This window comes from Neltuma alba, unplaced genomic scaffold (genome assembly GCF_004799145.2).
Source record: "Neltuma alba isolate B1F8T4 unplaced genomic scaffold, ASM479914v2 tig00012124_pilon, whole genome shotgun sequence".
Classification (NCBI taxonomy): domain Eukaryota; kingdom Viridiplantae; phylum Streptophyta; class Magnoliopsida; order Fabales; family Fabaceae; genus Neltuma; species Neltuma alba.
In genome coordinates, this window is record NW_021636676.1 from 253,368 (window position 1) to 308,563 (window position 55,196).

Here is a 55,196-nt window from a genome sequence, read left to right on the forward strand (position 1 = left end):
AGTCGATATACTGGGCCTCTGAGAATGATTAAAATGCCTAATGGTGATAGGATCACCGTAACTCACGTAGGGACTGTACGGTTATTCGATAATGTGGTTCTGAATGATGTGTATTATGCCCCTCAATGCTGCTATAATGTCATTTCTATTTCTAGATTAACTAAACAACTGAGATGTATAGTTTCCTTTTACCCAGACTTCTGCACTTTGCAGGAGATGTTGACTGGGATTTCCCATGTGATTGGTAAAATTTGTGATGGACTATACCTATTTGGGAAGGCCATAAAGCTGGATGGTATCTTGAACATACAAGATAAGGATGCAAATCACAATAAAAGACAACTTTCTGATCTCTGGCATAGTAGATTTGGCCATGCTCCTTTAGATGTCCTTAAGTACTTGGAAGACATTAGGCATGATATTGTTTTCACTCCTAAGACTAGCTGCACTATATGTTCTCAAGCCAAGCAAACTCGTTTACCTTTTCCTTCTAGTGTATCAAGTACAAAATGTTGTTTTGAATTGCTTCATGTTGATACTTGGGGTCCTTATAAGGATCCAACTTATAAAGGGCATAGATACTTTCTTACTGTGGTTGATGATTTTTCCAAATGTACTTGGATTTTTCTGATGGTTAATAAAAATGAAAGTGTTCAGTGCTTGCAGAATTTTATTGCTTATGTACATAATCAATTCTCTACTACTGTTAAAAAGGTCAGAAGTGATAATGGGCTTGAATTCATTAACAACCAACTCAAAAACTATTTTAATGGTAAGGGAATTATTCATGAAACATCCTGTCCCTACACACCACAACAAAATGGTGTTGTAGAACGCAAACACAGACATTTGTTGAATGTTGCAAGGAGTCTCATTATTCATTCAGGGGTTCCAGTTAAGTTTTGGGGGGAAAGTATTAAAACTGCTGCTTTCCTTATCAATAGGACTCCTTCCAAAGTTTTGGGGTACAAATCCCCTTATGAAGTCCTTCACCATAAACCACCAGATTTAAGTTTTCTTAAGGTTTTTGGATGTTTAGCCTTTGCCACTGTTCAAAATTCTACTGATAAACTTTTGCCCCGATCTGAGCCTTGTGTTTTATCCTCCTAATCAAAAAGGTTTTCTGCTTTATAATTTACAAACGAAATGCCTCATGGTCAGTAGACATGTCACCTTCTTTGAAAATAAATTTCCTTTTCATGATTCCATTTCTACTGACCAACAGGGGGTGACTAGACATAATATAGATTCCTTTATTTTCGACAATCCTGACTCTCCAAGGTCTATTGAGTTTGAACCACACGGTCCAGAACCTGAACATATAGATGAAGGTTTGGATAATGATCATCCTGGAAATGAGACTATAATTGACGCTGAAGAATTCATGCCTAGATCAGGAAGACCTGTTCGGGATAGGAAAACCCCAACATGGTTAAATGATTATATATGCATGGCTGACACAGCAATGGAAGAGTCAGGTAAAACGAGGTGTAGGTATCCTATACACAAATACATGACTTATGCTAACATTTCTGATGATTATAAGCATTACTTGTTTTCTACTGATGCTGTTGTAGAGCCATGTAGCTTTCAAGAGGCTGCTCAAGACCCAAAATGGATGGATGCCATGAAAGAAGAGATGAAGGCACTAGAGCAGAACCAAACATGGAAAATTGTTGACTTACCCAGAGGCAAACATGCTATAGGGTATAAGTGGGTCTTTAAGGTCAAGTATGACTCCAATGGTAAGGTGGATAGATACAAAGCCAGACTTGTGGCAAAAGGTTACAGTCAAAGGGAAGGGGTAGATTATTTTGAGACTTTTTCCCCAGTGGTTAAGATGGTTACTGTGAGAATTATTCTTACCCTTGCAGCAATGCATGATTGGCATCTATTCCAAATGGATGTCAATAATGCATTCTTGCAAGGTGATCTGCATGAGGAGGTTTATATGAAAGTCCCACAGGGATTTGATCATTTTGGAAACAATAAGGTTTGTAAACTCAACAAATCCCTGTATGGACTTAAACAGGCCTCACGTCAATGGAATGCAAAGCTTACAGCCACCTTAATCCAAGGGGGGTTTAGGCAAAGTCAATATGATTACTCCTTGTTTATAAAACAAAATGAAAATGAAATAACACTAGTCTTAGCTTATGTGGATGACTTGGTTATTACCGGAAACAATATGCATAGGATTAATGAAATAAAATCTCATTTGCACCACAATTTTAAGATAAAGGATTTGGGACAGCTTAAGTACTTCCTTGGTTTGGAATTAGCAAGGTCTAAGAAAGGAATAGTCCTTAGCCAAAGAAAATACACCCTGGAACTAATTTCTGATATGGGTTTAAGTGGTTCAAAGCCCTTGAGAGTCCCCATGGAGAGAAGTACTAGGTTGAGTATTGAGGGTACAACCCAAAGCAAAAGAAGAAAATCCAAAAGGCAGAAAGGAAAGGAACTTAGACAGCAAGACTCTTTGATGCAAGATCCTGCCATATATAGAAGGCTCATTGGTAGGTTATGTTATCTCACAATTACAAGGCCTGACATTAGTTTTGTTGTGCAGGCTTTGAGTCAGTACATGAGTGCTCCAAGGAAATCTCACATGGCAGCAGCAGTACGTGTAGTGAGATACCTGAAAGGGAGTCCAGGACTGGGCATTTTCTTGCAGGCTAAAGCATCAAGTCATTTGGAATGTTATGCAGATTCAGATTGGGCTGCCTGTCAAGACACAAGGAAATCAGTAACAGGATACTTGATAAAGTTTGGGGGCTCCTTAGTTTGCTGGAAGTCAAAGAAGCAGCGCACTGTCTCCAAATCATCTGCAGAGGCAGAATACAGAGCGTTAAGTGCAGCAACTTCAGAACTGATTTGGCTAACTAGGATGCTCAAAGATCTTAATGTGAGGAATTCAGAACCGGCTAAGATGTTTTGTGACAACAAGGCAGCTATATACATTGCTAGTAATCCAGTGTTTCATGAAAGGACGAAACACATTGAAATAGATTGTCATTTCATCCGAGAAAAGCTGCAGCAAGGTGTAATAGAATTACATCATGTATGCTCTAGAGAGCAGCTCGCTGATTTGCTTACGAAACCTCTTGGCAGTGAGGATTATGATAGATTGTTAAACAAGTTGGGTACCATAAATATGTATGGCTCCCAACTTGAAGGGGGGTGTTAGAATAACACGTGTTCTTCATAGTGGGCTTTCATATATTGAACTTAGGCCCACACACGTGTACCTTTGAACTCTTGTATATTTGCATCTCGATTATAAATATAAGGTCTGTGGGTCAATTCTAGTTGACCGGGTTATTCAATTCTGGGTTGTGCTCTCAGGTTCTCAGAATCATTAATTATTAAATTATTACTCCCTCCTTTTTTCACTATGAAAAATAACTACTTCTGTTCAAAATATTAATTAAATTTAATTAAAAATAATAAACTTGTAAAGATATATATTTTTATAACTATGTTCTTATTTGTGAGAAATAATGAGTGGACATTTATTACAAATGGATAGTAAGTATCATATATTTAATTAGAGTAAAAGTGAAATACAAGTTTAAAATTTTTTACAAAGAGTATTTGTTTTTTATATTTAAAAACATCATTATGAAAGAGAATATTTCATATAAAAAGGCATGGAATACTTGCAAATATATTAAGAATAATACAGCCAATATTGTTGGGGGAAAAAAAATACGGCCAATATTAAATGCGGCGATCAATTTGTCTGGGTTTTCGCTTTGTCGCACTCGCATGCAGCATATATGGGGATTCTCTTAATATTCATATTTTTTTGCTAATTTTGAATGAATCCACATTACTTGGGGGCTCATCGATTTGATCAATTATAATACGGCCAACCATCTGCCACTAAAAAAAGTGATTGGTTCAATGATGTCCCGTGTCCGTTCATAAGTGCATGGGAATGAAACGCGTCCCAATTTCGAACCCAGTGGCAGGGGCCACCCAAGATTATTTCTTTTTAACTTTTTTTTTTTGAAAAACTACAAAAGATTATCTAATCATTTTAGTACTATTTTAATCTGTAGGAATTTCTCCCATGCATGTCGGCAGCTCTTCTAATTGCAGGTTCTGTGTGATTTGAAATTAATTATATATCGTATACTACAAATATGCAACCAAGCTAAAATACATTTACATAAAAAATCAACTTTATACATAATTTTATTTCGTCATTTTTAGTCAACTCACTCCACACAAATAGCTAATTATAGAAGATCAACCTAAATCAATAATTAGTCTCATTAATTCATCGATCATTATCTGTAAGCAAAGAGATCCTGACACTGACATGGGCATAAGCACGCGTTTCTTTATAGGGCATCGCATTATTGATATAAATTAACACATATTTCTAAAAAAAGAAAAAAATTCTGGCCTCATGCCAAGAGTTAGTTTAATGCAAATAATAAAATAAGATAGAATAGTTTAAATGATATTTACAAATCAATATTAATATAACTGGGTAGATTAATTAATGGGTTAATAGCAGTCCCTAAAAGTTAATTTGGTTTTGATTTTAGCCCATAAAATTTGAAACATGTGGTTTTGTTCTTTGAAATTTAATTTGATTTTGATTTTGATTTTGATTTCTAAAATTTCAAGCAAGTAATTTTGATTCTTGAAATAAGAATATAAACAAAAATTAAATTAAATTTTAGGGTCCAATATCACTAGTTTTAAATTTCAAGAAGTAAAACCAAAACTTAATCAAATTTTAGAAAAAAAAACTAATGATTTTAAATTTTAGGAACTAAAATCAAAATAAGATCAAATTTTATAAGACTAAATATGCTGTTAACCCTTAATTAATATATTTTTCCCATTTTCATTTTGTGTGTGGTTTAATTTATTTTTGAATGATATGATATTTGTATTTTAATTTAGTTCATTTTGGAATTTTATTTTGGAATGTTATTTAAATTTTTTAAAATATCTTAAAAATAATCCTTCAAGTCTTCAACTTCGTTTAATGGTTCATGTCAATCATATCCCCGTGTTTACGTTCAGAAGACAAAGATAAATGCACAGGGCAAGAACGACAGCAGGGGTAAAAATATCTGTCACTTCCATATTTCTGATTGATTACAGAGATGGATAAGAATGAACCAGAAAAAGACACATGTACAGCGAAAAATGCTCAAGAATTCTCCCTCGTCTTGCTTTTAAATTGGGTTTAGGTGCATTTTTGTCCTCACAGTTTTCATTTGAAGATTTTGCTGAAGCAATATCGTCTCACTTGTTGGTAAGGTTTATTTTGACTGTTATTTAGTTGATCTAATTATATTAAGATGGCATTGACACGTAAAATATAGTGCCACGTAATATTCCATCAGTAATATGCTACATCAACGTCATCATCTTCACTCCTTCATCACCCCGGCACTCCCAGCCACCTCTTTCTGAAACCTTCCCTTCACTCCTTCATCATGACTCATAACAGTCATCATATTTCTTTTTTTTAATGTAAGATTCGAAACTCACAACTATGTATTTAAAAAATATATTCAAGTGATGTGTTTGTTGCATACGATGATAAAATGCATTACCAGTCGAAGCATCAAGTTTTCTCATTTAAAATAAGATACTACTTACAATCTTTAATATAAAAACTAGTTTGACTTTTAGTTTGATTGTAAATATAAGATCCTAATTCATTTTGTCTCTAATATTTATCTATTTTTGTCCTTAAATAATTCCTATAATAGTTGTTTTTGTTAAGAAGTTACTATCAATTTGTAATTTAAATATACATGATTAATAAGGATAATTTTAGAAAGACAAAAAACTAACTTAACTTTCTCAATTTTTCTGAATTAATCAACTTAATAGGCCTTATATTAAGTATAGAAGGTATTATTAGAATTATATTGGAGCTCCATAGATCTTATCCCAACAAAGCAAAAAGGTTGGAGGACCCATCACCAAGGCGGGGGGGCACATATAAGCCCCACCAACACACCCAAACTTTCCATGACCATCCATTTCCAATATAGAAAATGAATAAGCAAACCTTCTCAGACCGTAAATCTGAAGTGGGCATGGTCACTAATCAAAATCATCTTTTGCCATCAATCAGTTTTATCAAAAATGTTGATGACCTTGTCAACATCAACAACCAATAGTTGCTTACACTGTTCCGGTCCTAAATGTAAAACTCATTTTGTAGTATAAATTATACTACAAAATAGGTTTTATATTTAAAATCGGAGAGAGTACATGGGAATTCACGTTGCTGATGGGAGTTGGCGAATTCAATCCCACATGTAACATTTGGGGGGAAAAAAAGTTTGCTCTTTCATGCCGCAACCGCCAATTCCATCTGGTCCTTCAATTTTATAAGAAGATAATCAATCTGAGAATGATGCATTTGAACAATTGAACGGCGTTTTGATCGATCTCACCCACCAATCAATCCGCAACCCTTTTTCTTTGGTAAGAATAATCAATCTCCTACTTTTCTTTTTTTGAGGTGAAACAAGGGCATCCCAAAACATATTGAACTTGAAATTAATTTTTTTGGAGTCTGAAGCGGTTAGGGAATAGTTCTCCTAACAAATACCAACAAATACACTTCTCAAGGCTCAAACTTATATTTTTCTTTTTATGGAAATAACGCCCCTACCTTCAACCAAGTTCAATCCACTACTTTTTAATTATTCAACAACAGTGCAATTGCAGAATCACAGTCTCAACGTCGTACAACCAAACTCCAACCATACATATCTCTTGTCTATTTCACAGCGCAACAAAAAACACACTCAAACATAATGGAGCATTCATCAAGCTTTTAACTAGGAGATATATATATATATATTTATATATATATGGTTTCTGAATTAACAGCAGGGAATTGGCTTGAGATAAAGTGGCACTTTTTTGCTGACAGTTAGCCCAAACGTCTCCTCCATATCTATGTGAACAGTGACACCATTCACAGTAGGAAGCTTCCAGTCAAACCAGTACAAGAGATTAGCGAGCATGGATTCCATAGCAGCAACCCCAAACATCATTCCAGGACAACCTCTTCTTCCTGAACCAAACGGTATGAAATGGAAGTCTTGTCCTTTGAATTCAACGTCGTTCTTCTCAAATCTCTCAGGAATGAACTCTTCAGGTCTTTCCCAGAACTCAGCATCCCTTTGAATTGCCCATGCGTTTATGAACACTGTTGTTTGAGCTGGAATAGTGTACCCTCTGACGTTCAATCTTGATCTTGTTAATCGAGGAGGAATCATAGCCGTTGGTGGATGCAATCTCAGAACTTCTTTGACCACATGTTTCAAGTAATTCATTTGACTTATGTCTTCGTCTTCTACCTTTGACTTGTTCCCGACTACGCGCCTTACCTCTTCCTGGGCTTTCCGCATTTTCGTTGGATTCATCATCAGCTCCGCCATGGCCCACTCCATTGCTGCTGAACTTGTGTCGCTCCCTCCCACAAACATATCCTATATGTATACAGTATCAGAAATATTTAATTCATCATTCCCTGAGAGTAATTGAAACTTGCTTTAATTTGGATAGATATTAGAAGAACAACAACAACAAGACGAATATAAAATGTAGGAAAGAATCCTATCCATGTGTGATTAACCTCTGTTTGGATGAGAAGAAAAGTTAAGAGGAAAGAAAATGAGAGGAGAAAAAATGAAAAGAAGAGAAAATTAGAAAGAAAATATTATCACTTTTCATGTTTGGATGGACAAGAGAAAATAGAAAGGAAAGAAAATAAGTAAATATATGAATGACTAAAATATCCTTTTTGTTGTAACAAAATATATCTTGATTAAAATCAAATTAAATATCATAATGAAAAACCATATTTACATTAACATAATCATATAATTTAAAATCAAATTATCTGATAAAGATATATTAATTATCATGTTATTATATTTTAATATCAAAGAATTTTGTAAAAAAAAGAAAAAAAATAACATTTTGTGTAATGTAATGTTAAAAAAGCCAAAACAACAACTCTACTTGTTTTTCCTTTCAGTTCATTTTAGAAAAAACCTGGCTTACACCACACATAATGTTAATTATTAGCTTTCTAAATTTAATTTGCTGCAGAATGCCGAAAGCCTAAAAAATTTCTCACTTATCAAACCTTAAGCTTATATCTGGGAGGATTAAAGAGAGAGTGTGTGTGTGTGTGTTTGAGAGAGAGAGAGAGAGACCATCAGGATAGATTTGATGTCGTTTTTGGAGAAACTATAGTCAACAATGCCGTCGTCCTGGAATTGAAGGAGAATATCAAGCAAGCTTTTCCTATTGGAGGATTGGTCATTGCTTCTCTTCTTCATCATGGTCTTGCGTTCTTCAATGACGCTTTCAAAGAAATCATCTAACTCTCGAAATATGGCCTTCAACCTCGGAAGGAGACCAGTGACAGAATCAACCCAACGAAATGAAGGGAAATAATCTCCCACACTGAAGGCCATCAGGTTAATCATCACCTTCCTCGCTAGCTCTCCAATCCTTGTGTTCGCATCCGTGTTGAACTTATCCCCAAGAACACACTTACACACGATATCATTCGATGTAGCAATCAGCAGCTCACTCAAATTTACAGAATCTGCACCGCTGGAACACAAATCACGTATCTTATTCGCCAAATTCCCGGATTCTTCTTCTCTGACGCTGTTGAAGGATTGAACCCTTCTCAGATTAAGAAGTTCGTTGACACAGACTTTCTTCTTCTGTCTCCAATTTTCACTACCGTAGCTCCCAAAGCCAACGTCAGTACATCCATAGAGCAAGATCTTAGGACAGATACCTTGGGGTCGGTCTGCGATGGTAAGGTCATAGGTTTTCATAAATTCGCGGGCCAACTCTGCAGAAGAAACCACCACAGCTGGAGCCTGACCCAAATGTAAGAACATTAAAGGTCCGTATTTTTCGGAGAGGGTTCGAAAAGAGCGATGCGGTAATAAGCCTAGCTGATGAAGATTTCCGATGATGGGTAGCTTCGGTGGGGATGGAGGCAGATCCAGATTGGACTTGGATTTGCTGGTTCTAGTTCTGAGATTGAACAAAAACAGGACAAGGATGACGAGGCATGAAAAAGATAAGAGCGGGGCGTTTAACTCCAAGGGAAAGTAGTGTTTGACGAGTGAGAAGAGAGCCATCGTGATTTCTCTCACAACTTTTAGTGTTGGGAAGTCGACGATAGTGATATTTATGAAGGGATGGGTAATAGTGTATTGAGTATTTAAGTTTCATCACGAGATCGCAAGTTTTCAAATTTCATTGCACAGGTTTTCAAAAATTCTTTTTGCATGATTTTTAAGTTTTAACCAGTTATTTCAATTAATGATATTTAAAATTCAAAAGGCAATACACTAGATAATTTCTCATAATTAAGATTTTAAAAAAAACACTTGTAACTGAATTTATTAGATAAAACCCATCTAACTTATTTATTTTGTATAAAATTATGTGATAATCTAAACATCCCTAAAACCAGGACAGCGTCTTGATTTAATTTAGTGAGTTCTTACTAAAATCGGTCATGGATTATTCGATTCTTCTAGAGACCAACCATATCATGTCCGCCTGGCTTGTTGGAGTGTGTGGCTAGTAATATTAAGATTACATTTCTCTGGTAAAAAAAAAAAGAGAGAAAAAAGATTATATTAATCTTTTAATTAGTTCCTTTAATTTTTCTGGTTGTAATGTCATTATTAGTACCGATCGAGGCGTTTTGTTTGTATTAGTATACTATTACGTAATGCATTCCATTAACAAAATAATATAGAGATCAGTTCAAAAATTGCCAAAATAACCAAAATTGTCAAGTGTCAACTCATCATGTGATTATGCCAAAATATCCAAAATTGTCAAGCTGATCATGTGATCTTGCACTCTTGATATATATTTTCGGAATGTAAAATAAATTTAGATAAGTTGAATTTTAAGGGCTTATCAGAGACAGGACATTTTTTCAAGTTTAAAGAACATTTATAAAGATATTTATATATTACTTACCAACAAGATCATCACATTGGCAACAAGATTTGAACTTATGACATTGTGAATTGTGAATTATAAACTAATTTCTTACCAACCGAACAAACTCTTTTTTTCTTTCTTGACCTGATTGTTGGCTTCTCACTTAACCTTCATGTTGGCTTACTTAACTTGATAATTAATAGATCTTGATCAAAAAGAATTAGAACAGATTGAGATCCAGTTTCAATACTCATGTTGCAGTTATCAAACCATGATACTTATCATCATGGTGACATCTGTATCATTTAGATACAATTTTAATAATTTAAATTTAAAATTTTTGGCCAATAATTTGTTAAAAAAATTATTTTTTTGAAAAAATAATACTTAAAAAATTATTTTCATTTTAGATTATTTAAGCTAATTTTTTTTTTAAAAAATAATATTATTTCATTACTTTTTAAATGAAAGAGTATGTATAATCAAGTTGACATTTTTATGTGGTTTTCATTCAGACATAATGCATGTCAGGACAAGATTGACACTAGTGGAATTAACCCAAATCTTATCCAAAATCTTTGGGTGGTTTGACTCACTGTATTTTATTTGATGAAATTAGCTGGCAGACCTTTTCACACTTAACTTGCTAAACGGTTCAGTCAGTGTTTCAATATGCCAATACAAAATTTTAATATTAATAAAAATATATAAAAAGAAAAAAGATAGAAAAATGACATTTGAATATTGAAATTACCATTTGGTCACTTGAATAATAAAAATTTTCTTTTGAGCATATATGAAAAAATTGAAATTTTAAAATTTGCTAAAAAATCAAATTGTCCTTTATTCTTTTTGGAAAAAAAAAAAACCATCAAGCACTCTCACTAACTAGTTGATAGCCGGAGCTATGGTCTCGATATAGGCTGTTGAACTTTAGGTGAACCACCAGCTGTTGCGCCAAGCCAACGACCGATCACCTGCAACTATTTTCATTTTTGGATGTTTTCAAATCTAATAACGTGATTAATGAGTTCTTTAAAGCTACTACAAGTTTAGTATAACAGTTAACAATAGGCTTTTTAAAAAATTTAAAAAGTAGCATTTTTACAACTTTATAGTAAAGTGGTTAACAAGTCATGTAACTATAAACAACTCTTATAATGCCATTAATCATGTGATCAGAGAGTTTTTTGTTTTTTGTTTACTTTGAGAGATTAGTTATGTAGCATAAATAGGAAATTTTTCAAGTCTTGTTAACACTATTAACAAGTTTGGTAATTAACAAAAGGTTTTTCAAAAAATTCAAAAAATTACATTTTTACAACTTCAATAACAAGTTAACAAGTCATATAATAATATTAACAACTCTCATAATGCTAGTAATAAAATATTCCTATAAAGCTTGATATTTTTAATATTAGCTCCAAGTGAAGATTGTATAACAAAAATTTTCTCATTTATTAGACATTCATTATGATTATGAGAGTCGTTAATATCATTATATGATTTGTTATAAGAGTTATTAATAGTATTATAAGAGTTGTTAATATAATTATATGACTTGTTAAATACATTACTGAAGTTATAAAAATGCTACTTTTTGAATTTTTTGAAAAACTCGTTGTTAACTATTATACCGAACTTGTTAATAAGAACATCTTAATCATGTTACTGGACTTGAAAAAATTCCTAACAAAATAGTTGCTAGCCGCCAAAGCTTTGGCAACCGGGCTTCGAAGATTGGCAGCCCACCTAAACTCCGCTGGCCTCCCTAACTGGTGAAGGTGCTTCATGGTTTTTTTTTTTCTAAATTAAATGGCAATTAGGTCATTTTAAGCATACTTCAAAATCCCAATTTAGTCATCTATGCTCAAAGGAAAAGTTTCATTATTTAAATGACCAGATGGGGATTTTAATATCCAAGTCTCATTTTTCTGTTCCCTTTTTTTTTTTTTTAGAATGTAAGAAAATCAGACCTAAAAAAAATAGTATAATTCACAAAAGAATAACATAACTATTTAGCGGTAATTTTTCATTTCATTTGAGAACCACCAGTTACGTTCCTACGGCTCTTCACGGTCAATTTCATGGTAAAATTCCAACACACTGAGATCTAACGAATTATAACTTTTTATGTTGGTGTATTTATAAAATACTAAAAAATTATTAATACCTTTATAAAATATCAATAGTATAGAGAGGATCATACAGTTTATAGCTTATAAATGATACATATAAATATGCTAATTCTTTGCAGTTTCATTTCATGCATTATTTTCATATTTTTAATTTTTCCTGCATGTTTTTAATCATGAAACCGCGCGAGTTCCTTTGTTTTTATTCCTTTCAATACTTGTCTATTGAAATGCAAGAAAGATAACTATAATGTTTTTTTTTACTAACCTCTTGATTTGGTTATCATTTCTCTCGTATTGAACGATCGAGGGAAAAATATCTAGTTATGATTATATACAAAATTTATATTTCATTTTGTCTTTATTCTTTTTTTTAATAGAAACTGTATATCTATTAATCACAAAAGAACAAAGTCAAGGTTACAAACAGAAAAAGAGGGCTTTTTTCATCAACGTCCATCTCATATTAAGAAAGATAAAATATGATTAAAGATACAATAATTCCCTTCTATCCTACATGATAACTTGACAAAATGATCAGCTATAGAATTATTTTCTCTTAAGTGTGGTTAATTGTCACCTGCCGATTCCTAAAAAAAAAAAAATCTAGCTTCATCGAGGTCTTTGAAGGGGTGTGTAGGATCACAACCCTTATGTAAAAAATTAATAACCTCAATACGATAAGAGTAGACAAAAATATTCCTATAGTTTCTATATCAGTATTTGTATTTATTCTTTTTCAAATATCTTTTTGTATATTATATTATTGTCTATTTTTAAAAATACAATATTATTGAAATCATTAAACTGTTTGCCATGTGCGCGGAGGAATGTCAGTGGCTCAAGAAGGCTGACATAAAGGGCACCTAATCTAGGCAGTGGGAGCCCCCGTTAGATCAAAATTCCGGCGGCCTAAAAATTTGAAAGATGCCAACATTTTTTGACGTAATTTTTATTTGTTAAAAAAATATAAAAATATTAAATTGTACTATCATTTTATAATTTAATAAAAAAAATTACAAATGCATATAAAATATCACTCGGGTGATTATTTGTTATTTATAAGAGGAAATTGTGGTTCTTTATTTTTGTCAATTATATCCTTTTTAGTGTTTCATTTTTAATTCTACTATAGTAAAAGTAAAGAGAGAACGAATGAGTGAGAGAAAGTATACTATTATTTATCACTTTTTTTTTTCTACACCTCTTTAATAACAATAAAAATATTTTTTTTATCTATTTACTGCTCTTTTTAGTATATAAGAAACTCTTACAAATAATAAATAATAAATATTAGAGTGGTATAAGGAGCCCGCCCTCTTTAGAGATGGGTAAGAACCCAACAACCTAATTTTGCTGATAAGATTTGGACCAAAAAAGGCCTCTATAACAGAAATGTTATTTTTAAAACTTTTTTAAATACTTCTGTCCTAAAACAGAATTTTAATACTTGTATATTCATAGTTTCAATCTTGTTTAATTAAAAAATTTTAATTTCATAATTTTAAGTTTTTAACACATTTATTCAAAGTTGTGTATCTATTTTTTTTTTTTTATCAAAATACACAAGTTTTTGTTTGCAATGCCGCACTGCCTCCTATCCTATGCATTGCTTTTATCTATTCTTAATTTCAACCACCTACCCACTTTTCATCCATAATTTAATTAATCTCATGCATCGATTACCTTCGATTAAGGTAACCTTTTAATATGTTATATATATTCTTAATTTCAAACGCTTAATCTTAACCATCAGCTGACCATATAAATGCAATGCTTGATTCAATTATTGAACCTTGGGTTGTCCATAATGAAATTGAATATGTCAATAATGATATCAAGCTGGGAAGCGAGTCAACTAAGGCGACTCACCAAATTAATATTGTAAGAATATATTTGTTTGTGTGTGTGTATGGATTAATTAATTTAAAGCACAGACTCATTCACAAGCGACAACACACTCTAACCCAATAGAATCAACGAATCAGGTAAATAACTAGAGGCACATCTAATCTAGTTTCATACGTAAATAACAAAAATTTTAGATCATATATATCTTAAGAATCCAATGCCATACGCAAAATCCTGCAAAGGACTATATATAATATTAATTACAATTAGTCATTTCTTATACAATATCAAAGTTACTTTTAACAAAAATTATTAGTTAGGGGAGTTTGGTTTATTAGAGCGGAAGTCTTATATTTAATTAGAAATACTGGGTGGAAAAATTAACGATTTAAATAAAACATGCAATATAATGAAATATGAGGGAAGTCATTATGATAAGGACATGGGACAGGAGAAATTTGTCATGTTGTCAATACTACTATTGCAAGAAAAATAATGTCTTGCCATAATGATTGAAATACTGGTATTTTGTCATAATCATTCAAATAAAATAGGAAAATTTGGTAAAAAAAATTCATATTTGAAAACTTAATTGACTAAATGGATCTATTTTGAGCACGTGCAATTGTAATTCATGAGTGTAAATTTTTTTTTTTGGTTTTGTGTAACATATCTTCTGCTGTGTGTAAATAACTTTCACATTAATGATTATTGCACATCATTGATGATATCTTGCACGTACCGGAAGAAAAGTTGGATTCACAGATTATAGTTGTACTCACTTAAATTAATTTAGGCCATTTTAGCTGGTTACGTTTTCAATCAGAGACTTTCAACCAAATTTCCCAATAAAATATATGAGCAATGTCTATAATATGGCTAGAAACCATGTGAATGGATGCCTATTAATTATTCGTTGAACAAAATTATTATGAGATGTGGAAGAAAATGCTGAAAGTTGTTATGAAATAAAAAATAATAAAAATACATTATTGGTCATATTCTGATATTAACATATTTTATTGTATCAATTTGTATGAAACTTTAACTATATATATTAAGAGAGAATGTTATTCTAATTTTAACCCTGTGCGTGTTTGTGTGTGTGTACATGTGAACTGTTTTGGGATTTCATAGTTAGGATAATCCCTTATTCTTTTCTATTTAGGTTAACACCATCCCTTTTTATTGTTGTAATTAGTTGTGCGGGTTAATCTGCATTCATTAGAGTTATTGGGCTATCCTATTTAACATGAATAGATTGATTTACATGCATTTGTTCGGATTATTAACCTTTTTCTTGCTTAATTCTTCTTAACTTTTTCTCTCTAAACTCGAGTCATCAATCATTATGCGATATATATAGAGAGAGTCAGCAGCTGAGTTTGATTCCTTGTCATCACTACGTGCACACTATTAGTTAACACTAGCTTCCTCCTCACGAGAAATTCTTGGGTGCTCTAGGAGCACGAGTTTATTTGTGTAGAGATATACTACAACCCAAACATTTTTAATCCCACATGTCAGCCAACTATTTTGGAAAAATTGCAATAAAAGACTCTTGAATTAGCAAAATGACGAAATGGGTACTTAAATAAGTTTAATTGCTTGGAAGGACCGGGTCTTAAATCGCAATTAGCAAATCATGTATAAAAAGACTAAAATGCCCCTTTGTTATTGAAAACCGTTTATGAAGGCAACCATAAAAAATTTCATGGTGAGAGCCGTAAGAGAAGGAAGGGACGACATGTTTTGTAGCTTCTAAGCCTGAGAATCAAGTGAGTAATGTTTCTAACTACACTCTCCTTCTCTTCTTCCATCTGAGACCAAGCAATGTGATATTGTTCTTCAATTTTGTGAGTTCCATTATTAGTCACTGGGTGTTATATTTTGGGAAGGAGTGAGAGGTGAAGTTGATGATGAAAGATGTTAGTTGGAGGAGGTTGTAGTTAGTTTAAGGTGAGATATTTTTGTTTTTCTAATCTGATTATTCATGTATGATATCTGTGGGTTTGTTTACGATGGAGAGGGGTTACGATGTGAGGAATGGCAAAGTGTGAGAGGGAAAATAGAAGGAGATAATAGTTGTTAATTTGAGTATGAAGTTTTAGGGGCTGTAGTAAAGGGAGTGAATCAGAATGTTATCATTTTGAATGTTGAAGTTATAAAATTCTAATGTCAACTTGGTAATCGAAAAGGTTGTTAGTTTAAATTTTCATATGTAAATGATTGAGCTGATGGAATAAAATTATATTGAATTCAAACGTGATTTTCCTATCTTTTGCTTGTAGCTTCATAGTATTTTTCAAACCTGATTTTCTACCAATCTTTCATATTCAAATGGCTAATTGCAGAAACTAGTTGTTGTCAAAACACCTTTGATTTTTTGTTATTTGATTTACTATTGTTGCAATTTTGCCCAATAATGCTGTAACTGCAGACTTGTTATTATGATGATAGCAATATGACATGAAGTTCTGGAAATGTTAGTCTTTTGTTTATAGGCAAACAATATTAACATTTTATATTTATTAGTTCTAAATGGTAACAAGGTAGATCTATTGAATATTCTAAAGTTAATAAGAAACCCATTGTCAAACTTGTAATTTTGCTTATTAAACTTGTTTTTTTGGCTTACTTCTCTTGTCATTTGGCTTACCACTTTTGTCATTTGATAGTGAAATATTGTTAGGACCCATAAGCTGTTGCTGACTTATCCAAGGAAATGTGCCAAAGAAAATCAAGGGATTATGAGTTGATTCTATTTTGAATTGCTTTGAATTATCCTGTTGCTTTCAATTGAGAAATGAGTGGCATTATCCACTCAAGTAGGATTATATTTTACCCTTCTATTATCATTAATTTCCAAACTTTGTTTAAATATTTTATCTATGTAATTCAGCTATAAATAGGTCATTGGCCACATGAATAGATCATCAAATATTAACATCCTAACTTGGAGATTCTCCATTGGTCTATTGGCTAGTGAGTGTTCTGAGATTCTTACGGCATTTTCTAATATAAACTTTCCTTTTTCTCTTCAAATCTTTTACTTCATATTTAAGTCCTTAACTCTTGGAAATAATGTCAACTTTTTATGAAACTTAATTTCATGAAAAACTCAACTACAAAATTGTTATTTCGCTTATCACTCTTATCATTTGGCTTACCATTCTTGTTATTTTGCAATGAAATATGAAAATAATAACAACTTTATGGTTACATTTTCTTGGGAAATTAATCTTCTTCTCCGTATATTTTTAATTTCGAGGCAAATTTTTATCTAAGAATAATATCTATACCTTGTCAAGAATAGTAATTGCCAAGTTGTTCATAAAGGGAAATTGAGGTTGCTCTTTCCTGTTTCCAAACACCACCCAAGTGATATTATATTATCCCATTAGATATCAATATAATCAACCTGAGAATGAGACATTTGTCCAATTAACTTTTTTATTGAACAATTACAAGTAGCGTCTCAGAGTCTCCTGCACGCAAACTTCAACTTCATGTATACGTACAAACAGATATATGATATATATATATTTTACGTCATTTCTAAATATTAGCACAATCTTCGATGACAAGTCATAACATAAAAAAACACTCAACATGGTCATCTCATTCATATATATGGTTCTGAATTAATTAATAGTGAGGTATTGGTTGAAGATAGAGAGGTGCTTTTTTACTCGCAACCAGCCCGAACGTCTCCTCCATGTCTATGTGTTGAACAGTGACGCCATTTACAGTAGGCAGCTTCCAGTCAAACCAGTACAAGAGATTAGCTAGAATGGATTCCACAGCGGCAACCCCAAATATCATTCCAGGACATCCTCTTCTTCCTGAACCAAACGGTATGAAATGGAAGTTTTGCCCTTTGAATTCAACATCGTTCTTCTCAAATCTCTCAGGAATGAACTCTTCAGGTCTTTCCCAGAACTCAGAATCTCTTTGAATTGCCCAAGCGTTTATGTACAGCGTTGTTTTAGCCGGAATACTGTACCCTCCGAGATTCACACTTGATCTGGATAATCGAGGGGGAAGAGAGTCGCGGCTGGATGCAATCTCAGAATTTCTTTGACCACACATTTCAAGTAATTCATTTGATTTATGTCTTCGTCCTCGATCTTTGACTTGTTCCCCACTATGCGTCTTACCTCTTCCTGGGCTTTCTGCATTTTCGTTGGATTCATCACCAGCTCCGCCATGGCCCACTCCATTGTTGCTGAACTTGAGTCGCTTCCTCCCACAAACATATCCTACAATATATATATATATATCAAGAATTTTTAATCTATCACAACGAATCATTCGTTCCGTTAATACACAACCCCAGGATTTGAATACCTGGAGAATCATCCAAAGGGGCTTTGACTTGGAATAGAATATCAGAATAAAACAAGAAGAGACAGAAAGAGAGAGACCAACCATTAGGATGGATTTGAGATCGTTTTGGGAGAAACTATCGCCCAGCATGCCGTCGTCTAGGAGTTGAAGGAGAATATCGAGCAAGTTTTTCCTAATGGAGAATTGGTCATCCCTTGTCTTCTTCATCATGCTCCTGTGTTCTTCAATGACGCTTTCAAAGAAATCATCTAACTCTCTAAAGATGGCCTTTAACCTCGGTACCAGACCAGTGAGAACATCAACCCATCGAAATGAAGGGAAATAATCTCCCACACTGAAAGCCAAAAGGTTGATCATCACCTTTCTCGCTAGCTCTCCGATCCTCGTATTTGCCTCAGTGTTAAACTGATCCCCAAGAGCACACTTAGACACGATATTATTTGATGAAGCAATAAGCAAGTCAGTCAAATTCACAGAACCCGCACCTGTCGAGCACAAAGCACGGATCTTATTCACTAACTCCCGAGCTTCTTCTTCTCTGACGTTCTTGAAGGATTGAACCCTTCTCAGGCTAAGAAATTCATTGACACAGATTTTCTTCTTCTGTCTCCACTTTTCATCGTAGTTCCCAAAGCCAATGTCATTACATCCATAGAGTAAGAGCGTAGGACCAATACCCTGAGGTCGATCAGCGAAGGCAAGGTCATGGGTTTTCATAATTTCGGAGGCCAATTCTGCGGAAGAAACCACCACAGTTGGAATCTGACCCAACTGTAAAAACATAATAGGTCCATATTTTTCGGAGAGAGTTCGAAAAGAACGGTGTGGAAGGGAGCCCATCTGATGAAGATTTCCGATTATGGGTAGTTTTGGTGGCGACGGAATCCGATTCAGATTCAACTTGGATTTACTTGTTCTAGTTCTGAGAGTGAACAAAAACAGGACGGTGACGATGAAGCATGAAAGTGCTAAGAGCAGGGAGCTTAGCTCCAAGGGAAAGTAGTGTCTGACAGGTGAAAGTTGAGCCATTTGATTTCTCTCAACCTTTTGGTGCTGAAAAGGAAGACAAGCTAAGCCCTTCCAAAAAAGAAGGAAAAAAAAGTCTGCAAATATTTTTGTTTTAATTTTTTAGCAGATTAAAAATACAACAATATTTATCTTGGGTACCGATGGTTTCCCTTTAAACTTTTAAAGTTAAGCAAATAGAATTTGCTTAAATAACTCTTCCAAGACAAATCTATGAGATGATTAACAAAACAAAGTAACATAAAGATTTTTTTTTTTTTTGAGAGAAGAGAAATGAGAATTACTGGACTTGAGTCTGCCCTTATGTGCTAAGTTATTTTAATTGAGATTTTTCTAATTAAAATATAAATTAAATCAAGAATTTAATTACGATGTAATTAGGATTAATATAATTTTTGACCCCTCAAATTTGCCTCATTTTGGTTTTGGCTCTTCAAGTTTCAAACCATAAGTTTTTGGTCTTTAAAAGGGTAAAATGATCCAAGTTTTATTAAATTATAGGAATTAATATTTTAAATGAAAAAAACTTGAGGAATCAAAATCTATAGTTTGAAATTTGAGGAACTAAAACCAAAATGAGTGTACATTTGAAGGACTAAAAATTATATTAACCCATTTAATTATTAACTGATATTATATTTATTGCGATATCGTTAATTTCTTTTATTCCTTGACCTTTGAAATATGTTGCGGAAAGACTTCTAAAAATATGCGAAATTACATCATCCTAATATATATTGTGACTTAAAAGTTAAAACTATACAGAAGAGTGTCTTCTTAGCCCTAATCTTTGAGTTCTTCGGTTTTCTCTGTTTTTTTTCTTTTTTTTCTCTCTAGCCCCAGGTGGTGCTATTTGTTGTGCACCCTGATTAAAGTTTAGCAGTTTAGACCCTACCTTAACTTCAATTATTTGACCCGTACAGTTTCAATAATTCAAATTGGAACCGACCCGGTTCAGACGCTCCATCCCCTCTTCGCTATTTTATTTTCTGACAAGAATAATTTTGTCTTGATCAGATTCAGCATTTTTAACAAAAGTTAGAACTTCATATTCTAATGCGACAAAAGAAAATTATACTGCATTCAAAATAGACATAGTTTGGGAAGTTTGGTGCCTAGCTAAAAAATAGGACAAGCTCTTGACGATTTATGAGTAATTTTATTTATTGTAGATTTTATATTTTATATTAACAATAATTATATTGATAACCACTGTTGATATTATTATTAATTTTTAATTGCAAATGACATCATCACGATACAATATAAAAGATATTACAAGAGAGCTACCATCCACATAATTCATTCCGGCCAACAACATAATGTCATATTTATAAGCTTAGAAAAATTGGAATGATTAAAATTGACCCTTACAATGACATCAAGAATCCAATGCTAATCTGCTCATAGGATTTGTCGTACATGTATATTACAAACTTTGATCCATTTAATTATTCGGCAGAGTATATCATGGGTGACGATTTTAAGTTTTTAATTCGAAGAAGTTATTTATCTCTAGCTTTAGTAACTTTTCTATTAAATATTTGAAAAAATTATTGATCAAAAGTCCTTAATTAAAAAATTAGTATAAAGATACCCATGAACTCAGGTGGGTGCAACTCATCTTTAACCATGAGCAATGTCGTTTTCCATATGGTCGGAGATTAAGATCCATACAATTAAAAAAATATATATAAGGTGCTTAAATATTTCAGAAGTATTCATGAAGTAGCACCCAATGTCTAAAAAGTTTATTTTAGTTCTTATATGCTTTGAAAGTTTATCTTTGTAGCAAAAATACTCTAATTGTTATCCGCTGTTAAGTTTGACTATTAAATTATATAGTTTGATGATTATTTAATGGTCAAACTTAATAACAGATAATAGTTCAGGGTCAAAATGCTATGAAACAAAATTTTCAGGACATATAAGAGACAAAAAAAAACTTTCTTATGCTAGGTGCTCTTTTATGTATATTTCCGGAATATTTAAACACCTTATCCCATTTGAAAAAAAAAGTGTCCCAAAAAAAGGGTTGCTGATGAATCTTTAAACAAAGTTGAAAAGTACCTAATTTGCATAGTTAATTTTTTAATTAGGGACTTTCAATGAATTCTCCACTTGGTAATATTTAAGATATGATAATAAATAATATCTGAAATATAAAAAAGTAGAGTTTGACGACGCACTAGACTTTGACCTTTGAAATTGTATGTCTCTCGCAGAAACGGTTAATGTCATGAAACTATTCGTCTTACAAAAACTTGCGCACTGAGATAACGTGTGTAGAAAAAGTGAGATGAGATCTGTCTAAATTGGGGGTGGGGATTAAGAACTTGTTTTATTATATTTAAGGGATAAGAATGATAAACAGTAGCCCGCAAAATCATTTTTTAAAACTAAAATACGTCATAAGGACTTAAGGCCCGAAGTAATCAAGTCAGAAGGGAAAAGTAATCTTCGTCTTCGACTTCGTAGTTTGCCTGTAATTCGAATGAAGTTTCAAGATCGGTTGTCATACAAGCTTCCGTTATCTTATCATCTTCACATGGTGCACTATATTCCAGGTTTTGTCTGGTTATTATTCCAGGTTTTGTCTGGTTATTACTTATGATCTTCAGTCACCTGATCAAAGAACCCATCCATGGGTTTAAACGTGCCTTTAAGCTCTTGAATTTTCCCAGTGAGAACATCAACCCAACCCAACCAAGGAAAGAAATCTCCCACTACCAACTCTGCAAGATGAATCATCTCCTTCCTCGCAAGCGTCCCAAATCTCGCACTGCTCTCTGATATATCATACTTCTGTCCAATTATGCATCTGAATATTATGTTGTTGGTGGTGGCAGATATGAGGTCACTTATGTTCACAGAGCGATTAGTATCACTCAAACAAGGTCTTCGTGTCTCCTTCACCATTTCTGCAACTTCTTCTTCTCTTATGACTTGGAAAGAGTGAACCTTTTTCAAGCTCAGAAGTTCAAGCACGCAAATCTTCCTTTTCTGTCTCCAGCTTTCGCCATAAGTGGCATAGGCGATATCTTTACATCCATAGAGTAAGGTTCTGGCAGATATGTTTTGAAACCTGCCGGCAAAAACTGCGTCTTGGTTCTTCATCAGTTCTCTGGCCAAATCTGCAGAACAGACCAGTAAAGTAGGAATTCGACCGAGCTGCAACCACAAGAGAGGGCCGTGTTTCAGAGAGAGGTCTCTGAAAGAACGATAAGGAAGAGTGCCTAACTGATGAATATTGCCGATAATTGGCAATTTCGGTGGAGATGGAGGCAGATTGGGTTTCTTTTTTGTTGTTCTTGTAAGTTTAATTAACGCGAACAAGAAGGCGACGAAGCCTAGGAGATACAAGTCAAAAGTGGCATTCAGAAAAGCCATTGGTGATTATTCTAAGTATATATTGAGGGTCTTGATGATGCTAATTTTGCAGAAGGATGAACGGGACAAGGCTTAAGTGAGGAATGCAGAATGCTAGTTCATGTGTAAAAGATATATATATCTGTATATATATGTATGTATGTATATAGACACACGTGTATAGAGACATATGCACGCATCTGTGTATATATTCAAGTCATTACCATGTGGAGAAAAATCCAGGGCACCAGAATCGTGCAAATATCTCTAAAGTTTTTGTTCAAAATTATGAGGAAAATATTAATTTTTTGGATAAATATAAAAATGAATATAGTATTATAATCTTTACAACACAATCGGAGACATAAATATGTTTGAAGGGGAAAAAAACATAATATTTCATTTATTTTTATGTACCTTTGAAATAAAATCAAATATAAAAAAATCAAATATTTCGGACCGCTGATTTTTTTCAAATGAAAAATTTATCCCAGAGAAATGGCACACCAAGTCGTTTCCTCCAACCACTACAAGAGAACAAGAATTAAAAAAGAGACAAGAAAATTACAGTTAGCAATCATGTCAATGTAGAAATAGCTGCCAATAATTGCTTGAATGATCATATGCCAGAAAAATTAATCAAGTCAATAATAACATTAACGTTGAGGGTTTTTTTTTCCTCTTCTTCACAAATTTCTTATTAAAACAAAGAATAGCATAAACCTTCTTTGTTGGCCAAAAAAAAGTATGAACCTTCTTGTATCATTCCTCGCACAACATATGGGAATGGGGACCATTGCGGGGGAAAAAAAAGGTTAACAATATAGAATGATCACGATTAATACGCAAATATTTGTATTTTCTGCATCTATCTCTGCAGTGTGAATATCTCATCAAATAAAAAAAAAATAACTCTTGAGCAAAACTAGATATATAGAGGCTGATAAAATGCCCTGGTTTTCAGAGGAAAAATCCAAAACTTAAAAGGAAGTGAAGTCCTGTCATATTGCATCAACGATACTGTCAAACATTAATTATGGATAAACATCCCAAGAAGATATATGTATGGCCATGAAAGACACGCAATTGATCATACTTCCGAATTCCCAAGTGGGTTGTTGTTGTAATATGTTCCATCAAATATTACAAAGATAGCCTAGACTCAAAGCAAAGAACACTGCAACAACGTACGATATATAATAATGCCACATATTAGAAATAAGAAAAACCAAAAATTAAATGAAAGAAGAGAAAGCAGGTAGAAGTAATAAATCTCCGTACATATGGAGATAACTGATGCTTTCTTAAAAGCAAGAAAGGCAAGAAGAGGAGAGGGAAATGAAGAAGTTGTTCACACACACACATATATGTCTATATACATATGCGTCTTTGGAGGTGATATATCTGTAACGTGTCAACTCGCAAATCAACCGTTTTGTTGCAACCCTACAACATTTTTCGGTGCTGTTAATACTTGGTTAAAGATATATATGTGCACACACACACGTGTGTGTGTTTCACTATCATATTATAATTTCATGCTCATCTTAATAAATCTAAACACATGTCGTTTCATTTCCTTCTTATATAGGAGTAATTGAGCATAGGGATCAGGATCTCTGTTATAAGAAACAAATCTTCAATTACCTCTTACTTTACTGCCCTATATATAAAATGGCTGGGAATGAGATTGGGAAGACAACTTGTAACCTCGTCACTTACCTAACTAGAACTAATCATGATAGAAAAGAATAAAACCAATAAACACCCTCTATCATGGTTATTTAGAAGCAATCACATCTTTAAGGGCTAACCATATAGAAAGGCATTCTATCATGGTTAGAAAAAGAAATATCTTATCATCTGTAATTAACATACACTATCATATAACACATTCACGTACAACCCATCTTAGGAAAGATTAATCATAACTAACATGGTTATAAGATAACACGCTCCTGATTGATAAATTATAACAGCAGTTCATATTTGACCATCTCAATCGACATTAACAAAGACTAAACTTGCAAAAATTCCCATTGTCACATCATGGATCCACAAATAATCCAATCACATGCAACCTAAGGGTCTCAGGCTCACTACCAGTACTCCAAGCCAGTGTCTAGACAAAATAAACCAAACATAGAAGATGCAATATGTTCATCAAGCCAAATAACATAAAAATATGAGAAAGTCAAATAAGTTCCAAATGAATACAGTCCTAATACATGGCAATATACGAAAAGATTGTATAAAGTAAGGTCCAGAAACTATACATTGTCAGCTGCAGCTATTGAGCTTCAGGAGTCTTCTTCGAAAGTCTTGCCAATGTATTGTTTCCTAAAAATGGTAAAACAACAAAAGTGAGACAACATCTCAGTAACTAAATCCCTACCTATTACACACTAGCATGGGCTAGCGAGGTGTTAGGTGGGATACGTCAAGATGATAACGATCAATAGACATCTATTTAACATTTAAACTCACAACAACCATATAAGTCAAATATTTCCACCAATCTCATGCAGATGATAATTTCATAAGAGAAAACATACTTTTAATTTATTTAAAGATATAAATATATGTCAATAAAGATCCAATGTCATATGCATTTCATGAACCCAAATCCATCCTTATATCCTCCTTATTTTTGTTGATTAGACCCATGGACTAAATTTTTTCTATTTGACTAGTTACTTTGACAAGCTCATCACATGAGTAATATGGACTGGCCAAAGACCATAGAGTACTTGGTGGATCATGGCCCCCCTTGAAGAATTAGTAGGATGTCACAATCCCTCAAAGAACTAGTGGGACAATAATAGTGGCTGACCATAAAACTCCGTATGGAGGCCAATACCAAATGACAAGTATATAAATCTTAGTAACTCCAATCATCCCCCCCCCCAAAACTAGATGCACAAGGTTCACAGTAACACATTTATATGCATAATCAACCGAATTCCTGAATAATACCTCAATCTCAATTACAATCATTAATTTCTAACAATACAAACGATTTCAATCCTTTTCAAAATGGCATCCCACAAGACAGTTCATACAAACATAATATATGTATACAAAAATTAGTTATAAAACCACTCACCAAGTTCATACTAGAGCATGCAACAGATAAAAAATTAGTTATCTAATCTCCTAGTTAACAGTCAAATACAACACAGGCCCAACCTAAAAAACGCCACAATAGGGTTTATATCTACAAACAAAATTAAAACGTTATCTCTGTAATATTAGAGTAAACTACTCACAAAATCCTAGTCTCTAACTCCTCATCTAAAAGCTTCAACTTTTATTCAAAATTCTGGCTCAAAAGGTTTTTGGTTTAAAGTTTGGAGTGAGATCATATATATATATATGATTTAGAGTCAATTCTTAGATTTTTTTTCTTAACTTAAATATCCTTTAATTATAAGGTTATATCATTAGAATTATCAAGTTCATAACGTAGATAGGAAAAACCCCAATTTATAACTAGGTTATTCTCACTACAGAAGTTAAACCATAGATCTGACCGTTGAATTTAATTTCCTATCTATAATGATTCTATTCTCCAAATTATAACTCAATCTAATGATGAATGAATTTAAAAACACTAATTTATGATTTAGGACTCTTATCTACCAAATCTGAAGAAAAATAAGTTGAAAACGTATCGAATAACTTATAACTCAGAGATTAGATTAACAATCCAGACATTGAAATTGATGATTTGGATGTCCCAAATGGCTGACCAAATTTTGGTCTGATCCAACGGTTAGCAAACTTAAAACTAGCACTTTTCTAATACTGCCTCAGATATGTGTGAAAATTGTTTACTTACTCTAAACTCCATCCACCACCTCCTATATATAGGCTCCTCAAGCTCCTTTATTCTAGTAGTTAGTTGATGTGAGACTTTTATACCATGCTATACTTATTTATTTCTATAATATCACACGCATTCACACACACGCATTCACACACCCACAATCATGATTAATTCAAAAATAATTTGTTTATATATAAATTTCTACTAACTTGATACTAAAAGATATTTATTTATAAATTTAATTAAATTATAGGTATAAAAATAAGGATGTTACACAACTCATCTTCTTTTGATCAAAAGGAGTGAAGAAGGAAGGAAGGAAGGAAGGAAGGAAGCTATATAAGGAGGCAGAAATTTTTACTGGTGGCTTGCTAGATGGATGCATGTCAAAATAACTTTTTCTTAAAAAAAATAAGATTATAGTGTTTGAAGTATAAAGGCAATTATTATAGTACCTCTGCTCTTAATTATAAGATCTCATTTGTAGTCTACAAACGAGGTCTCATAATTAGAATCAGAGGTAGTAGCACTTTAAAATTTCATCAATGTGAACTCACTTGATCATCAACACTACTTTTACTATTACTCAGTCATTATATATATTGACTCATTTCTCTTCATTAATTAAACAAGACTCCATCCAAATAGCACAAGGGATATGGTACGGAAGATGAAATTTTCAACTTAAACACAAACCTCAAATTAAACAATGTGCGTCACATTTAATTATTTAGGTTTTCGCACATCATATCACAAGAACAAACAGAAACCGCAACATATGACTGCATCGGAAGCAAGTAGGGTTTGGGTTGAAGATAAAGTGGCATTGTCTTTTTGACGACGAGCCCAAATGTCTCGCCCATATCTACATCACACGCAGAAGAAGGCAGCCACCAGTCAAACCAATAAAGAAGATTAGCGAGTTGGTAATCAATGGAAGCAAGCCCAAAGGCCATCCCTGGACATATCCTTCTTCCTGAACCAAATGGGATATACTCAAAGTCTTGTCCTTTGAAATCAATCTCCCTCTGTTCAAATCTCTCTGGAACGAACTCTTCAGGCCTTTCCCAGACTTGAGGGTCCCTCTGAATTGCCCACGCATTCACAAACACCATTGTCTTGGGAGGAACATCATAGCCTCCTACTTCTTCACGTTTCTTTGTTCTACGAGGGATCAATAAGGGAAGGGGTGGGTGTAATCTTAGGGTTTCTTTGATGACACATTTCAAGAATTGCATTTTGTTAATATCAGATTCCTCTATTTTTGATTTGCTGCCCACCACTGTCCTTATTTCTTTCTGCACTTTTTCCATGATACTTGGATGACTCCTCAGTTCCGACATTGCCCACTCCATAGTTGTTGAAGTTGTGTCGTTTCCTGCTGAGAACATGTCCTGAAATTTATAATTAAACACCCCACTCTAAGTCTCAGTCATTTTTTATGTGAAATATCAATAAAAAATCATTAGTGAGAAGAGTTTTTTTCATTAGTTAGAAGGTTTTATATAGCCTAATAGGGTATCCAGTAAAAAAAAAATTATTACTTTGGATAAGACGTTATTTTATATGAGACATGCTCAAAGTCCTCATAACAGGGACCGAGGGGAGTACTAATTAAGTCCATATAAATTCTCAATTTCTTTGCTAAACTAATAACTTGATCTTACCATTAGGATAGCTTTGAAGCTATCCTGATCCAGCTCAAAGTGAAGTTGATGACCAGTTTGGAGAAGAATATCGACGAAGTCTTTCTTCTCATCATCATCCTTCTTCCCTGCCTTGTGCTCTGCGATCACCTCATCGGAGAAACGATCCAGTTCTGCGAATCTTCTCTTAAACTCCCTCACTTTCCCTGTCACATAATCAACCCAACTCAACGAAGGAAACACGTCTCCCAAACTTATATCCCCAAGACGAATAATCTCCCTCCTAGCCAAATTCCAGAACCTACTGCTCTCTTTTGTTTCAAACTTGTGTCCGATGATACACCTGCAAGTTATGTTGTTAGAATCTGCACTTAGCATCTCACTCATGTTCACGCCGCAACTTCCATTGCTTCTCCAGTAGGTTTCTCTTATGTTACTGATCAAATCTTGGATTTCATCATCCCTTATGAACTGAAATGATCGAACCATCTCCAAGCTCAAGAGTTGAAGCACGCACAGTTTCCTCTTCTGTCTCCAGTTTTCACCGTAGTCTGAGGCGAATATGTCCTTGCATCCATTGAATATAATTCTGGCAGCTGCGCCTTGAACTCTGTTTGCGAAATCTATGTCGCGGGTTTTCAGGACTTGTTTGGCTGAATCGGCAGAAGACACGAGCAGGGTTGGAATTTGACCCACTTGCAGCAGAAGGAGAGGGCCGTATTTATTAGAGAGGTCACGGAAGGATCGGCGGAGAAGAGGACCCAGCTGATGAAGATGGCCTATAATAGGAAGTTTTGGAGGAGATGGAGGCAGATTGGAGTATTGCTTTCCTCTTGATAGCTTGAAAGCTAACACAAGGGTGATGAAGCAGCAGAGAGACAAGTAGAGGCTTTGATTTGCTTCATCGGAAAAATGTGGCTTAAGAAATGGTTGAAAAGCCATGATGAAGCTTCGCGAGTCCTTGCATTGATTGAATACGTGTGTGTGTGTGTGTGTGTGTGTGTGTGTAAGCATGCGGAAGTTGTATTAACAATTGTGTGTTTCATTTTCCAATGAATAATGTCAGGGCTCTTGAGCTTTCCTAAACAGCGACGTTAAAGGAATTGGCCCTTCACAATGGAAGAAGGATCAACTCCAACTCGATGCTGCATAAGCTTCTGGATCCATCCGTATATATTTTCTTCTTGTTAACTCCTGGTTGGTTTTAGGCTTTTAACCCTTTATATGTTGAGGTGGGTTATTCATGTATGAGAAGAGTGAACATAATAATCTCATAATTTCCAACATTCTTTCTTTAAAAACATAAAATTTGGAAAGAAACATTTGTTTTCCCACCGACGAGTCAATTTTTTTTAACTTTATTTTGTCATAAGATATCAAATATAATCGTCTCATTCTATCAAAACTCATTTTAATTCCTATTAGTGCCCTGGGTTTTTTAGGTCCTGTACGTACCCGGTCCTCGCCTGCAGCCTTCTTTTCTCTTAAAGTTCAATTCATTCAATTTCTTTGTTTAAATTCAAATCGCATTTCTTAAAAAATAATTATTTGCTTCTTTTCTCTCAAAATTCAATTCAACTTCTTTGTTTAAATTCAAATCAAATTTCTTAAAAAAAATAATTATTTGATCTTTCATTTAAAATTGTCTCAGTATCATTTAGTATGTGAGACCCATACTGGTCTATGGGCCCTGAACCATACTCGTCTATTCTGGCTCAACAGACAGTATGAGGTCCTGTACTCATCTGGTTTGGCTTAACGGACGAATATAAGGTACTCAATTTTAGACAAAATTAGAGGATGAAAATAGATATTTTTATAGTAGTAATTATTGATGCCTTTAAAAAATATCAATAGTATAGAGAGGATGATACAGTTTATAGCTTATAAATGATACGTATAAATATGATAATTCTTTTCAGCTTCATGCATTATTTTCATATTTTTAATTTTTCCTGCATATTTTTAATCATTCAACCACGCGAGTTCCTTTGTACTTGTTCCTTTCAATACTTGTCTATTGAAATGGAAGAAAGATAAGTATAGTGTGTTTTTACTAACCTCTTCATTTGGTTATCGTTTCTCTCTAGTATTGAACGATCGAGGGAAAATATTTAGTTATGATTATATATAAAATTAATATTTCATCTTGTCTTTATTTTTGTATATTATATTATTTTCTATTTTTAAAAATAAAATATTATTGAAATTATTAAACTGTTTGCCATGTGCGCGGAGGAATATCAATGGCTCAAGAAGGTTGACATAAAGGGCACCTAACTAGGTAGTAGGATGGCCATCGTTAGATCAAAACTCTGACGGCCTAAAAATTTGAAAGATGCCAACATTTTTTTAACGTAATTTTTATTTTTTAAAAATATAAAAATATTAAATTGTACCATCATTTTATTATTATAAAATATTACAATATTTCTTATTTTATTTATAATTTAATAAAAAATCATTTACAAATGCATATAAAATGTCACCCTGGTCATTATTATTTGTCACTTATAAGAGAAAATTTTGATTCTCTGTTTTTATTACTTGCACCTTTTTTAATATTTTATTTCTAATTCGGCTATAATAAAGGTGAAAAGAGAGAGATTGAGTGAGAGAAATTATACTATCACTTATCACATTTTTTTCTACATATATATCTCTTTAATAATTGGCAAAAGTATAAAATTTTATCTATTTAATACTTTTTTTGGTATGTGAAAAATTCCTACAAATAACAAATAATAAGTATTAGAGTGATATAAAGAGCCTGCCCTCTCTGACGGTCAGGAACCCAACACCCTAATATTGAGCTAATTTTGATAAGATTTGGACCAGCTCTATATATAACAGAAATGTTATTTTAAAATTTGTCAAATACTTATGTCCTAAAAAAGAATTTTAATGGTTGTATTTTCAAAGTTTCAATCATGTTTAATTAAAAATTGTTAATTTCATAATTTCAAGTTTTTTTAACACATTTATTTAAAATTATGTATCCAGTAATTTTTTTAGCGAAGTACAAAAGTTTTTGTCTATGCCGCACTGCCTCCCATCCTATGCATTGCTTTTATCTATTCATAATTTCAACCACCTACCCACTTTTCATGGATAATTAATCTCATGCGTGGATTGAGAAATTCTTACATAAACCTACCATGCCACCTCATTTATACACTGACTAATAAAATTTTGACATCTTAAGTATTTTTTATCCCGTGTGTCACCTCACATATCATTTCCTCTCTTTCTATTATTTTAATTATTTTTTATAAATACATTGTTTTTTATGCTCTCCTACTCTCTCTCTCATCTGCAGAATCTTATTAAAAACTTTCCCTCTCATCACAATCACTGCGACCTATGGTAGCTCCATCTCTCTACCCCCTCAAGCTACTTTCTCTCTCTCTTCACCTTCTCTTCACCCCACTTCAATTGATCTCCTCCAACAGCCATCGCACCATCTTCAACCTTACTGCCGTTCACACCAAATCTTCCTTCAGGACTTTCATCTTGTTCTTCTACCTCTTGTTTGAACTCATTCAAGCACTGCACATTCAAGCCCATGAATATGAAGGCACAGAACAAGACTCCCACCATAGCAGTGATTGAGGGCCTCGGTTTTGGTGGGACGCCGAGGATGGCATCAGCAGCACGACAAATTGCACAATGACGCATAGCTGGAATATAAAAAAAAATCAATTAACTTGTGTATGCGAGCTAAAATAGAATCGAATGATTTGAATCATCCGGGTTTAGAGAAGGAGGAGGGAGTAGAATTATTAATTATTAATAATAACAATTTATTATGAAAGGAAAACAAAAGAAGAGGGGAGTCCATTGAGAAGGGAAGAGACGAAGAGTAGCGTGGCAAAGGAAGAGAGATGGGAGGAGTAGTGGTAATTGTGAGAGGGAGAGTGAAAGTTTTTGAAAAAATTTTACAGATTGGAGAGAGAGCAGGAAAGAATAAAGAAGCACCTATTTCTAAAAAATAATTAAAATAATAAAGGGGAAGTGACATGTGGGCTGACACACGAGATAAAAAGTATTTGAGATGTCAAAATTTTACTGGTCAGTGCATAGATGAGGTCACTACAACAAAATGTGTTATTTACCTCCCTCATTTATGTCTGTTTTCCAAAACAGAAGAGACTTCATGTCTGTTTTAAACAAAACAGACGTGAATTCACGTCTGTTTACAACAACCAGATGTGAATTCACATCCGTTGACCCAAAACAGACGTGAATTCACGTTTGTTTCTCTATAACAGACGTTACTTCACGTCTCTTTCTCAGAAACAGACGTGAATTCACGTCTGTTTCCAAGTAAACAGACGTGAAGGGGCTTCATTTTTTAAAAAAATTTGCCCGCAGCAGCTCGCATCAGTTATCTATCAGATCTGCATGTACCGCGCGTGAAGAACCTCCAGCTCGCAGCTATCTCGCGCCCAACTTTCATTTTCGGTCTCTCCCTCTCATTTTCCTCTTGTCCGTGAAGTAGCCGTGAGCTATTTCAACTTGTTTCGGTCTCTCCTTCTAGTTTCAGCTCTTCAAGGCCGTAGCCCTCCCTCCATTGTGTCGCGCGTTCTGCAGTAGCCGTGTTGCAGCAGCTCGCCGTTGAAGCCGTGAAGATCTGCGTGTACCGCGAAGAACCTCCAGCTCGCAGCTATCTCGTCGTTGAAGCCGTGAAGCTCACACGCACTGTAGGCCGTTGATTTGAAGGCACGCCCGAACAGTGAAGGTAAGTTTATTCAACCGTTGCATTGTGGGTTTAGTGTGTTGTACGTGGGTTTGAGTAGCTTGAGGAGTTTTGAATTGGTTTCTGAGGTTGCTGTTTAAATTTTTACTGAAGAATTGTGTTTAGATAGTTTTAAATTTGTATATATTGATTGGGTAGAAATTTTAATGATTTCAAGCCTTGTTAATCTTGTTAGAAAAATAATGCATACAAGGTGTTTGTCAAAATGCCTAAGAGGGATTGCATTAGATAGTTTGCTATATGTATTGAATTTAGATTAAGGATTGGGTATACATTAAATGATTAATGAAAAAATTGCATTTAGATAAGTTAAAATTTGTTTACATTGATTGGGTAATAGATTTGAAGTTTGAAATCATTTGCTTGGAATTGGCATGATTTATGTTGTAATTGGAATGAATCGGATTCAATTGATATCATTAGTTTTGAATTTGGTTAATGTTTATTGGGACTGTGCTGAATGGAATTAAATTGTTTATAATTCCTTAGGTAGTAACGGAATGGATCATAGTTGGATGAATGCTTTGAGAACAAGTGATGAATATGAGAACGGAGTAGAACGATTTATTGAATTTGCTAAACAGAATGCTCCTAGCAATAACGGAATGTATTTTTGTCCCTGTGTCAAGTGTTTAAATGAGAGGCGACTAAGTGTTGATGATATTAGAGATCACCTGCTTTGTGATGGTATAAATCTTCGATATACAAGATGGATATGGCATGGTGAAGTAGGAACAAGTTCAATACTCGAAGAAGAGGAAGTTATGGATGATGTAAATGATAGAATGAGCGATATGATTCGTGATGTAGGGGTAGAGTTCTTTGTGCGATCACATGCAAATGATAACTTGAAGAGTGATGCAGAGATGCCTTTGTACCCTGGGTGTTCTAAGTATACACGATTGACAGCTGTATTGAAATTGTTCAGTTTAAAAGCAAATAATGGGTGGACTGACAAAAGTTTCACAGAGTTGCTTCAATTGATTAGTGATATGCTTCCAATTGATAACGTTCTTCCAAATCGTGTGTATGAAGCAAAGAAAATCTTGTCTCGGATGGGTATGGGCTATGAAAAGATACACGCTTGTCCTAATGACTGTGTATTATAGAGTATGCTGGTCTACGTGAGTGCCCAAAATGTAAAACTTCACGATACAAGGTGAAAAAGAACATGGACTGTGCTGGTAACTATGATGGTGATGAGACAAGTAAAGGGCAACCTTTGAAGGTGTTATGGTATCTTCCGATAATACCACGATTTAAGCGCTTATTTGCTAATGCAACAGAAGCGAAGAAGTTAAGATGGCAATTTATGAGAGAATATTAGATGGAAGATATCTTCGGCACCCTGCTGATTCTCCTCAATGGCAGAAAATAGATGAAATGTTTCGGAATTTGGTCTTGAACCAAGAAATCTTCGCCTTGGGCTTTGTACAGATGGAATCAACCCTTACGGTACTCTTAATAGCACACATAGTGCATGGCCAGTACTGTTGGTGATTTACAACCTACCTCCCTGGTTATGTATGAAGCGCAAGTACATGATGCTTTCTATGATGATTTCAGGACCGAAACAACCAGGAAACAATATCAATATCTACTTGGCACCTTTAATTGAAGATTTGAAGATGTTGTGGGAAGAAGGCGTGGATGTGTTTGATGCATACAAGCAGGAGTCCTTTAAGTTGCGTGCCATGATCTTTACAACGATAAATGACTTTCCTGCATATGGAAATCTATCAGGATACAGTGTGAAGGGGCATAAAGCATGTCCTATATGTGAAGCAGACACATACTTCCACCAACTTAAGCACGGAAGGAAGACAGTTTACCTCGGTCACAGGAGGTTTCTTGATCGGTTCCACCCATACCGGAGATTGAAAAAGGTTTTTAATGGCTTACCAGAGCATGGCATGGCTCCGAAGGCATTAACTGGAGAGGAAGTTTACCAGCGAGTTGAAAGAATCAATGTCATTTTCGGTAAGACTCAAAAAGTTGCAAGTGAGAAAAACATATGGAAGAAGAGGTCTATTTTCTTTGATCTTCCATATTGGCGCAGTCTTGATGTAAGACACAGTATCGATGTGATGCATGTGGAAAAAAATGTGTGTGATAGTCTTATCGGTACTCTTTTGCACAGACCTGGAAAAACTAAAGACGGAATTAATGCAAGACTTGATCTGGCTGAAATGGGCATTCGAGAGCGCTTACATCCACAATTGAGAGAGGGTGGTAAGCGGGCTTATATGGAACCTGCGGCCCACACATTGTCTAAAGTCAAAAAAACAAGCTTGTGTCGGTGTTTGCATGACATCAAGGTGCCCCAGGGGTATTCTTCTAATGTGAAAAGGCTTGTCTCAATGCACGATTTAAAGTTAGTGGGAATGAAGTCTCATGATTATCATGTACTGATGCAACAACTATTACCCGTAACTATTCGAGGCACAATGAGAGATGATGTGAGGAGCACTATAACTAGATTATGTATCTTCTTCAATGCTATTTGTAGCAAAGTCATTGACATAGAGAAATTGGACGAATTGGAAAATGAGGGTTATGTTATCTTGTCTCAACTAGAAATGCACTTTCCCCCAGCATTTTTTGATATCATGGTGCATTTGATCATTCATTTAGTGAGAGAGATAAGGCTTTGCGGTCCTATTTTTCTAAGATGGATGTATCCATTTGAGAGGTACATGAAAGTCTTAAAAGATTATCTAAAAATCCTTATAGACCTGAAGCATCAATTGTTGAAAGGTATGTAGCGGAAGAGGCTATGGAATTTTGCAAAACATATCTATCTATAGCTAAGACACCATCTCGGCATGAAAATGGTACAAGTAAAGGAATCAGGGGGCTGAAGGTAAAGAGTATGGGTCGTGAAGAAGTGTTACAAGCGCACTTATACATATTGAATAATATGGAAGAAGTGCAGTCGTATTTAGATGATCACAAAAAAAGTTTAAAAGAGAAGTATCCAAAGAAAAGTGATATGCAGATAGCAAATGAGCATAACAAAACATTTATAACATGGTTCAGTGAAAAAGTTTTGAGAGAGGCCAATGTATCTGATACAATAAAATGGTTAGCTTGGGGTCCTTGTTTTGAAGTTATCACTTGGAGTGGATACGACATAAATGGATATTCCTTCTACACAAAAGCTCAAGATGACAAAAGTACTGTGCAGAATAGTGGGGTAATGGTGGTTGCTGAAGCGATGCATTTTTCGAGTTCGAAAGATAAAAACCCCAAATTGGCATCTATGGCTTATTGTGGAGTTATTGAAGAGATATGGGAGGTAAACTACACCAATTTCAAGATTCCTGTCTTCAAATGTAAATGGGTCAACAACAACAGTATTGAAATAGATCAACAATTTGGATTTACATTAGTTGATCTTGGCAGGGTTGGTTATGCAGATGAGCCCTTCATTTTAGCAAGCCAGGCAAAACAAGTATTTTATGTTACTGATCCAGCAAATAAAAAATTGTCTATTGTCCTTCAAAGTAAAAAGCAGAAGGACAGTGATCCTACCATGAATCTTGATGAGACACCACCTTTTGCTTTAAATCTGCCTAGACCAAGTGAAGTAGAATTGGTAGATAATGATGAATATGCTGCAAGAGATGATCATTGTGAAGGGATATGGGACAATGCATAAAGTCAGATTAAGTAATGTAATTTTGCAATGTACCTTGTGTTATTTTCTTTCATTTATTTCATTGGAATGTACTTGATATTATTTATATATTAATACATTTCACTATAATTTACTTATTTATCTAATTTTGGTTTTTCAACAGGCACATGGAGGAGGATTTTGATGCCAATATGGAGGAGGATTATGACATCGATGATGTCAATCAGCCGGAAGGAAGGAAGGTTAGAGGTAGTACAAGGCTACCAAAGTTAGCAGTACGTCATGGTCGTATTCAGAAGAAGCATGTGGATTTTGATGCCAATATGAATCCAATTGGTGAAGAGAAGGACATATTCATTAGCTATATAGGCTCCGTTGCCTGAAGCAAAGTTAATATTCTATGGCCTAATTGGAAGTCAATTTCTAAGGAGACGAAGGATAGGATTTGGGAATATATTTTGGTATGTCACTTTCTAATTTTATTTCATTTGTTTTATTGTAAATATAGTTATAACTAAGATCTTTAACTCAAACATATATATTTTTCTTTGCAGCAAACGTATGACATCCCTCGTACTGAGCAAATGAAAAAGCATTTGTTGCAGCAAGTTCGTCAGCGCTGGAAAGATTTTAAGCACACACTCACGAGCCAGTATGTGCGAGGGCCTAAGAAAGATGATGATCCGTGCAAAAAATACTCCTTCCTTGATCCAGATGATTGGAGGAGGTTTGTGGCATCACGGCATGATCCTAAATTTCAGGTACATTGCCTTATAAAACATTTAATTTTGATTTAATTTACTTCACTTACTCAATTTACTTTGTTTTCTTTTCCACAGGAATTAAGTGCGATGAATAAAGAAAGGCAAGCTAAAAATTTATATCCACACTATTTATCCCGTGGAGGTTACAAGATGCTTGAGGAGAGGATCATGTAGAATGACTTTAAGGCGATGCAGGAAGCTGCAAAATCTGATCCTAATATCGTTGTTCAGACCCCACCTCCTCCTCCACGTCATAGAAAATGGAAGGAAGCAAGGATGAAGAAGGGTCAATATATTAATCCAGCAGTTGCTGAGATTGCTAAAAAAATTGTAAGTTGTATACATCAAATAACTTTAACTTATGGTAATATTCCTTATATTTTATCATTAATTTTTTATCATACTTAAAATGTTATAGGAGGTACTTGAAGAGCAAAGCAGTGAAGGTTCATTTAGTCCGAGTGGAAGGATGGACATTTTAGCGACAGCGATTGGGAAGCCTGATCACCCCGGACGCGTTAGAGGAGAAGGGAGGACAGTTGGTCTTACCCAATATTTTGGACAAACTTCACGAGCTTCTCTACGAAGTCAACCCACTGATGAGATGATAGCTAAACTTCGAGACCAAGTTCGTGATGAGCTCCAATCTGAGCTAGAGGTCAAGATTGAGGCCCAGTTACGCCAGTCACTTTGAAAAGAGCTTATGGCTGAGCTTCGTGATGAGATGAAATCTATGGTCTCTAGCATGCAAATTGGGACAGTTCAACAACAATGCACACCGCAGGTTTGTAATCAATTTCACTTAAATTAATGTTGAGTTTTACCAACATTTTTTTAATTTAATTTAATACTTGCATTTCTCTCATTTAGGATTCCCCCGTCTTTCCTAGCACTAAAAACAGTTGTAATCCACCGGGGGCATTGGGAGAGCATGATCCTAGTAGTCCCACGCTGGACTTTGGACAACCTTGTTGTCTTCGTTTAGAGGTCCCAAGGATGCGTGTTGTTGCTGACGCTCTCCTCTACAATCAAGGGAGCACTATCCATCACCAACATATTCAAGATGACCAAGTGAGGGTTACAGTTATGACTGTTCGAGAGGGAGAGACAGGTGCGGATGTGCCATTCCCGACTGCTGAAGTTGTGAAGTTAGGTCAGGCAATTGGAACTTTCATTCTTTGGCCTAGACACCTTGTTGATGAGGAGATAATACCAGTGATGGTAAGAAAATGTTATTCTATATTGTGTGCATTTTTTTTAACATAATACTTATAATACTTATTATGTTTATTTGATGTTTCATTAGGACCAGGAAGATGTTAATAGATATCCCTGCTTGGCACAATTATATGAGGAATATAAAACAATTAACAAGGTCGACATAAAGATGCCTGTAGGGATTGTGGGTGAAGAAAAATCATATTTCTTTGGACTTGACAATAAAGACATCAGGGATTTCTTATCCTTGAAGGAGTTGGACATAGCATGGGTTCAATTAGCAATCATGTAAGTTTACTTTTTCATTTCTAACTTAAATTTCTAATTTCTTACTTTCACATACTAATAATTATCTTATTTCAATTCAATGATAGCTTCTTCCATAACAAATGCGTGTCATCAATGGAGAAGAGAAATTTGTATGGATATTTATGCCCTGCAAGTGTCCAGAAGAAGTACAACCCACTAGATAGGAGAATCAGATATGTGGGCAATATGATTAGAGACACTAAATTACCTTGTTATTTGGCACCAATTATTGAAGGGCAAGTAGCTTAATTATATTTATTTATACATACTTAAATTGTTAAGAATTATTGTGATATCCAGTAATGTATAAGTCTTACTCTATGATGCAGTTGTCATTGGAGTTTGTGTGTTTCTTGTCCCATTGACAATGTCATCTACTGGTTTGATCCCTTGGGTCGTCGTCCAAGCAGTGAGATGAGGGGCATTTTCAACACCTAAGTACTTTAATGTAGATCAATAATTTTGTTTTCAATATAAATTATTTAACTTATGCTTTCATTTGCTTATAGGGCTTTAAAGACTTATTATATAACCGGTGGGAAGCGTTCGGGAAAAATGGCTCAACAATTGGGTATATCCTAGTGTGAGTACTTTAAATTGAAGTTCTTTCATTGATGGCAGTTATTTTATATATGAATTTGGATTATCATTTCCTTGTGATTTGCAGTGTGCTAAGCAACAAGGGCCAATAGAGTGCGGATATTACATTATCCGTTATATGTTTGAGATTATTGAGAGCGGATATATTACAAAATTTGATGAGGTAAGTAAATATAATTTTAGTTTTGTAATAGTTGAATTTTTAAATTGAATTGTTACTTATTTTATTTTCTTCCTATGTTTAAATTTGTTCATTTGTCAATTTACAGATTTTTGATAATGATTGTTCATATACTATTGATGACATTAACTTCATCCGAGACCTTTTGGCACAGCAACTGCTTCAAGAATTGTGGTCCAGGGATTGAGCAAGTTTATGTTTAGAGACAATAGGATCAATATTGACTTTTGTAATTTGTTCTTCTTTTTTGACTAGTTAGTTAATTAATGTGTCTATATAGATGAAGTTATGATGTTGATATGTCTTAGCTGAAAATATTGACTGGTTCATACTATTTCAACTTGCTGGAAAGTGGCTATTATGGCTATTGTGGCTGTAGGAGAAGTAGTATATACGAACTGAATCTTTTTTTTATAAAAAACAGAGGACATTCACGTCTGTTCAGCAAAATTTCTCGAAAACAGAGGTGAATTAACGTCTGTTTCTCAAAAACAGAGGTGAATTCACGTCTGTTTCTGAGAAACAGACGTGAATACTACAACTTTTCTCATCCGTTCCAAACAGAAGTAAAAAGGGGGTTCTTTTTATGTCCCCTACAAAACAGACGTAAAAAGTCATGTAAAACAGAAGTAAAAAGTCTTCATTGTAGTAGTGGGAGGCACACGGGTTTTATGCACGAATTTCTCAACATTAGCTTCCTCCTCACATTTATACACATGCTGAGTTGGACAGGACCCAAAGTCAACATATAAAATGGCAGACACATACGTTATAACTTATAACCATCGATTAATCAAAAATTAATCTTCCTTAATTATAACAACTTTATGGTTACATTTTCTTGGAAAACTAATCTTCTTCTCCGTATATTTTTAATTTTGAGGTAAATTTTTTATAAAAGAATAATATCTATACCTTGTCAAGAATAGTAATTGCCAAGTTGTTCATATAAGGAAATTGAGGTTGCTCTTTGCAGTTTCCAAACGCCAACCAAGTGATATTATCTTATCCCAGTACATCTCAATATAATTAGCCTGAGAATAAGACATTCGTCCACTTCAATCACTAACCAACACACAACTTTTTTATTGAACAATCAGTACAAGTAGCATCTCACAGTCTCCAAGACGCAAACTTCAACTTCATATATACTTACAAACAGATATATGGTACATATATTTTACATCATTTCTAAATATTAGCACAATCTTTGATGACAACTCATAACACAAAAACACACTCAAAATGGTCATCTCATTCATATATATGGTTCTGAATTAATTAATCGTGGGGTATTGGCTGAAGATACAGAGGTACTTTTTTACTCACAACTAGCCCGAACGTCTCCTCCATATCTATGTGTTGAAAAGTGACGCCATTTACAGTAGGCAGCTTCCAGTCAAACTAGTACAAGAGATTAGCTAGAATGGATTCCACAGAGGCAACCCCAAATATCATTCCAGGACATCCTCTTCTTCTTTAACCAAATGGTATGAAGTGGAAGTTTCTCCCTTTGAATTCAACATCGTTTTTCTCATATCTCTCAGGGATGAACTCTTCAGGTGTTTCCCAGAACACACAATATTTTTGAATTGCCCATGCGTTTATGTAAAGCATTGTTTTAGCTGGAATATTGTACCCTCTGAGATTCGCACTTGATCCGAATAATCGAGGACGGATGAGATGCTAGTTTAAGAGTGAGGAACAGTAAAATATACAGAGAAAAGAGAGAACATGAGAAGGTGCAGAGGTAATTTCGTTTCTGCTGTTTCTATTACTTAAAATTAATACTGATTACATTGGAATTTAAAGACAAAAAAATAACTGACTTTTCTGAAAAATAAATTAACAGAAATGAAAAAAATCAAATCCATTCCTAAGTTTCAGCTACCCATTATCCCATTTTCCTGCAGATTGTGGAGTCCGAGATTTTAGCATATCACGTTCCTAACTTCCAGTGGCCCACTCTTGCAAGACGTTGAGTCAGTTTCAAAGATTTGTGGCAGTTACTTCTGAGATCCCCTCCAGCACGCTTTGAATCAAATCTCCAACACTCCCCTTGATTCAAAATCCCTGACTCCAAGTAAGCTTCTAAGATACACATGTTTCTGAGTTGATAGAGCTTTAGTAAGGATATCTGAAAATTGAACTTCAGTACTGCAATATTTCATAATTAATTTGCCTTTTGCAACCAACTCACGAATGTAATGAAACCTCAGATCTATGTGCTTGGTTCTTCCATGAAACACTGGATTTTTTGTCATTGCTATAGCTGATTTGTTGTCATAAAACAACTTAGTTCCTTCTTCTTGCTTTTGCTGCAAATCATCTAACATTTTCCTGAGCCAAACATATTGACTTGCTGCGGTAGTTGCTGATATATACTCTGTCTCTACTGTTGATAGAGCTACAGTAGCTCGTTTTTTTTGACATCCACGTTATTGCTCCTGAACCCAAGTTAAAAATATTTCCAGATGTGCTCTTCCTGTCATCTAAAGAGCTTGCTCAATCATTGTCACTAAATCCAGTCAACTTCAAATGAGTTATAGGAGTATACCAGATTCCATAGCCTACTGTTCCAGCAATATATCTCAGAATTCGTTCTACCACACCATAATGCTCCTTTGATGGATTGCACATGAACCTTGACACAACACCTACCGAAAAAGATATATCTGGTCTTGTGTGTGTTAAGTACATTAAACCACCAACCAAGCTTTTGTACAGCTTCTGGTTCACTTTTTCAGCTCCATCTTCTTGCTGCAACTTTTGTTTCAGATTCATTGGAGTAGCTTTTACAGGTGCAATTAAGCATATTAAACCTTCTCAGCAACTCTGTTGCATATTTCTTTTGACAAACAAAAATTCCAGCTTTGTCTTGCACAATCTCTAGACCCAGAAAATAATGTAAGAAGCCTAAATCTGTCATCTCAAACATGTTCATCATGTAGCCTTTAAATTCTTCTAATAAGGACAGATTAGAGCCCATATGAATTATGTAATCTACATATAGGCAAAAAAATCATAAAGTCAATACCTTGCTTCTTTATGTAGAGAGTAGGCTCATTCTCACTTTTTGCAAATCCATTCTGTTGAAAGTAAGAATCAATCTTGCTGTACCATGCCCGGGGAGCTTGTTTTAAGCCATAGAGTGCCTTGTTCAACTTATAGACTTTCTCCTCCTTTCCTTGAATCTCAAAACCTTCAGGTTGTGCAACATAAACCTCCTCTTCGAGGTCTCCATTCAGGAATGCAGATTTGACATCTAGTTGGTACACCGTCCATTTGTGTTGGGCTGCTAGTGCTAGGAGAAGTCTCACTGTTTCAAACCTTGCAACAGGAGAGAATATCTCTTCAAAGTCAACTCCTTGTTGTTGAGAGTATCCCTTTGCCACCAATCGAGCTTTGTATTTTTGAATACTTCCATCGGCATTGAGCTTTGTTTTAAAGACCCATTTCAGCCCAATCACATTTTTACCTTCTGGTAAATTTGTCAGCTCCCATGTTGAGTTCTTTTCTATGGCTGCAAGTTCCTCTTTCATGGCCTTCATCCACACTTCTTCTTTTGCTGCCTCTTGATAAGCAATAGGATCTGAAGCTAGCATGACAAATTCATCATTTTCATAGATCTCTCTTAATGATCTAAATCTCCTTGGGGGTGTCTCATTTGATGATTCACTAGTTGAGCTTGTGCTGCCTCTTGATGGTGTTGCTGGACTGCTACTAGCTAAAATGATTGGAGTTGATGGATTAATTGAGGTTGTGGTTGTCTCCTCAATTAATGGCATCTGTAGTGGACTTGCACTGCTGTTTGTATCATTTTCACCCCAATTCCAGCGTGCATCTTCATTAAATAATACATTTCTGTTAACAATTATCTTTCCATCAAGAGGATCATGCATCTTATATGCCTTAGACTCAGAACAATAGCCAATAAAAATGCATTTATGAGACTTTTCATCAAGCTTTTGGCGATATTGAGAATTAACTAAGACATAAGCAATACAACCAAACACTCTTAAATGGCTTACAATGGGTTTTCTCCCTTTCCATGCTTCATATAGGGTACAATCTTGCACTGCTTTTGTTGGGGAGAGATTTAACAAATAAACTGTCGTTGCTACAGCCTTTGCCCAATAAGAATCTGGCATTCCTTTCCCTTTAAATAAGCTTCTTGCCATTTCCACCACCATTCTGTTCTTGCGTTCTGCTACACCATTCTGTTCTAGTGTGTATGGTGCTGTCAGTTCACGTTATATCCCATTCTCTTCACAAAAGTGGATGAATTCATTTGAGAGAAATTCTCCACCTCTGTCTATGCATAGAACTTTAATGCTTGCTCCACTTTGCTTCTCAACCATGGCTTTGAACTTCCTAAAATTCTCAAATGTTTCTGATTTGGCTTTTAGGAATTACACCCAGCTCATCTTGCTAAAATCGTCAGTAAAAAGAAGAAAGTAAAAGCTGCCACCTAATGATTCTGTATTCATAGGACCACACAAATCAACATGTACAATTCAAGACCTTCATTAGCTCTCCATGCTTTTCTGATAGGAAAGGATTTTTTTCTTTGCTTCCCATATATACATCCTTCACATATGCCAAGTTCAATCATTTTTGGTAAGCCATAAACTATACCTTTCTTCTCCAACAGTTGCAACCCATTGATATGTAAGTGTCCATAGCGTAAGTGCCACAGCTTGGACTCATCTTTCTCACCAACCAAGAAGGCATACTGCTGCATAGCCTTGATATCAAATAGGAACATTCTATTTCTGGTTATCGATATCCTTGCAACCACTTGATTCGACTCCTTATGTCTAATGACGCATTCTCGATTGTCAAATAAAATGGAGAAGCCACTCTCCATTATCTGACCTACGCTCAACAGGTTATGTGCCAAGTTAGACGCAAGTTGAACATTTTCTATGTATTTAGTTTTACCTGGAGCATATTCAATGGCTACTGTCCCTTTTCCTTCAACCTTCATCTCTGTATCATCTCCAAGTTTCACTATCTTCTTTGGAGTTTCATCAAGTTGTTTGAAGATGGGTTTGCTCCCAGTCATATGGTTTGAACAACCGCTGTCCACAAACCAGACTTCACCTTTTTCTATAGTTGGGTTAGTGTATGCCATGAATAATTTTGATTTATCATCAGTTACCTCAGCAAAACTTGCTTGCTTGTCATTGAACCAGCAATCAACTTTCATGTGCCCATATTTTTTGCAATTATGGCACTGAATATTGCTTCTATTGTTATAGCCAGATCTTCCACCTCCTCTATCACAGTTACTGGAGTTTCTACCTCTGCCTCCTTTACCTCCTCTGCCTCTTCCATGACCAGTACCTTTTTCATTCTCCTTTGGACTTTCTCCTTTGGCTTGAAATGCCTTTTCTTCATTCTTAGCCTCCTTTTTATTGATTCTTGCCTCATGTGATTGTAGTGAACCCATCAACTCATCAAATGAATAAGTTGACAGATCCTTAGACTCCTCAATTGCTGCAACAACATGGTCAAATTTAGGAGGTAATGATCTTAATACCTGAGTCACCACCATTTTTTTTGACAACTCATCTGCAAATGATCTTATCTGATTGACCATTGCTGCCACTTTGGTCATATATTCTTGCACTGATTCTATATTGTTCATTTGCACAGTTGGAACTCACAGTGTAAGGTCTGCAACTTGACTCGAACAACTGTTGATGAGCCATGGAAGGATGTTCGAAGAATTGCCCGAGCCTCCTTTGTTGTTGAGGCTGCAGGAATTTTAGAAAAAATCGAGTCATCCACTGCTTGCTGGATGAAGAACAATGCCTTCGAATCTTTTTTCTTATTCTCCTTTAGTCTGGCTTCCTCATCAATCTCACTGTAGCCATTCTCTACCAAGTCCCATAGCTCTTGAGACTTGAAGATTGTTTTCATTTTGATGCTCCAGAACTCATAGTTTTCGCCTCTGAAGATGGGAATGGAGGGCTGGGAAACATTCACTGAGTTGTTGTTGTTAGCTTCCATCTCACCCAAGTCTGACCAGAATTGCTCTGATACTAATTTGCTAGTTTTAAGAGTGAGGAACAGTAAAATATACAGAGCAAAGAGGGAACATGAGAAGGTGCAGAGGTAATTTCGTTTCTGCTATTTCTATTACTTAAAATTAATACTGATTACATTGGAATTTAAAGGCAAAAAAAAACTGACTTTTCTAAAAAATAAATTAACAGAAATGAAAAAAATCAAATCCATTCCTAAGTTTCAGCTACCCATTATCCCATTTTCCTGCAGATTGTGGAGTTCGAGATTTTAGCATATCACGTTCCTAACTTCCAGTGGCCCACTCTTACAAGACGTTGAGTCAGTTTCAAAGATTTGTGGGAGTTACTTCCGAGATCCCCTCTAGCACGTTTTGAATCAAATCTCCAACATGAGAGTCGCTGCTGGATGCAATCTCAGAATTTCTTTCACCACACATTTCAAGTAATTCATTTGATTTGTCTTCGTCTTCGATCTTTGACTTGTTCCCCACTATGCGTCTTACCTCTCCCTCGGTTTTCTGCATTTTTCGTTGGATTCATCACCAGATCCACCATGGCCCACTTCATTGTTGCTGAACTTGAGTCGCTTCCTCCCACAAACATATCCTACAATATATATATCAAGATTTTTTTTAATCTATCACAATGATCATTCGTTCCGTTAATACACAACCCTAGGATTTGAATACCTGGAGAATCACCGAAAGGGGCTTTGATTTGGAATAGAATATCAGAATAAAACAAGAAGAGACAGAAAGAGAGAGACAAACCATTAGGATGGATTTTAGGTCGTTTTGGGAGAAACTATCGCCAAGCATGCCGTCGTCTAGGAGTTGACGGAGAATATCAAGAAAGTTTTTCCTAATGGAGAATTGGTCATCACTTGTCTTCTTCATCATGCTCCTGTGTTCTTCAATGACGCTTTCAAAGAAATCATCTAACTCTCTGAAGATGGCCTTCAACCTTGGAACCAGACTAGTGAGAACGTCAACCCATCGAAATGAAGGGAAATAATCTCCCACACTGAAAGCCAAAAGGTTGATCATCACCTTTCTTGTTAGCTCTCCGATCCTCGTATTCGCCTCAGTTTTAAACTGATCCCCAAGAGCACACTTAGACACGATGTTATTTGATGAAGAAATAAGCAACTCAGTCAAATTCACAGAACCCGTACCAGTCGAGCACAAATCACGGATCTTATTCACTAACTCCCGAGCTTCTTCTCCTCTGACGTTCTTGAAGGATTGAAACCTTCTCAGGCTAAGAAATTCGTTGACACAGATTTTCTTCTTCTGTCTCCAGTTTTCATCGTAGTTCCCAAAGCCAATGTCATTACATCCATAGAGTAAGAGCGTAGGACCAATACCCTAAGGTCGATCAGTAAAGGTAAGGTCATGGGTTTTCATAACTTTGGAGGCCAATTCTACAGAAGAAACCACCACAGTTGGAATCTGACCCAACTGTAAAAACATAATAGATCCGTATTTTTCGGAGAGAGTTTGAAAAGAACGGTGTGGAAGGGAGCCCATCTGATGAAGATTTCCGATTATGGGTAGTTTTGGTGGCGACGGAATCCGATTCAGATTCGACTTGGATTTACTTGTTCTAGTTCTGAGAGTGAACAAAAAAAGGACAGTGACGATGAAGCATGAAAGTGCTAAGAGCAAGGAGCTTAGCTCCAACGGAAAGTAGTGTCTGATAGGTGACAGTTGAGCCATTTGATTTCTCTCAATCTTTTGGTGCTGAGAAGGAAGACAAGCTAAGCCCTTCTAAAAAAAGAAGGAAAAAATGTCTGCAAATATTCTTCATTTAATTTTTTAGCAGATTAAAAATACAATATTTATCATGGGTACCGATGGTTTCCCTTTAAACTTTTAAAGTTTTTTTTTGGATAAGTAAGGAAACAAAAGGCAAAGGGAAAAAAAAAACAAACTAAGCGACTCCTCTATCCTCCAGGAGTCTGCATGCGCTTTCTCTTGAGAGGACATAGATTCCATAATCAAGTGAGAGGGCTTTTTTGGCAAGAAGTCCTCTTCTTCATTATTGTCTCTCGCAGTTAGAGTCACCCGCACCAACTAATCCCTTTCCAACAGATTTCGTAAGACGTGAATTAGCTGCACATCCTCATGGCGTTCCACGTCCCTCCTGGAGCATAACTCCACAACTTCTGCAGAGTCACAAAGAAGGAGAACATAATGAAAACCATTCTCCCATGCCCTCTGTAGACCCCATATACACCCCCATATTTCAACTGCAACGTGGTCTCTAGCATTCATCTTACACATGAAGGCTTCAATCCTTGAGCGTTGGCTCGTTAGGACTCCTCCACAGCTTGCTATGCCCATCCTGGGAGAGAACGCCCTATCAACATGTACAGTGACTGGAGGACCCTCAGATGAGCTTGCCAAGTGGGGTGCGGATATGTTCGCCTTGGGTATCCTGCCTAGTGTAGGAATCATATTGGCTCGTAACATGCAAATGGCAATACCTAGCACTTTGGCCACACAGTTGTCAGGTATGGCTTCGACCAGCTGGTGGACTTGTTCATTCCTTTCCCCCAGAAGAGCCAACATGAGATGCAAAATATGTCCTTCCAGTTGTCAAACTGTCCTCGGTGTTTCATTATAATATTATCGCCCACCCAAATGCTAAGATCTGAGGCCCAAAACCTATGGTCAGAGTGAGAGATACCCAACCTCACCCAGATGCCCTGGGCTAGAGCGTATTCTCTTAATACATACAGAGGAGACGCTAGACTGTCTACACAGATGTCACACAGACCATCCTGGTGTAGCCCCCTTCTCAGTTTGGTCTCATTTGTGGGAAGATTGTGATTTAGAGCAAGCCAAAGGATCGTTCTGCACCTTTGAGGCATCCATAGCTTCCATATTTGAGACCAACATGGGTTATTCAAGTTCAATTCACCGGTCAATGCCTTATGCACAGATTTCACCGTGAAAGTACCACTTTTCTCATACTTCTATCTAGCATGGTCTTAGCCTCGAATTCGAGCTTTCTCAATCCCATGCTCGACTTCCTCCCAAACTGTTTTTAAGCCACTCCATAGCCTTGAACCCTTTCATTTTCTTTCGATGGTGGGCATAAGGTCATCACTACACCGATATTTACCTTTGACTATGTTGACCCACAACACGTCACTGTTGGTTACGAGCCCCCATCCGATCTTCATAAGAAGTGCTCTGTTTTGCATCTTTGAGTGCTGGAGACTGAGGCCACTATTCACCTTTGTTGAGCAGACCGATCCCAAGTTACCAAGTACATTTTTCATTTCTCAGGGGTGGTACCCTAGAGAAAGTTTCTGGCACTCCTATCAATCTCATTGCAGCAAGAGGGGAGGATGAGTGTTATTTGCATCACATGGTTAGGCATATCTGAGGATACAGTCTTGATCAGGGCAGTACGTCCCGCTAGAGTGAGGGTATGGCTTTTCCAGCTAGCTATCTCACGCGTACTCTGTCCACCACAAATTGGTAGGTATCCTTTGGGACCCTCTTATGATGGAGAGGCACTCCAAGATATTTACCGAGATCTGTAGCATAAGTATAGCCTAACTCGTCACTGAGTTGAGATCAGATGGTATGGTTCACATTATGGGAGAAAAAAATTCTTGTCTTCAAGGTGTTGACCTTTTGACTGGAGGAAGCACAAAATCTATCAAGGCATTCCTTTATGATTTCAACATGTCCCATGCTTGCTTCAGAGAACAAAACCAAGTCATCGGCAAAGAATAAATGTGAGATTAGGGGGCCCTTTTTATTTAATCTTATAGGTTTCCACTGTCCCAAATTTATCTGCTCCTGTATCAGATGTGCTAACTTCTCCATACAGATAACAAATAGATAGGGAGAAAGCGAGTCTCCTTGTCTAATTCCTCTGGAAGGTACAAAGGAATCAGACTTACTTCCATCCTAGAGAATCTGCATCAATGGCGAGGAGATACATTCTTTGATCAAAGTTATAATGCACCCTGGAAGTTTCAGATCCATAAGACATTCTTCCACAAAAGACCAGCAGATTCTGTCATAAGCCTTTTTTAAGTCGATTTTGATAACCATGTAGCCACGTTTACCTGGGATGGTTCTCCTAGTGTGTATAACCTCCTGAGCAATAATGATATTATCAAAGCTGAGTCTCTCATAATTCTTGGGAGGGCAGGTTTGATCCTATTGGCCACAAGCTTAGTAATAATCTTATAAATAACGTTGCATAAGCTTATGGGGCGAAAATCCTTTAAGGATTTTGGAACTTCCTTCTTCGGAATTAAAACTAGAAAAGATCTTATTTACCTCTTTTATTAGATGAGGGACCGAGAACACCTTTCCAACAAAGTCAAGGATGGACGATCTCACCTATTACCACTAGTTCTGAAAGAAAAGAGGGGGGAGCTCGTCGGGGCCAGGGGCTTTTAGAGGCCCCATATGTTTAATGACTTCGACCACCTCCTCTATGGTGAACGAGTGACCCATATCAGCTAAGTCCCCTTCTACTATGGGGGGAAGGTCATCGAGCATCACATACAGTAGTGGTCATTCCCTGGATCTGAAAAAAGATTCTTAAAGAAGCTGACGGCCTCTTTTTTGATATTATTGACATTGTATAACCATTCTCCGGCTTCATTGAGGATGGCCTCGACCTTTTTGTACTTCTTTCATCCATTGGCTCGCAAGTAGAGGTACTTCAAGTTATGGTCCAGCACATGCCAATCGCAGTTTGCCTTCTGTGCCCACATCAGATCTTCTTATAACAGTATACTCTCTAAGTCACACTAAAGGTCCTTTTGCAGTTTGTAGACTTCACAAGTCCCGCCTACTTCCAAAATATTTCTGTTAAGGCCCCCTAATCTGTTCATAAGCTGCCTCTTCCTCCTACCTAGGTGACCGTAAACCTCCCTGCTCCAAACTTCCAATCTAGACGTGCAAGAGGTAATCGTTTCCTCCAATTTCCTCCCTTGTCCTAGGATGACGTCACAAAACTCTTAAACTCATCATGCATGATCCAGGGCATAAAGAACCTAAATGTCAGGTGGCATTACTTGGTCCCTTGTCCTGCACCAATTTTAGGAGAATCGATCTGTGGTCAGATTTAGACTGAAATAAATTAATGGCAGTAGCCTCTGGAAAGGTGTCCATAAATTCACAGTTCGAGAGGATCCTGTCTAGTTTGCTCCAACACCCATTTCTGCTCCAAGTATAGAAAGGACCTTTCGTGTGAACCTCCACAAGTCCTAAGTCCTCAATGCAATGTAAGAAATCCCTATTGATGTTCGAAGAGGAAGAAGATCTGGACCGTCTTTCATGATTTCACAGAATTCTATTGAAGTCATCCCCTACACACCAAGTGCCCTCGATATTCGCTTGTATCTTACGGAGTTTCTGCCAAAGAGCTCATCGTTTGACTGCATTAGTGCTAGCATAAACACCCGTAATATAATGCTTATCGCTTTAAGATTTCACATAAAGGTGGATATGCTGGTCAGAAGTTTCAATGATGGAAGCACTCCAGCTCGTGTCTTTTCATAGAACCAATATTCCGCCACTAAGGCCATTAGCTTCTACTATATGAGAATTGTTAAACCCCAATTTGGGAATTATTTTCCTTGCCTTGGTGGTGTCACACTTAGTCTCTAGCAGCACTACTATACCTAGTCTATGCTTCGAGCACATTTCCTTTATTAAGCCTAGGAATGATTTTGCACCGGTGCCTCTACAATTCCAAAATAAGCAATTCATGGTTAACATAAATAAAGGATAAGCAAACAGTTCAGAGGGGACCCTCAGACATATGAGATACATTCCTCCATTTCTGGCATATAGCAAGCCTCCAAGGCATCTGAGAGGGGGTTCACACACATAAGGACTTGGGAAGTCTTTTCTGATCCAGGGTCCCTTGAGTTGTCATCACCGTTTTGAATTTTTGACTACAGGAGGAAGTCCTTGTTGGCATGTAGTGGTGGTCCCATACTGCATGTGGTTTCTACATTATGGCTCATGTGCCCTTTAGCCCCATGTGTGTTGGTTAGGATTGCTACATGATTCTAGGACAAAGGGCCCACATGGTCGACACATTTCTTGATTTCCAAATATCTCTCCATAAGGCTAGTCCCAACCACTGACTTATCCTTAACGTTACTCTTTCTTTGCCCAGTCATAGAGTGCCCTTTTGGGGTTGGGTTTCCCTTTTTCTGCCCATTGGTTATATCCATCAAAGGAGGTCTATCAATAATAATTTGATTTTTGTTATTATTTGTCGCCACAGCCTCTGTCTCTCCTATATCCAGTGCATTAAACCGTGATCCCTGAGATTTCGATTGAGGTTTACCAGAGATACAGTGAATCACTCTCTTTCCCGTCTTGGGACAAGTTCTTCCTTCCTCGCCACAAACGTTGCACCACCATCCATCCTCCGTATTCCAACATCGTCTTGGAGTTCGTCGTTGGCTTTTTTGATAGCTATACCACTTCGGTTTTGTTTGTGCTTCCTGCATTTATCTTTGTTGTTACCTCTCTCTGTTTGGTCTCTGTCTGTAGTGATCGACATCATGCCTGTATCTTCCACATGTGAAGCAAATTAGGTGTAAGCCTTCATATTCTATCTTTTTCTCTTTCCCATTGAAGCAGATGGACAGTACGAGGAGTTGTTCAAGGTCCAGGAGAACACATATTCTAGCAAACCGGCCTTTAGCTCTACTAGCAGTTTTCCTATCCACCTTTAGGACTTTTCCAATCTGGTTGCCCACCACATGAAGAATACCCATTTCATAGTAATCCATTGGCAGTTTTGAGATTTGGACCCAAATAGCAGCACACGTTATTTTTCTTCATCAAGATCAAAATCAAGTTTCCATGGTTGCACACTGATATAGTGGTCGAAGATCAGCCACAGGCCACCTGTTAGGTCATAATCATAGATCTCCTTGTTCTTACATTTAACAACAAAAAAACCTGACCCTATGTTAATCGTTGCTATGTCTCCCCATAATTGATTTAGCTTCTGGTCCAGGACGTCTTCTCTCACCATACGGCCTACATACCAAAACGATCAGTGTCTTCCTCCCTCGTTTGGCAAGTTGCATTCTATAATCTGGCAGTAGAATAATATTAGGCCCTCTTGGGGTGTTCTCTACAATAATACGTGATTTCCACCCATCATTCCACCACCATTCTTCAATTTCCTCTTCTTCTCCTTCTGAGTCGTCGTGCCCCATGCACCCTTGTTTGTATGACATAGGTTTCGGCGTCCCCTTCGCCTGTGTCTCCCCAGTCTCCACCACAGTCCCCACCGTTGTGTCCAACATCCATTCTTCCTCTTGTGGTATCACCGGACGGCCAGAGACCACTATCTCTCCTCTCCCCGTCCTGCCTTTCTTCTTGTTATGAGTGAGGCCCCCCTCCATCACCATGGAGTTCTCTGTCAGTTCTTCAACATTCTTGGGCCCCTTTAGGTACTTGTCGTTCTCACAATCCTCCATAGTCCGTTCCCATAGCTTCCTCTCCCTACTTCGCTCTCTCTCTCTCTCTCTCTCTCTCTCTCTCGCATTCAAAGGGCTCCAGTGGCAGCACCGTGAAGCCTCGCTCACGAACCCTCTCTCGCTCTCTACTTTGCTCTCTCTCTCTCTCTCTCTCTCATCGCTTGAGTTCATGGTAAAACTTTTAAAGTTAAGCAAATAGAATGTGCTTAAATAACTCTTCTAAGACAAATCTATGAGATGATTAACAAAATAAAGTGACATAAAGATTTTTTTTTTTTTTGAGAGAAGAGACATGATAATTACTAGACTTGAGTCTGCCCTTATGTGCTATGTTATTTTAATTGATATTTTTCTAATTAAAATATAAATTAAATAAAGAATTTAATTATTAACCGATATTATATTTACTGCGATATTGTTAATTTTTCTATTCCTTGACATTTGAGATATGTTGTGAAAAGACTTCTAAAAATATGTGAAATTACACCATCCTAATATATATTGTGACCTAAAACAATAAATCAGAGTGCCTTTTTAGCCCTAATTTTGGAGTTCTTCGGTTTTCTCTGCTTTTTTCTTCTTTTCTCTCTCTCTACATGGTGCTATTTGTTGTGCACCCTGATTAAAGTTTAGCAGTTTGGACCCTACCTACCTGAACTTCAATTATTTGACCCGTAGAGTTTTGATAATTCAAATTGGAACCGACCGGTTCAGACTCTCTATCCCCCCTTCTCTATTTTATTTTCTGACAAGAATAATTTTGTTCAAAATAGGCACGGTTTGGGGGGTTTGGAGCCTAGGTAAAAAAGAAGACAAGCTCTTGACGATTTATGAGTAATTTGATTTATTATAGATTTTACATTTTATATTAACAATAATTATATTAACAACTAATTAATGTTGATATTAGTATTAATGTTTCAATTGCCAAATGACATCATCACCGTACAATATAAAAGATATTACCAGAGAGCTACCATTCACATAATTCATTCCTGCCAACAACATAATGTCAGGTTTATAAGCTTAGAAAAATTGAAATGATTAAAATGGATCCTTACAATGACATCAAGAATCCAATGCTAATCTACTCATAAGATTTGTCGTACATGTATATTACAAATTTTGATCCATTTAATTATTCGGCAGAGCATATCATGGTTGACGATTTGAAGTTTTGAACTCGAAGCAGTTATTTATCTGTAGCTTTAGTGACTTTTCTATTAAATATTTGAAAAAATTAGTATAAAGATACCCATGAACTCGGGTGGGTGCAACTCATATTTAACCATAAGCACTATCGTTTTCCACATGGTCGGAGATAAGTTCCATACAATTAAAAAAAAAGAAGATAAAATGCTTAAATATTTCAAAAGCATTCATGAATCCGGAAGTTTATTTTGGCTCTTATATACTTTGAAAGTTTATTTTCATAGCAAAAATACTCTGACTATTATCCGCCATTAAGTTTGACCGTTAAATTATGCAATTTGACCTATGTATTTAAGGGTCAAACTTAATAACAAATAATGGTTTGGGGCAAAAATTATATAAAATAAAAATTTCAGAATATATAAGAGTTAAAAACAACTTTTATGTTCTAGGTATTCTTTCATGTATACTTTCGTGACATCTAAGAACCTTATCCCACTTAAAAAAAGGTGTCCCAAAAAAAGGGTTGTTGATGAATCTTTAAACAAGGTTGAAAAATACCTGATTTGCATAGTTAATTTTTTAATTAGGGACTTTCGATGAATTCTCCATTTGGTAATATTTAAGATATAATAATAAATAATATCTGAAATATAAAAAACTAGAGTTTGACGACGCACCAGACTTTGACCTTTGAAATCGTATGTTACTCGCAGAAACGGTTAATGTCATGAAACTATTCGTCTTACAAAAACTTGCACTCTGAGATAACGTGTGTAGAAAAAGTGAGATGAGATCTGTCTAAATTGGGGGGGGGGGTTAAGAACTTGTTTTATTATATTTAAGGGAT

General features: G+C 35.6%; 3 protein-coding genes and 1 pseudogene across 3 annotated transcripts; all 4 read right to left on the reverse strand.

The window, feature by feature from the left end:
* Positions 1 to 6,672: 6,672 nt before the first annotated feature.
* Positions 6,673 to 9,174, reverse strand: LOC114723158 (cytochrome P450 71A1-like). The gene is made up of 2 exons (XM_028909314.1): positions 8,220 to 9,174; positions 6,673 to 7,487 (listed from the first exon to the last, which is right to left on the reverse strand). The coding sequence occupies exons 1-2, from the start codon at positions 9,168 to 9,170 to the stop codon at positions 6,876 to 6,878; spliced, it is 1,563 nt and encodes a 520-aa protein (XP_028765147.1). The 5' UTR covers positions 9,171 to 9,174; the 3' UTR covers positions 6,673 to 6,875.
* Positions 9,175 to 17,604: 8,430 nt separating this feature from the next.
* Positions 17,605 to 19,377, reverse strand: LOC114723165 (cytochrome P450 71A1-like; annotated as a pseudogene).
* A 2,582-nt stretch (positions 19,378 to 21,959) lies between these two features.
* LOC114723130 (cytochrome P450 71A1-like) lies at positions 21,960 to 22,745 on the reverse strand. Its single transcript, XM_028909285.1, has one exon. The coding sequence runs from the start codon at positions 22,743 to 22,745 to the stop codon at positions 21,960 to 21,962; it is 786 nt and encodes a 261-aa protein (XP_028765118.1).
* Positions 22,746 to 27,275: 4,530 nt separating this feature from the next.
* On the reverse strand, positions 27,276 to 29,141 carry LOC114723131 (cytochrome P450 71A1-like). The gene is made up of 2 exons (XM_028909286.1): positions 28,221 to 29,141; positions 27,276 to 27,947 (listed from the first exon to the last, which is right to left on the reverse strand). The coding sequence occupies exons 1-2, from the start codon at positions 29,139 to 29,141 to the stop codon at positions 27,276 to 27,278; spliced, it is 1,593 nt and encodes a 530-aa protein (XP_028765119.1).
* Between the last annotated feature and the right edge of the window lie 26,055 nt (positions 29,142 to 55,196).

What these genes read in the sequence shown, in the direction of transcription:
- LOC114723158 (XM_028909314.1), bottom strand. Translation starts at nt 9,170, where the DNA reads ATGGCTCTCTTCTCACTCGTCAAACACTACTTTCCCTTGGAGTTAAAC. An exon ending in ACATCAAATCTATCCTGATG is followed by an intron (nt 7,488 to 8,219) that starts GTCTCTCTCTCT and finishes GTATACATATAG; the next exon opens with GATATGTTTGTGGGAGGGAG.
- LOC114723130 (XM_028909285.1), bottom strand. Translation starts at nt 22,745, where the DNA reads ATGGCTTTTCTGAATGCCACTTTTGACTTGTATCTCCTAGGCTTCGTC.
- LOC114723131 (XM_028909286.1), bottom strand. Translation starts at nt 29,141, where the DNA reads ATGGCTTTTCAACCATTTCTTAAGCCACATTTTTCCGATGAAGCAAAT. An exon ending in GCTTCAAAGCTATCCTAATG is followed by an intron (nt 27,948 to 28,220) that starts GTAAGATCAAGT and finishes TATAAATTTCAG; the next exon opens with GACATGTTCTCAGCAGGAAA.